This window comes from Anser brachyrhynchus (assembly GCF_964034855.1).
Source record: "Anser brachyrhynchus genome assembly, chromosome: 6".
In the NCBI taxonomy this organism is placed as follows: Eukaryota; Metazoa; Chordata; class Aves; order Anseriformes; family Anatidae; genus Anser; species Anser brachyrhynchus.
The window spans coordinates 23,107,450-23,179,538 of NC_137700.1; the positions used below are offsets into that span (position 1 = coordinate 23,107,450).

General features: G+C 44.2%; 2 protein-coding genes across 20 annotated transcripts in view; both read right to left on the minus strand.

The window, feature by feature from the left end:
- Positions 1-5,850: 5,850 nt before the first annotated feature.
- Positions 5,851-30,962, minus strand: LOC308197157 (putative neutral ceramidase C). Its single transcript, XM_080597183.1, has 21 exons — positions 29,441-30,962; positions 27,655-27,801; positions 25,655-25,761; positions 25,217-25,366; positions 24,481-24,657; positions 23,912-24,039; positions 23,259-23,336; positions 21,849-21,969; positions 20,286-20,411; positions 19,834-19,920; positions 18,131-18,235; positions 17,928-18,009; positions 17,360-17,475; positions 15,886-15,980; positions 15,144-15,183; positions 14,341-14,436; positions 13,359-13,454; positions 12,574-12,723; positions 11,646-11,705; positions 10,808-10,896; positions 5,851-7,168 (listed from the first exon to the last, which is right to left on the minus strand). The coding sequence occupies exons 2-21, from the start codon at positions 27,788-27,790 to the stop codon at positions 6,991-6,993; spliced, it is 2,217 nt and encodes a 738-aa protein (XP_080453309.1). The 5' UTR covers positions 27,791-27,801; positions 29,441-30,962; the 3' UTR covers positions 5,851-6,990.
- A 7,627-nt stretch (positions 30,963-38,589) lies between these two features.
- SGMS1 (sphingomyelin synthase 1) overlaps positions 38,590-72,089 on the minus strand; it is a 92,710-nt gene continuing 59,210 nt past the window's right edge. For 14 of the 19 annotated variants that reach the window (XM_080598490.1, XM_080598482.1, XM_080598478.1 and 11 more), the window contains 5 exons: positions 53,287-54,129; positions 47,740-47,857; positions 43,437-43,590; positions 42,546-42,712; positions 38,590-40,198 (listed from right to left, as the gene is read on the minus strand). In XM_080598490.1, the coding sequence (XP_080454616.1) occupies positions 40,019-40,198; positions 42,546-42,712; positions 43,437-43,590; positions 47,740-47,857; positions 53,287-53,909 (1,242 nt within the window). In that variant the 5' untranslated portion in view covers positions 53,910-54,129 and the 3' untranslated portion in view covers positions 38,590-40,018. Of the gene's footprint in view, positions 40,199-42,545; positions 42,713-43,436; positions 43,591-47,739; positions 47,858-53,286; positions 54,130-54,491; positions 54,571-60,616; positions 62,255-72,089 lie in introns of those variants that run through there. The other 5 variants (XM_080598483.1, XM_080598479.1, XM_080598480.1 and 2 more) reach the window with 3 other exon arrangements.

Genomic DNA, 72,089 nt, shown 5'->3' on the forward strand with positions numbered 1-72,089 from the left:
GCAAGAACTACAGATCTGCCAGCTCCATTATTTCACCTCATTAGATTTTCCTTGATGCCCTGCTTTCATTTTCTTTGAAATCAGGGCAATGACAGAATTCACTTTTATGCTTTCAACATTTCCCCTCCTGCTTCTTGGAGAACTGAGAGTCCCTCTTTGCTCTTTATTTGGCTGATCAGTTTTGGAGAGCAAGAATGATTTTCAAGAAATCAAAAACCCACAACCCAAGTTAAAAATTTGTAAAGATGCAGGTTCCGAGTGGATAGAAAAATAAACAAATAAATAAATAAAAATAAAGCCAAAAACCGTATTCATCCTCCAAAAATGAGTCTAAGACATGTTTAAGCCATAAGTGATGAGAAGAATGGTGAGAAATCAGCAGATAGCCACACATTAGTCCTCTTTCAGGGCAGGAGACATAAAAACTGCCTGTTCCTTTTCCCTTCTTCTACCCAGCCTTGCCCTGGAAGTCGTCACAGCACAGGTCCTTGGTGCTCTCTGGCTTCATCAGCAGTCTCCACCACATGGAAGGTGAGATGAAGCTGATCATCCAGTTCCAACCAAGCTCTGGCAGAAGTTTCAGCTGACTTTGCTAAAGCTTTATGTCAGATTATGCTGCATTTCACTCCTGTGTGAGTGAATATAAATTGATCATGAACAACCTGTGAGCTGAACCTTTAGGAACTTGTCCTTTAGCAGTGATCTGAAGCCAACAATGAACATACAGGGTCAAAGCTGAACTCAAAATTTGTTATTTTAAACTAGATATCAGTGAACTATTTCACATGGATTCAACAATGTATTTTCTGAAATTAGTATGTGTGGCATAAAGGAAATGTGAATGTGGGAGGTAATTTTGTTAAATGAGTATTTTAGCTCAATCTGTTGATACCATTTTGGCCTAGACATAGGAAGCCAACAAATGATGAGAGTCAGTAGACTTAGGGCAGCAAATAGGAAGTTTTCGCACATGCTTTTAAGGTAATAAGAAGGAAGGAAATGTAATAGCATGTAAGTTATTAGCAAAAGGGGAAGTATATATGGAGTATATATATTCAGGGAATGGAAGTTATTGGAGATCAGTGTGTGAGCTGGAGGCTCTATAAGGACAGTATATACCATGGTAGAGTTGATGGTGGAGGGAAAATGAGAGTCTGATTCTGAAGTATGGGTTGATTTTGAAGACATGGAGAAGAAAATGTACATAGAATTGTACCTAAAACCATTACAGATACCAGCTCAGACATCAGTGTATGGCAGATTTGTCTATAGAGACAACAACTCTAGGGCTGAAGATGCACCTTGCTTCTGTTCTTTTCCGTAAAGAATAGAATGAAATTACCTTAAAAACAGTGTTAAAAATAAACCCAGGGCACAGGATGGGAGGTGCAGGGCAGTCCCCGTGGCCGAGGGGCAGCCTTTCTCTCTGGCAAGCCAAATGGCCCGGGGGAGCCAGCCCCAGAAAAGGGGCCCTCAGCACCCCCACCCCTCCTCCTTGTCCACGTGAGGGCATCTTCCAGGCCGCTCCCAACACAGCCGCCTTTGGCCACGCGTGGGCCACTCCATCACAGAGGCTTGCTGAGGTCACAGCGGCCACCACTGCCCCGCCTTTGCTGCGGGCCCTATAAAACAGGCCCCCTGCAGCCGGCCCAGCATTCGCTGAGCATCTGGGCCCTCTGACTGCCAGCTTGTGCGGCAGGAGGAAGACTAGAAGAGCAAGGCGAGCAGCAGGCCTCCTTGGTGTGCGAGGACAGCGATGCCGTCCGGTGAAGCACCAAGAAGGAATGCACCTGAGCAGAAGGAGATGTGTCGTGGGCGGAGGGATAGCGCCGGCGGCACAAGGGACACCAGTGCCCAAGGGACCTCTGGCGCCCAGCCCACAGACACATACAGGCGGTACCATTGGCACCGCAACGATGCGGGGAACAGGCCGGCCCCTCACACACCCAGCGACAGGGGGCCTGGGCCTTACCATAGGAGCAACGGTGACGTGGGGCGAAGGCGGGAGCATCGGGCAGACAGCCGCGGGGAGCAGAGGCGTGCCCATAGTCCCGAGCACAGTGCAAGACCCAGTAATGGCCGTAAACCAGAGGGCACCGTCGGACCCATGCATGAAAATCAAGCCGACAGTGGCGTGGGACCGAGGCGTGGGACTGGACGACCCCCTGGTTCGGCACCCTGGCCTGAGAACATTCCGGACGGAAGGCATCCCGTTTGGGCAGTCCCGGGCAAGGACTGGCTTAGCCTTCTGCCCAACACCGTGGAGCCCATGGAGCTGGATCCACCAGATGTGGAGGAACGGATGGAAGTGGATCCACCTCTGCCGGGACAGGCCTGGGACTACTGCGGCATGTCTTTGTGCTCTGCCATCCGAGAGCACCAACAGCATCGCAGGAGTGCCCGGCGAGCCCCCTACTCGTTGCTCAGGCTCCATCACAAGCATTAGCTTGGAGCCACCAAACACCACGGACATCCCGCAGGCTTGCCTGCAAGATGTCCCGGCAATAAACAGCTCTTGCCGATTCTCAGGGGTTGTGTGAGTGCTTCTTTTTTTGGGGGGGAGGAATGGGATAAAGTTGCACGAGGGGAGGTTTAGGTTGGATATTAGGAATAACTTCTTTACTGAAAGGGTTGTTAGGCATTGGAATGGGCTGCCCAGGGAAGTGGTTGAGTCACCATCCCTGCAGGTCTTGAAAAGACATTTAGATGTAGAGCTTCGTGATACAGTTTAGTGGAGGTCAGAGGTTAGGCTAGGTGATCTTGGAGGTCTCTTCCAACCTAGGTGATTCTGTGATTCTGTGATTCTTTGATTCTGTGATCTGAGGTGCAACGTGAGACCTGAATTTCTCCGGGCATCAGATGACTGCACCATTGGAGCTGGATAGACCCTGAAACATCCGATCTGGAAGGTCTCTCTCATGTCCCTTCCAGAAGCCTGTGGGTTAGAGTCTCCAGGCACTTTCAAGGGGATTTGAGTCTGCATGACTCCCTTTTCCCACCAATCCTGCTAAAGCTCTCATAGACCATCCGATCTGACCTCCACATACCTACCTGGATTTACCCTTTTTGGGAAAAACACTCTGAAGTGATGTCAGGCCAGGGACTAACTGTCACAGAGTCAGCTTGGCTCTGGTGCTACACGTGGTGCAAAGCAAAGGTGCCTTGTGGGATGCTCCTTTCCCTCAAGGTGTGGAAGTTGTTATTGCCATCAACCCTTGGCAGCTCTCAGCTGCCCCTTGTGAACTGCCTGTGGGTGCTTAGACAACCCCCACCTATGGACTCTCTCCTCTGGGAATGTTTGAGGAAGATTGCTGTCCCCCTGGAGATACTCTGCTTCCTTAAACACCTCTACACACTCAGAGCCTTGCCCCAGCTCCTTGCAGACAAAAATCTTACATGGAACGTGCAAACACCAGGCAACCATAGGATCAGACAGCCCAAAAGCCTGCATGAAATCCCAGAAATAGCAGAGAGATTCTCCCCTTTCTTCTCAGTGCCTTGGTTCAGATCTTAATTTAGTATCTCTTCTGCAGCACCAAATAGCGTCAGTATTTTGGGAGGGACAAGATGCTGTGCCGGAGGACAATTGCAGTATGGTCAAGTTTTGCAATGCAGCCCTGCGAGGCAGCCCAGCAGAGCCAGGATCAGCCTGCAGATGCATGCATTTCCTGGATAGGTTTCTGAAGTTCATATTAATTTATACCCCATGATAAAAAAAGGTGGAGACTTTGCTTGCCTTTTGAGCACGTACACAAGGCACAAATGGCTAGACATCGAAGGAGAACAGCTCTATCGAGGGAAGAGCAACTGTGATGAGTAATGCTAAATTTAACAACTGGCAAGTTGCCTAAATTCTTGAAAATTTTTATATGCTTTGGCTGTGTTCAGTGGAAAACTTGTTCTCATGTAAAACTGCACTGGCACCTAGCGGCTGCTGAATTCAATCACAGCACCCTCCTGAGCGGTGTGAAGATAGTCGGGAGGGGCCAATTTTGCTGTACGTGAACAGCAGATGACAGCCATGAAACTGTTAAAGAGCAAACAATGCAAAGGACAATGCTCAGCAGCATTTCTCACACTGCAGTATTCAGCACTGCTGACGTTTATGGAAACAAAAAAATATGAAGGGTTCCAAAAACTCCCCAAAAACTTGAAAAAAAAAAAAAAAAAAGTGCTCCCTAGTGACGTATAAGTAAAAAAATTTGCCACGGGGAAAGGTATGGACCTGCTCTGGGAAATAAGTGGGACTCTCTAGATACCCTACTTCTGGCTCATGACACCTCTTCTCCCATGAGAAACACCAGCTTTCAAAAAACTTTCTTTGAGGTGAAATGCTGAAATTTTAGATGGTAAATCTTACCTGTGAGAATTTTAACTACACAATTTAATTTTGCTTGGATAAACATGCTTTGTACAAGTACTACTAAAAAAATTAACAGTTAGTATAATACAATAATACAAACAAATTTATCTGAAACAATCAAATAAAATATCTTAGTGATTCCTGGACTAAGAAAAAAAAAAAAAAAAAGAAGGATTACGTGATCCAGCCCCCTTTTAAGGTGCTGCAACGTGTTTTGCAACATGTTTTACTGTGTATGGTCCTGGAAGAGAATGTGAGCAGAGTGAAGTGGGGAAAAGGTTTGCAAGAAACATTCTGATCATTTTGCAACTTGAGCATCACAGCACTGAGCGCCCCGTGGCATGGCACGGCCCTGGAGCAGGGTCCTGTGCCACTGCCCCCATCTCAGGGATGCTAGCGCTGCCAGCAGAGGGATTTTGCAGACAGGAGCAGGGCTGATGGACCAGCTGGGTGAGTTATTTGAAAAGGACATTAAGAGCACCTTTGGGGATTTAATTCCCAGTGTTGTTCTTCTAAAGCTCACTCTTCCCTGGCTCAATATTGCAATTGCTTTGAGCTCCTCTGGACAGGAATCTCTGAGACTGATTGCAAATGGTTTAAAATGAATAATTCATTCTCTCCTACTGATTTTAAAAAGAGGCAAAGTTATCTGACTGATGATTCTCTGAAGAATTTAAAGAGATCACATACAAAATTAATACATATTGTCGGAGCTTATTAAATATTTACAACTGTTTAGCCATAAGACACTACAAGAATCCTAAATCCAGATCTGTAAACCATACTTTTTTCTTCTCACAGCCCCAAATGTATTATTTCCAGAACTTGGAAGGGACTCAGGAACAGGGGAGTGATCCCTGCTTATTTCACCCCATGGCAGCGCTGATGGGAGGGACCTCAGGAGGGACCTGCCACCAGCACTGGGCCAAGGTGGTCATCCAACCAGGTCTTGAAACCCATAGGTGAGAAGGTCCTTTGCCTCCCTGGGGACCTTCCTGTCTTAAAAGTTACAGCTGATGGCTTTGGGGACCGTTCTTCTCTTCTTTCAGCGGTACTTTCATTCTTTGGTTTGATGAACCCTCTGTTTCTATTTCTCATAGGTTGGAGGGCAATACGAGCCCTTCTGGTGGCCACCTGTAGGTGATCACAGCCCTCTCCAGGCTTCAGCTACAAGCCCTGGGCAGACCTTCATCCAGTCAGGGCTTGCCCACCTTGAGTCCTTCCAAGTGCTAAAATGAAATGGGCTGAGATCTATTCAGAGCTGCCTTACCCACAGCTTTAATTCTTAAGTTCGGTTCTTGCTGATTTCCATTTGAATCATCTACAATATAAACTTATTGCAATGAAATCCAGCCCCACTCTGGCTGGACATCAGTCACTTCCCACTACCACCTGCAGGATCCCCTTCACCAAGAGCTCCTCCCCAAAAATTCCATCCTGCATATGGCCCCAGCGTTCTCCCATAGCACCTTCCCATTGAAATCACCTTTGGTACATGTAAGCATCCTTAGTTTTCATGTTTTTGAGGTGTTCCAAGGTGATATATGATGCGGTAAAATGCCATCGGCTGCCCTTCATTGTGGTTGGAGGAAGCATAACACAAGGATACAGGAGAGGCCAGTCAGCTCTGAGGTCAGTCTCACCCAGCATCCTGATTCTGGATCACAACCACAGCAAACACGTATAACTCTTCTAAGGACTTAACCTCCAACCCATTTGTGATTGCATGGGCCATTGGCAGTTATCTGGGGACATTCAGAGGATTTATGTTCCAAAAAACTTGCCTTTGCATAAACCCATGTGTCCACATGGCACACCAGTCAGTTCAAAAGTGACATTAGTGAAAGTGAAGAACACAGTTTAGCAGGAAATATCTGCAGATTGCTTCAATATTTTATTTTGCAAATGGCTGACCTCCGTAACATGGCTAACCTTACACTAGAACTCTGTGGTAGGGCCCTAAACAGCCTGTGAAGCCGAGATAACTGATTTACGGAAAAACACTCTGTTGCCCCACCTGTTGTTTTTTAACTCAGAGAGTGAACCACCAAAATGTCCTGAAATAGAATGATTAAATGAAATAATATTCAAACCCTTCTGATAAGTGTCTATCCATTTTTCCACTTACCATCCTAGTAAGCCAGCTTTGTCAATCACTTTGAGCGCAATTGAGGAGGCTTTTCTTTTGATATCTTGTGAATTCAGCAGCTCTTCCCAGCTTTATGGACTGGGCTCAATTTTATGGACAATTTTATGGTCTGGATTAGATCCTGTCATGCAATAATTCCCTCTGAAAGCCCATTCACAATCAATAAGCATCTGTTCAATGACTAAAAAAAACCAGTTAACTTTTTATTATAATAAGAATCAACTATAATGAGATCCAGCAAGGTCTGGAAAAGCTTGAATGAAAATATATCAAACTAGTAAAGTTGAATTGCAGGTAAAAGTCAAAATTTTGCAGAAGCCAAGCTCTGCACAGCAAAGGACAACGAGCAGCACACGAGGGACAGCAATGATGTATAGAGTTACATATTCCACAAGAAAACTCACCGGTGTGCATTGGAACATCACAGATATCAAATCTACTGTTAAAAGGAAACAATTCCTTTAACGAACAAGATCACCTACAGACTTGTGATTTCAAATGTTGAGGATATGCCTTCAAATGGATTAATGGGCTTGAGTATTTTCTTGTAGTGCCCAAAGTACCGTATCCTGTAGATGCCAGGCTCTGTGCCACTAGGGATGTGCCATTCAATCGTCGCATTGCTCTGACCAGATGATCCCTTGGTCCAGTAAAACCTAGCAGGCAAACCAAAAGCTGCAGTCAGCAAGCAAATACACTTTGCATTTGTTTTAATATTTGAAGAGCTCACACTGGCTAAACGAAGCAGAAGGAAATGAATGCACTACAGCAAAGTATATTTTAAGAGTTTCTTTTAACCTTTGTGCATATATTGAGGCTACACCAGAGCAGCAACTAGCAAGTCAATCCAAAACCCAGTAGCGCTGAAAAATGTCTGGAAATATGGCCACAAGTCAAAGGTCATTTCTGCAGATAAAAAAATATTTCTACCAAAGTTTTCTTCCATCTCCAAATCCATATCATAACCCCATACAGCACCACCTTCATGAGCAATATAAACAAGTTTAGTCTTTGCTGCACCGGGGAAACAGTGAGCCAAGAGGCTGAGCGTTTACTGAAGGTGACCGGTAAAATCCACCAAAGTGGAGCTCAAGGCTTCTGACGTCTGTTTCCATATCAAACTTTTCTTTTGCAGACTTGTGCAAAACCTTAAGACTACAGACAGCCACACAAAAGACCCCCGTGTCTGGTGGTGGGGATTATTCAGCCAGCCATGATGCAGCACCTCTTGGGGAGATAAAGAAGTTTAACCCTCTCTTTTTCTGACACTGTCAGCATTGGGTATCCCCCAAGTTGTACCTGGGCCAGACATTCAGTGGGTACTAACAGTACTCTGTAACTTTACACATTTCTGGCTCACAGCAGCAGATGCAACAGAAGAGCTCAGCAATGATTCAGTAAGTTCACACCCCATGGTGGGAAATGGGAAACAATAACATATTATAAAGCATTGTTACTAGCTCTTAGTCTTTCTAAATAAAAAGGAATGGACCGAGAAATCTTAATGAGAGTTTTCAAGTCCTACAGTGATAGCACCCCCATTTCAAAGCTTTAACCAAAGGAAGCAGATGCTCAAAATACATTAATTCTTTGTCAATGATGAGAAACAGAGTTTCACTACAGCAGTCTTAGTGAGAATATTGAAATAAGTATTTACCGACATTACTGGGTGGAAAACAGTGATTAATGGGGAAAATTTGGCTTCATCAGTTGTGAGCGGAGACCGCAGGCTGACACGTGGTTTGTGTATCAACCTGGTTGCTTTTGTCTGAGGTTTTGGCTGTGGATTGCACTGGCTTTATCACTGCAGAGTGCAATGTTGTGTTGGGAGATGACAGCAAGGCCCCGAGCAGTGGTGGATCTTCATCCTCAGGGTCTGCCCCAGCTTGCCTGGCCGTGGCCCTGAGCAAGCTGTAGCAGCAACATTGGCCCTGCTGTCAGCTGGCTCAGAGCAGACACCTCCACCCTGAAGGCTCTGCTCTCAACCCTCCACACCTCCTCCAGTCTGATCCTGTCTGTATGTAATGGTGGGACCTACAAATGCTACTGTGATGGACCTGTGCCGTCACCCTTCCTCACCCCCCATCCCACCCTCCAGGCTCATTGAACCAGGACCACAACTCATATCAGATCCCACCTCGGAAGAGCTTCAGGCAGATGAGCTCCACCACATCTTATCTCTGTTGACTGTTTGTTAAAGGCAGGGCCAAGCAGATTTCTGTCTCTATCTCAGCCCATCCTCCTGAACAGTCCCATGAAAGTGACCACTGCCCCCGCTGCAGATGTGGCATCTGGCCATACACTTCTCTATTGTAAACATCAAGACAGCATCCAGCAAAAGTCAAGTCTGCATTGAGTTTGTCCCTGATGCAATGGGGAGTGCAAAACAAAGGGGAGATAACAGCTATCTCCTTCACCAAAAGCTGCTCCTCCTTTAAGTAAACCTTCATATTTGTTGGTTACCTGAAAATAAGCATTTTACAGATGTATCTATAAACTATTTAACACTTTGCAACACTGAGCTAATGAATAATAATACATTCCCTTGTGTTACCTTCCTGTTGCAATGCCATCGAGATCAACAGTATCGTACATTAATTTCCCCAGTACTAAAAAAAACAGTCTGACTTCATTAACATCTAGTAAAAATGCTTGATGTTTTCTGTTCCCATCACCTTGATTACTGACATTTCAAGTTGAATGTACTGGTACTGTAAAGACTGCCTTGTTTTCATTGTTCACAAACCATTTCCCCTTTCTCATGTTCTTTTATACTTTCCTGGGGCACCAGGAAAGGAGACATTACTATCTGCATTGCTTTGCCTTCTGTTCAGCCCTTTTAGGCCAAACAACTCCTCTTCCTTATCAGCAGAAATATTTAAGCATAATTCGGAGCAGGCAAGATCCAAAGTCTGACCTTTCTCAGGAATTAAAATAAGAAGCCTAGATTTCTCTTTTCAGCATCATGGCAGCACATTCTTAAAGTTTTGCCCTTTTTATGTTTTTCGTCCTTTTCAGAGACATTTTATTAACCTTTTTCAGTGTTCACAGCTGAGATTTTGGGAACTTTGTTGGTTTGGGGGAAGGAGGAGACATCTTTTCAGATGTCTTTCTAGGCAGAGTTACATATCATCTATGCCATGTGCATACCAGTGATAAAATGACTGTGCTGCCTTTATGTAAGTAGGGTGAATGGAAAGGGGAAACAAACGAGAAGGACAACATAACATAGTGTTAGTGTTAAATAGAGGCTAAATGCTTAGAAATGCCGAGCTCCAACTGCAGGTAGGATTAAGTCTCCCACACTGAGGGAGGCCAGGAATCCATACAGAGCACAGGAGCAGTACATCAGCTCTTGGTTCAGAGAGCCAGCACCATGCTTATTCCTATTACCTTATGAGAGCATGCCAAGGGGGGGCAGTGGATTTAGGCTGGAGGCCTGGCTACCAAATTAGATTTAGAGAGCAACTAGTTGCACTTGTGCACTACCAAATGCTCTCCATAAATTCAGAGTAAGACTTTCTTGTTTGGGAATTTTGCCTCTGATTTCTGACGTTACTTGTTTGCAGTGGGACATTGCAAGGTTGGAAGATCCCAAGATGAATTATTTCCATTTTCTTACTGGTGTGTGTTCTTACAGATTGGTTGCAGGAACAGATAAGCAAGCAACTGTGTTTATTCAAGCAGGGGAGCAACTTCAGAATGAAAAATTTGGCAAAAGATTCCTTTGGTATTCCTATTTCACATATGGCCTTCTGGTGTAGCTCTGAAAGGTGCTATCATCTTTGCTCCTTAATGGATATTCATATATTAATGGATATTCTTCCTTATGACTGATATCTCTAACCTTGATTTTATTTTCTTATAAACTTTTTAAATTGTTGACTGTTTCTACTTTATGATGTTTAGCAAAGCCAGCCAGCCTATTCCCATAAAAACCCTACTTCTGGCTGAACCTCTCGTTGGTATCTTAGCCATCAGCAGCATACAGGAGATAGATGGATGTAGGCTATGAACAAATTGAGTGATCTTTCTCTAATTCTTGCTGTTCAGTCTACCTTTTCCAAGCCTTCACTTTATAAGCCTTCACTGTAGAAGTTATACCAAGGGGAAGGCTAAGTGTTGTGTTCTGGACATGTTAACCAAATGAATGTAGACCTGTCCACTGCCTGAGAGCATCATCTGAAGGGACAAGACCAACCTAGGGCTGGGAGCTCTGAAATTGAGCAGGTTGGATTAAACTCAAAGTACTTTGTTGAGATTGTGAAACAGTGAAATCTGTTAGGGGCACTCACCTGGTGTCCCAGGAGGCATCGTTCCGTACCACCTGCCATTTTCCTGAAACGTTGACGTATGTCTCCACCGTCAGGAAGTTGTGTTCCGTCTGGAATAAAAACAAGAGAATGAGCAAGATGCTGAATGAACAGGCATGTCCCTACTCTTTTGTGTCATTTCAACTGGAGACAGGGCTATGCTTCTGTGTGTTTTACTGGCAAATCCAGTAATTACTGGCAAAAGTGCTCATATTTCACTGGCAAAACTTAAACTTATAAATGAAGCAGAGAAATTGATCATTAAAACAAGAATGAACAGGCAAGTAATTAGCTATCAGCTTCTAGCTAAGATGAGTGATGGGATGAACTATGTACTTTTCTATTTTTCTTTGTTTATTAAAACAATACACTGAGCTGGTAAGATGGAGACTAGAGAAAATCCTTGTTCAGACTGAGGGGCGTTAGATGCTGAGAAAAGTATGTGGGCTAGAGCGCCTTCGACTTCAATAGTGTGAAGACATCATGGATGGTCTGTGGTGACTGATGGTCTGACCGTGAGAGCGGATTTCACATTTTATATATCAAATACAACCCAATGTGGTCTCTCACAACCAGACATACGTCCAAGACAAGGACTTTGCTCCAAAAGTATTCTGGTGGTGTGAGTTCCAAAAGCACATGCCTATAGGAGAAACTATGTTCTTGTGAACTCCCAGCTAGAAAAAAAGCTCTGAATTACATGAAATTACTCCTTTTGAAACCTGAACATCGAAGACTAAAATGCATATGGCAGAGGCAGTAGCTAAATATTAACTAATCCTTAACATCACCCTTTCCAGCATCGTTGTGTTATATTTACCATGTTCTCTGCAGAATTCCTAGGGTTGGCACTTACAAAAGTTACTTCAGCAACTTCTCCCTGAGGAGGAAATTGAAATTTATATTAAAGGCTAAGCAGCACATTGCACATTAAAAACATCCTTTGAAGACACCTTAAAAGTGTTTTATTTGTTTTTTGTCTTTAAATAATTTCACTTGTTGCAGCAACAATGGACAATTTATATTGTGAATCCCCATTCCTGCTTGTTGGATGAACACCACAGCACATACAATTTCTATGCAAAAGAGGGAAGGAAATGCGTAAATGTTTAAGAATACTTTCCTGCCTTCTTCCTACCTTAATGCTGGAGACAGCAATGAGATGAAAGTCCTTGCTCTGAACACCTTATCTAAATTTTACAGACTGAAAACTGAATCCTTTCTAACATTTTTTTATTTCATTTACATTCCATACCAGAGACATCAAAGGTGACCTGATTTCTGCTTGTAAAGGTATCACTGTACAACATTTGCCCATTTCATCATTAAATTATATTTTATGTAGAAACAGAGGGTGAAATATTCTTCATGTTGAATACTAGGGTGACTTATTTTCCCCTTCATTCACACGTTTTAACCACATTCAGTACAATGACATTGGCACGAAAACTGCCTCCTTTCTGCTGCTTTGATCTGAAGAGTACTGCTGCTTCATAAAATCACTAATGTGTTTGTCTCATAGAAATAAAACTTGGTCACCCACAAGCTTCATGTTCAAGGAGTAAGTTTGCTTCATTGCTAAAAGGCAAGGAAGCTGGGAAGCATTTTGAAACAGTTTTTAAAATTCAAGAGGGCTTTCTGACATTGTCCACTACAACCCTCTAGAAAATTCAGACTTTTTAGCAAGATAAGTAAGTATTTAAAGATGATTTTCTAAACAGTTTTTAGCAGATCCTTGAAGCTCTCACCACTCGATACTGTTGTCTCACTTCTTGAAGCACGTCCCCAAATGTCTTATTCACTGGTGTCCTATCGGGAATGACAACAGGCACCAAGGTCAGGCTAGTTATATTGAAAAATGGGGGCTCTGGTCCACTTGGCAAATCCTGAACTGTGTTCTGTGGGAGGGAAGAGGTGCTCATTATACTCAAATACAGATAAACATGACCTCCACCATGAATCACACCCATGCCGTGGCTCTTCATCTAATTAAGTTGTTTCAAGCAGATTTTAAGAGCAGAAACAATACAGTGAATATAAAAGCAAGCAAGAGGCCCCTCGTCTGTGCTCCACATGCAGGACCAATCCCCGCAAGACACCTGTTGCCCTGTTGCTGATGTTCCCCAACCCCATCAGGCAGAATATCCCGCGCCCTCAGAAGGCAGCTCCCACCTGCAGGTTCTGCTCTATCCACATGGTCCTCAGAGGCAATGGTGACATTGTCACATACAGCAAAAATACAGCTGTTTTTTATACCTTGGTAGGAAAACAGCAACTTCAGACCATGCAGAAAGGTTGGAGGAGGTAGGTATTTTTTTAAACTTTGAAGCAAAAAGCTCTAGAAATTCTAAAGTGGTATGAGACTCCCATTACAGGAAATATTTTTATAGTATAAGAGAATTTCTCAAACGGGTTTCTTATGAGAAAAGAGTGTAGCAATCGAGCCACCCCACTGAGAAACAAATATAGCCAACACCATTTACAGGATTTAAATGCCTCTAGCAACATATGACATACAGAAAATTTTGATTACCGTAGCAATAGCCCTTGCAAGTCCTCTGTACAGCTGAAGGTAGGCAGAAAGGGTGTGTGGCCCATAAATAGTTGATGCCGCCTCATATCGTTGAACCTAGGAAAGGACAAAGTTGAAAAAGGAGGGTTTGAAGGGCTCTAGAGCAGATCATGCAGCTCATCCATCTGCACTAGGACAAGATTAGCACTCTACTGTACCTGCAAGGGTTTATTTAATGATTTATATTTAATTTATTATCCTTATTTAAGGGGTTGGTTTCCAGCAGAACCTCAATCCCCTTACTGCTACAGGACAACACAACTCACTTAGCTCACTTAGGTATTTCTGCTGCAACTTCAGGTTATTCTTCTCCCATCCATCACAGGCAGGGAGGCCCCATTGTCACTCTTCCATATCTTAGAGCTCTTTTGCTCTTTTAAAGGCTTTTCTCTCCCACTTCTTAGCTTGGACAACCCCACTTCTTCCCACCTCTCCTCCCAGGTAAGTGTTGCTAAACCCTTGCAGTCCATCCAACTGCCCACATCTTCCTTAAAGCATGACATCTACCCTGCCTTGGAGGGACCCTTAAAACTGCTTCAAGGGTCTTGTAAGCTTTCTTGTAAGTCTTTTCCACAGACATCTGAAGCTGCCATTCATGCTCTTATCATGACCCTGCAGCTCCAAACCTTTCTTCTGACAGTTTCACCAGCCTGTGAAGATAATTTCATCCAGGTCATCAGGAGAAAAACTAATCCAGACCCAAGCTCAGAGGAGCTTTCTTCAGTACCTCTGACTATTTCCACATTAAAGCATCCATATGAATTTTCTAGCTATGGTCAGGAAACTGTTTTGGCACTTGCAACTTTTCATCTAGTCCAGAATAAACAAGGCCATTTTAGGATTTGTACCACAGATTCTTCAGCTTTTCATGGCAAAGGAAAAGTACACTCGCACAATTTCACATGAATTATCATCCCATATAGTAAAAACTGAACTCAGCTACCTGGTATTCCTCATAGGTGGTAATGTAATGGGTGTAGACATTGCACAGCCCTGCAATTACGACATCCATTCCTGCTGTACCATGAGAATCAAATTCCTAAAAAAGGAGATAAATCACTCACCTTGTATCAACCTCTTAATGCACAATTATATTATTATATTATTGTTATTTACCAGGGCAGAATAGGAAATTACAGTGGGTAGGAGGCTGGATGTTCATGAAAGCAACGCCACCAGTGTAATTTGCATATATTAATATCTCATTTTTGCTTCCCACACGAAAAAGGATAAATGACCTCATGCTCCAGTGAATGCAATAAATTTAAGGATTTTTTTGAAGTCTGATGTCTGTATTCTTGGAAAAAAACCTTGGCAATAAAACTATATGAGGAAGGCTCAGTGGGCTTCGGGGGCAGCAGGCAAGATTAAGTATTCAGACCAAAGCTAAGAATAAGACATATCCCTCAAGAAAAATACATTTGCCATTTTTTCCAACAGTTTTCATGCTGCAAAATTCTGGTAGAGATTAAGGAGATATACCACTCTAATACAGAATTAACTTCTGTTGACTTAACGGATTGAAACCCAATCAATTTTCTTCTTTTGGGGAGGATATTAATTTCTGTTGCATGTCAGTAAGTGCATGCAAAATGCATGTTAAGCAACTGTGAGAAGAAGTGCTCTGTAAGAAATGAGCCCCAGGACCCCAGCTGGGAAGGGGACAAGGGAAAAAACAGAAGGGTCAAGAAATGTGAAGTTCCAGATCCACAGCCTTCTCAAGAAACTTCCTCCTCAGCAACTTACACGTTTAACAGCTTCCCGTAATCTGCGTCCAGACATGGTCCTAGGGACATTAAGGGAATGGCATCAATACCCAGAAATGCAGGGATCACTTGTTTGACACGCAGCACACCAGAATAAAGGGGAGGCCACCAGAAATTCATTCAGCACATGCAGTGGTTCTCTGGGGTTTGCTAAAGTACCCTCAGGGCTCCTCTCAAAGAACTCAATCAAAACACCTCAAAACACCTCAAAACATTTCACGTATATCATCACAGCCAGGTTGAGGTTGGAAGCACCCCCCGGGGGGGGGGAGATAGACAAAAGATGATAGAAATAAATCACTATTCTATTCAGATTATCACCATTGTACCATCAGCGATCAGTGCAATTTGTTGTTCCAGCATTCATGGTGTGAAAAAACAAAGTTAACACACTCCTTTCATTTCAGTGAAACTGTACTTTGCAATGAACAGCTAAAATTATCTTGGAAGCTTGATCGCATCTCATTCATTTCCATGGCTAGTTTATACCATACAGAAGAAAATGGGAATCCCAAAGTAACCAGATAAGAACGCATACAAGAATCTAAGTGCAGTGGATATATATATATAGTGTTCACACAGCTATCTTGTATCGAGGACAATTTTTATCCTGTCCCCCTTTTTCTGCATTAGATTATGTACCCACACACAGGAGTACTGCAGGTATTCTGAATGAAATGCTCTCAGATGCAATATGTAGAACAAGACCAAAAAATACATACGTAAACTCTCCGGGAACCGCAACAATTGCCAACGATCCGATGGTAGCGATCTGAACATCCACAATATCAGGGTGCCATGGATGAGGCCACGTCATCTGAGATGAAAAAAAAAAAGTGTATATGACTTGTATAGGACAATAACAAAAAAGATAGCTGAAGAGTTTTCCTTCCTATAGCGATAAATAGGGAAAATAAAATTATTTTCCATAATGTAGACAGGGACATAAGAAAGTACACTTCCTACACCACATGTGCAGCAAGCTGTCTGACCGTAACAGACAGAGAAGGAGAGACACATGCAAATGACATGGGTAAGGCAAAAATAAATAAATAAAAAGTGTTGGCGGAGGGGCAGCTTAAAGTAAAGTAGGTAAATAAAGTCAGAGTAGCACTCAGAAACGGAGTCCTCACCAGTAGAAACCTCCCACCTGTGTGGAGGAAGGACAGTGTTATGACTGGTAAGGCTGATCATCTGAGCAGAATGGCAAAAATGACTGAATGAGGGAACCTGGTGGCAATGGGAAACAATGGTTACCTCCTTCCACGTGATGCTCAGGGAGCCCTGTAAAGGAGCCACCTGCAGCCCAACCCTGGCTTCAAACCACCCCATAGCAGGGACCACGCCGCACCCGGACTCAACACCCTTGCAGCAGCCAGATACAAACTGCACACTACAGGAGCATTCAGCTTAAAAAAAAAAAAAAAAAAAAGGACTACACAAAATATGAAGGAGTCTGCTAAAGGCAATTAAGAACAACAAGAACTTGAGGGTGGCACAGCTCTGGCAAACAAAATGCAGAATCTTGCTACAGCAAGCCAAAAAAATTTTTGAGGAGTGATTTACCAGGGGCATAACATGAATGACAAAAACTCATGAAGCACATCAAAGGAACACATGAAAGCAACGATGAATTGCCTCATCCAGATGGCATCCTCTAAAGTGCTCTAAAGGACCTTGGACATGATCCCACTCCACTATGGTGCATTTGCCTTAATGCCAAAGGAACAGCAGGTAGGAAACATGGCATCAATTTTTTTTTAAAGTTTTAGCTAGGATTTGGGAGAGTTCAGTAAGGACAGTGCTGAGTTTGTCCCTGGAATAGCACAGCCCCCTGGGAAGGGGCTGGGAGTAATGGGGCTCCATCTCTGTGGGCCCCGAGGAAATAGCCCTTCCTGGGGAGTGGGATGTCCCTGGGGGCACAGGACTGGTGGCAGGCAGCCTCCATCCCTGGGGACAGCCCTGGGCCAGCTGGGAGCATTGGTCCTGCCACAATCATGGTCAGAGCAGAGGCCTCCAGCCCACGGTGTGCCCACCTGAGCTCAGTGCCACTCCACCACGCCCTCAGCATCCCCACAGCTCGCTCTCGGTCCTTGTCCTTCACCGTGCAGGCTGGCACAGACATTGCTGATAGGGACTGGGTTTCAGTAGGGCACTACAGCACTTCCCAGAGCGCACACCCCGCTCTGCCCTTACCTCTCCAGTGCTAAAGAGAACTGGCTTGGGTTCGTGGCAAGCTTTCGTTTCATTGGATGGCTCTCCCAGGAGCTGGTCACGGATATGATCCCAAAATGGGTCCCCTTCTACCGAGCCTTGAAGGAAAACATCTTTTAAACACTGTTCCTTCAGCTTCCCCAGCAGCTATCAGGCAGAAATATCATATATTGCCCACTCCCTCCTTATGTCAGATAGGCTATTTCTTAGTGGATTCCAACTATCTCCCTTTTCTGGTGTGGTTTCTGCCAGGCTGTAGCCCAGCTGAGCCCCATTTCATCAGCATTAGGGTAATGAGAACAAATGGGAAAGACTGCCCTGAAGTCTGCCCTTTCTCCTCCCCATTCTCCTCCCCGCATATCCTTCCTCCAGAAGCTTTGCAATGGACACAAACTTGATCACACCTTCCTAAAAGCATCCCTTTGGAGACTGTGGTTCAACCACCTGTTGATATTCTCTGAAAAGGTCTGAGGGTTTGAATTCACCTGGGGTGTGCCTTGTGTCCTCCTCATTTGCACAAAGCCATGTTGACATCCACTCCCCAAATTACCTTGTGTGAAGTTGAAAGCCCCCACTCCATCAATAGTCCCTGCAGCAAAGCTGTGTCCCAAGGCTGGTTTACATGTTTTGACCTTAACCAATAGGGGGAAAAATGAGAGAGATTTTAAAATCAGTTTCCTCCAGTTTGCCAGATCCTGCTATGAGAACATAGCTGTTTTTCCTTCCTTGTGCCCCGGGAGCTCCCACTCTTACCGTGTGCGTGGCATTGAGCTCCACCTGGACGTCACTCATGTTCACCCACTGGTGAGCTGAGCTGAGGGGTCCTGTGATCTCCTGGGAAGCATTGGCATACAGCTCCTAAGGGACACACAAACAGCAATCAGCAGCCAAGCCAGAAAACCAAGGGAAGGCCTTCTGCCAAAGCAGAAAGTCTCCAGAGTGTGTGGAAATCCTTGAGGAAGAAAAAATCAGGCACCCCAGTCTTCTGAGCTTCAGCAATATGAATTACTTCTTCACTCGGTTGATGTCTTCCAGTGGCCTCTTGCAGGAGCATATTTCCCAAGCTCTGTTGTTTCCTGTCTCTAAATCCCTCATGCCCTGAGTCCTGCAAGCTTTCCTGTCCCAAGCAACATGGGGGGGACACTGGTCATCAGTTCTGTGTGCACCTTGCTTTTCACAGCTAAAGCATGCACCTATTCCACCTGGATGGCAGGTTCCTCCCTCCCTCCCTCCTCCCCTCTTTCCTTCCACCTTTCATCCTCACCCGTATTACTCATGGCTCAAAGAGAAGGCAAAGCAACTGTTGACTACAGGAGCTGTTAGAGTATCTGCAGTTTCCATGTCTAAGACCAGCCAGAACAAATGTTTTCTATGACAAAGATGCAGTCGAATGCATTAATTGCTTCAAAACTCATGGACTTGACTATGCATTTACTATATGGGTGACATCTCCATCAATCAGCTCTTCAGTGGATGATTTTCCTGACACACATGCCTCAAGCTGGTACACAGCATTGCCAGAAGTTATACAGGTTTAGTAACATCTCCTGTAACTGCAGGAAAGAGCAGAGGACACAGCCCTTGACAACCCTGAGTCTGCAGTGTTAAAAATGACAGCAATGTTTTCCCTTTCCACTTGATACCTACACGAGGCACTTTGACTGGAACAAGCTTTCGCTTACAAGTCACGATCAGCCTGGAGTGACTTCAGGGCAAGCATCCGAAATGGCAATTAAAACGGAAATAGCCACCATCAAGCCTTCTGCTCTCACTCCTTTACTGGACCTGTTCCAGTTCCTACAAGCTGCTGTCCCTGAAACGGTGCCAAAAAAGGTCCACCCATTGACAGCTCGCAAATTACTCAAATCCATAGAATGGAAACCAGATAATTTAGGTGAATTTGGGGCCCAAGGACATAGGCTACATAACGGAGCCAAGAGGGTGGACCACAATGAGTAAATGCAAAGTCAAGCATGGCAAGATGAGTATCTTTCCTGGGTTTTTAAGCTAGCAGATTTTAATTCACGTTTGCGTTAGTTTGGGAGTGCGACGCCAAATTCAGCCAACAAGTGCTATGTGATGGTGTTGCTGAGCTCTCCTGGGAGGCTTTGCCACCAGTGTTTTTTCCCATCATGACCCATCATGAGGTCCATTCTTGGGGATGGGCGATTATAAGGGAGCAACATCCATATTACATAGCAGTCAGGAAGAGAGAGATCAAAACCTCAAAAACAACATTTTCAAATTCCAAGTCCTATAATCACATATCTAAATAAAAGTGTATGTTTTCTGAATAATCAGGAAATTTTCCTTAAGTGTATAAACATGAATTTTTAAGTAATTTAAACTTACAAACATTCATAAAAAACAGGTGCAAGAAATTTGCTCAAATGAATGTGTGGTTGTTTTTGTAATAACAGCATTCACGTGCATTTGTAAAATGAAACATCACTTACCTTTGCTTTTGAGTAGATATTTTGCCCTATAATTCTTGTACTGTCGAACATATCAGTACCAGGACCCATGGCCATGCACATCGCTGCCTGTTAAGAAATTTGTTTCAGTACTAGTGATCTGTTCATATGGAGGACATGTGGCACTGCAAAGTGGATGAGTGCATGAGTGGTTTTCGTCATGTGGAGGCTAATAGCTTCTTGCTAGCCATCTAAAATTTGGGAACCAGATTGCAACACTAAGCTTTGCAGTGAGACAAATTTGGATTTGGGCTGAATGATCAGAAAACAGTGTGAAGACAAGACACAGTAGGTTTCTGAAAAGGGCATCCAGAATAGTCCAGAAGAGGTCTTTTTCATGCAGAATGGTCCATCACAAGGCTCTGTATTTGCAGCTCTAGCCTGAGTTTTCTCCTCCATCATAATTTACTGTAGATTGAGTAATCCATACGTACCCCCCCCACGGGACAGGTGCTCTGTGGGTTGTCACACGATTCCCCTGTGTTTACGCAGAACGGGCCTTTGGTGTTGGGTGACACGTCTCCCAGGTTGGAAGATGCAAAGGCAGCAACAAAAGATCCCTGCAAAATAGAAACATGGTCAGACGGATTTCAGTGACTTGCAGCAATTGCAGACATCCCCTGTGGCTTTCCCTTTGGGCTGCAAACATGTAGCACAACCTCAAGAGAGGTATTAAAGCCAGCTGATTGGCATGCAAGCTGGTAAATGTTTCTGAGGTGACTGGGAGGACTGGCACAGGGATTCAGGAGTGTACCACGAGCTAGGGACAGGAAGAGTAAGGGAGAAAAGGCCACAGGGGATGTAACTGCCACCTTCCATCTCAGCAGCAGTTCTTCCCCCACCTCCCCTGATCTCACATTCCTGATCACACGCTAATGGCTCATTGTGACACCTTGAGCTGGATTTTTCTTCTGCCAGGCTATCAATATGACAGATTTATGGGGTGAGAGCCAGTGGATCTGACCACAGAAGTTCACGCCAAGCAGTACTTGAGAAGCAAGGCTGGTTGTGCACTGAGCATCAGCTGAACTCAGCTCTCACAGCAGATCCTCTCAGTTCTCCCCCTTCTAGAAGCAGCATATGTCAACACCAGCTATTTTAATATCTTATCAGCTCTTCAGCCATTCTCTTGTAAGACTGCTAGACAAAACGTGTCCAGCAAACCGCACAACTGAATATTGGATCCTGCAAACACTTCCACACATACTTAGTCTGTGTTCATATCATCTTGCATTGACTTGCACCCATAACTATGCACTAGAGTCAAGTCTTGTTAAAAGCTTTTAGATAACCCACTATAAAAAGAAATGTTTGCAAGCAGAACATGTCTAAACTCCCTTCAGTTTTTATCCTTGATATGAACTGCACATGTTCCCCTGCCCAGAATATTAAAATATGAACTGAGCAATGTTTCAAGGTACCTGATGAAGGTGCACACAGGACACCGTCATAACCAACTCATGACTCAAAGTGACTGTAAGATTGGTTCTTGTCCATATTCATATTTCAGGGGAAATAATTCAGGGGAATAAAGGAGATATGTTTGAACCTGGGGGATGGGAAATCTCCTGGACAAATGAAGACTATGAGATAGAACTGGCTGGAGGCCATGGAAAATAAGTGAGGATGACCACAGGCTTGATCCCATACTGCAGATGCAATGTACAGGATCTAATATCCCCCACTTGCCTTTCTAGTGATTTCCAGTGTGTCCAATAGTTGAATCATAACAAATTTGATTTGTTCTTAAAATGGGAGTAAATGCTGTCAGTTATTACCTCGAAAAGTCACAAGTACACTTTGTAATTTCTCTTCACCAGAGGAAGAAAGAGTAAATAAATCAGAAAGTGCATCTTTGGCCTCCTTTTGCTTTATTTACCCTGCTGTCCTATTTCAGTGTTTGAAGAAACCCACTGTGGCCCAAAAAAAGCATTGACCATACCCTCTGTGTTGAACTTTCTTCCCCGTTATTCTCAGTATTCTGAAAACTCTCCCACCTCTCCAGGAAGCATGCCCTTGTTCTTCTCCTGCTCAAACAAGAGAGACGCGTATCCCATGTTGTCACTGTTCACAAGATGGTTTGTGTTGTTCATGCTGACTGGGTGCACAGCAAACCAGCTAGAGAGAAGATATGTGTAGGAAACGCATTATTTGAAATAAATATTTGCAATTGGCTTATGGAAATTTCCTTTGGGGAAATAAAAACCCAGATCATCAGTGCCCAGGGCTGGATTAAGAAGGGCAGTGCCCACATCCTCTCCCATCATGACCTGGAAGGCTCATGACTTTGATGACCCAGGTCATGAGGTGACAATAGTTTGGCACTGTAATTAACAGGGCCACCAAGAGCTAGTTCAGCCCTGGACTGACTCTCTTCTGACTCCCAAGAATTATATTTTTGGAAGGATGTGGAGGAAAATCATGGCTTTTCCTTACACCATCAGCTGTGACACAAGGAGAGAAAAAAATTGAGAGGAAAACCCTCCTGTTCCTCTTACTGCAGTCAGATTCTCACTTGTGATTTCTAAATGGAGAAGTCACGTTGTTGGTTTCAGGACTACCTATTACTTCATTTCCCCAGCCTTGAGCTCTGAACTTCGAGCAGCCGAGCACTGCCACAAAGATGTGCTGATAGGATGGGTGTCATAAACACAGCACCTGACACCCAGCACCAGGAATGGCACATTTTGCATGAAATAATGGGGTGTTAAAGGAAATAACCAAAAGAATATGAGCCCAAAGTGGTCCCAGAGATTCTGGGGCCAGACCCTGCTCCCAGGGGCACAGCCAAAGCATGGGAGGCACTAGTACAAGATGCAGCATGGGACACGGCCCCAAGGAAACAGCCCTTCTTGTGTTAGCAGGGGGTCTCTGTCCTCGGGGACAGCCCCGATGCGCTGGGACTCAGCCCCATGCAGCCTGGGGTGCAGCTCCCATCGTGGTGCTTCCAGCCAGAGCCTGGTATGGCTGTGCAACCTTCTTTCCCTGTTGTGCAAGATGAGCCTTAAAAGACTGATTTCCAACTGTGTAGGGTTTTTGTCTGCACCTCTGCAAGGGAAGGCCAGCCACGGTCATCTTGCCCAGCCTCCTCTGCAAGCTGCAGCACAGGAGTCGTGGCAGGAGACATGCCCAACACAGAGAGCTGGAGATGGGCTAAGGCTGCTGAAGGTCCCAGAGCAGATGAGGGACACTGACCTGATTTATGCACTCAGTGACTCTTGGCATAACTTACTCTTCCCTCAGAGGCCCTCTGGTGACTACCTGAGAAGAATGGTCTATGAGAAAGTGCCATAGACCTGAAAGTCAGGGTGCTTGTGCAAGAAGGAACTACAGAACTAAGCCCAGAACCACAGTGCTGGGGTGCTTTTCTTTATGAGGATTTGGAGAAAAACATCAACAGTCAGTACCTGATGAGGCCCAGGTCATGTCCATTCTCATCTACCATCTTCAGCATCACCATTTCTTTATCCGTGTTGGATGAATACCTGGGACAATGGAGCAGGGAAATCCTGTTATCACCAGAGCAACAGTCACATTCTGTGTTGTTAAAACTCCACTGGGCTTAGCAAGAAAATGAGGAGGATATCAGAGATATTGCTAGGACATGGTGACCTTACAGGACCATCCTAATACAGCTGTGAACCTAAGGGAAGAGGCATGGTCATTGATGACTTCAGGCCCTGCTTCCCTGGGTGGTGGAAAGAGGAGATCCTTCTAAATACAACCTTATGTACTTTAATGCCATCTGACACACATGCTAGCATCTACTAAGGATGTTCTTTCATTGCTGTTAACAAAACACAAGGCCACATCCTTAACTAATGCCTCACATGCTTGGAGGGGGCATCAACAGCTTCCAAGTCCACTTGTACAATTCATTTTTGGGGAAGCAGGTACCAAGGACCCACAACGGTAACTGTCATTCTGCCATGGACTTGGTTCCAGATTTGAACTGTCCTACAAATGACCAGAAACACTGGCTGCAAGACTTCTGGGTCATGGTTCCAACCAAAGGGTCCTCTTCAGGGATCTGTTTCTCTCCCATTTGAGGAGCCTTTACCTGCTTTGTTCAGATGCTGGATTCTGGAGATATGAGTACGGGCTTCGGTTGATCTGACTGTTTTCTACAATGCCTCTGTTTATAAAAAGCCTTCCTCTTTTCAGGTTCTGATGTGCTATATCAATGCTCTGAAAAACAAAAAGGCAGGGAATATTAGTGCATGAATGTAAGCCATATATGAGTTTATTTGGAAAAACTCCCTCCCTGCCTGGCCCCAACGCTTTCTTGTGAATCTAGAGGCTTTTCATTTTGCTTTTGTTTTGTTTGTTTGTTTCTTGTTTGGTTGGTTTTTTTTAATAGACCAAAATTCTAGAAAGTTATGATCATGAAAAGTAATATTTCAAAACCAGGCACAACCATCTCTTTCTAAATAAAAACTTGAAGGCTTTTATTTTCTGACCTGATCTCACCAGCAAGCATAAAACCACCTCTGAGTGTATTTTAAGGTTGCAGCACTTTCAGGTGCTACCATGAACGTTGCAGCAAGAGCTCTGTTAGTCACAAACGTACCTCCCCTTACCTTTTCTGTGTTTACAGGCCCATGTGTCAACAATCCAGATGATGCCTACCTTTACAATGCCCTTCACAATAGCATTGAGGGACGGTTTGATCAGTCCTTTGCTAGTGATCCAGAAAAGCGTGTACTGGAAGTAGCCACCAGGACCCGAGTGCGTGTGGGTGCCACTGAGGATGACGTTGTCCTGTCGGTAGAGCTCACCATACTTGCTCTTCAGTTCCTTGAGCACCTAAGAGGAAAGAAGTGGTCCTAAAAACCCTTTTGTTATGCCTGTGGAGATTTGTATCAACCCTTGAAAAACAAACAAACAAACAAATAAAATCATCTCTCACCTGCCTCCCAGCTCTTTTCTTTCCACCTGATACGCCCATAGCCAGTGACCAAATAAGCAGGTTACAGCTGTTGATTTGACAACAGCCTTAAAATAATAAAATCCTGTAAGGGAAAACCTCTATAGCCAACTTGCAGCCCACCCCATGTCATCCAGGGAGCGCCTACTTCTCAAGGACCTCCCTTCCTCCTCTGTGGTGCAATATATAGGCACCAAGCACCATGTGTATTTTTAGTAATTTTTTCACTACAAAAAGCATGGTCAAAGTCCAGCGTCATTTGCTGAGAAATCTTCTTCATCAGAGACACCACACCTCTCAAAGTCCTGCTGCAAGGAAATCCCAAAGCAAATGGCCAAGGTGCTGCTGCATTCTTTATTGTCCAGCAATGACTACAACCTTAGCACTAATACCAGCGGCAGCTCACGCTGTGCAGATCGTTCACGTCCAGCCACGTACCTCCAGCCTCAGTCGCTGAGACACCATTCCTATGTCGATGCTAACAAACACTACTCGCTTGGAGCTGTCGGGCTCTGCCACAATGAAGGCTCGGCTGTAGAGGCGTGTGAGGAGCCCACCGCCCACCTGGTCAGGATTGGCGTAACCCATCTGGAAGGAAAGAGCTCTGTCAGGCCCACACAGACAAAATACTGAGAGATGGATTCATTTGCATGTATTTTCCAAAGTCAATTTCCAGAAGATCAAAAAAATATCTTTCAAGACAAAAACTCAGAGCTGCAACTATCTTGCCCTGCAATCATTCATTTAATGATTTAAGACAACCATTTGTTAAGGCAAGGCCTCTAAGCCAAATATTCTGAAAAAAAAATAATACTCAGAGATGATGAAAAAAAGAACAGTATTTCACTGAATCCATGCTCAATTCCCCATACATACCAGAGGAATTTCTGCTACTGGCCCTGTGCAATCTGCTCGACCTGCACCCAATAAGTAGTCTCCTGAGACACCATTTGATGGTTTCTGGGTTGGTGGTGGGTCATAATCTATAATAAGAATAAATAGTAGATTAGGGGCCACACAAACAAGCAGAACTAGGGGAGGAAGAGTCAACACAACGTTTTCAAAGGGTGTGCATGCCTGGAACCTGCTGCACATCCCTGGAGGACTTAGAAGTCTCTGAACAAGGGGATCTGGCTGATACTGTCTGCTTGGGTTTCCAGCTGTTGGCCAATGTGGCCAGCATTTGCTGATGCTGTTAATGGATTAAGGGTGGAAAATAACGGGCCAGGTGTAAAGAACTGCAGCGCTCACAACATGGGGTCACTGGGCTGTGTAAAATATGCAGTGATTCACAGCAAGGGGAAAACAAGCTTAGCTTTCTTGACTCCAAATCATCTCTCCAAATTCACCATTGTCATGCAGAAAACAGAAGCCAGGGTATAAGGGCTGTTTTCACCCAAAAAAAGTCCATGTCCTGTGCTGGTGTCCTGGTCTCAAAAAAAAAAAAAAGGGGCGGGGGGGGGGGGCACAGCAGCACCAGGGCAAGCAGCTGTGGGCAATGACCCTGGACCAAATGACAAGGAAAAGGCCCCTCAAAGCAGGCTGAGCCTCATCCCAGCCATCACAAAGCCTTCCACGGGATGCACAGAGCATCTGGACAAAGTCATAGAAGAAAAGCCATTGACGGCTATTAAATAAATAAATACATTCTCTGCGCCTCAGGAAATCCCACAGCCACAAATCACTGGAGGCTGAGATAACACCGTGGGAAAAATATTTTTGTGCACTTAATCTGTGCTCAAAGTCTTCCCTGGCCAGATGGGGCAGCTGGAGGCTGGGCAGCGGGAAAAGGGGACGCTTGGTCTTCCCACCGCGGCCTTTCCTAGACTGTCACTTAAAACAGAGGAGAAACAAAACACTCTCATCGTCCACAGACCGAGCACAGGAGCAGCAGAGAGACAAAGCAGTGTGAATTAAGTGGGGTTCCCATTAAAGTTACTGCTGCTCCACCTCCTCCTCAGAGAGATGTAATGCGGAGGAAAGGCACTTGTGCAAAATTCTCACATGTTACAACCTAAAAACTAGAGGAAAGCATGAACTCCATACAACTCAAGAGCAAAACCAAGGAAGTGGAGGTCCTCATTGCTGACTAATCAGGCAATGCTCTTGGAAAGGGCTCCTACCACATGGAAACACCTAAAGCTTGAAAATGCTTGGGTGTTGGTGTTTTTTTTCTTTTTATTTGGATTGGTTTGGTGTGGTTTTTGTTTTTGTTTTGTACCCCCATGATATTTTCTCTCTACAGAAGACAAGTGTGGGGTATATTAGAAGTGGATTGAGGGTTTCTTGGGGCAGCCCATGCCACCCAGCTACCCCATGCCTGGTGATGGGGTTGGGGGAGAATAAGTCAGCTGTGGTAGGATCGCAAGCACTACCAAGCTCCTCAGTTTCTCATTTTCTGGGTTTAGAAAGAAGCTTCATAGCTCATTTTAACTTTTTTTTTTTCTTTTAAACAACATATTTCTAAACTTTCCAAAAAGAGCAAACTGCTTCAGGTAGGAATGGATTAATTTGACCTGAACATGTGGCCCTGGGGCGTGCCATGCACATCGCCTCATTGTGAGAGCAGGCAAAAACAGGGATGATATCCAGGTTCATGCAAAAATTGGTGCCCTCTGCAAAAAAATGGGAGTACATTTGTAACAGCTTGTGTCTGCAAATGATTTAGGAATGAGACACCACCATGCTGTTGTTTCATTTTGGGATGATTGTCACTGGTCAGTGGCCCTGAAAAAGGTTCCTGACCCCTGCTGCCACAAGACGAAATCAGATGCTTTTGCATCTCCTCTCCCTCCTCCTGTATCCTCCCTCCATCCCAGCAAGCCCTCCGGATGGCAGACAGCTGCGGTGGGCAGCACCGAAGTAGCTCGACTTGCCATTGCTGGAGCTGTTCTCTTGGGTGAGAAAGTGGAGGACGAGGAGTGCCACAGTCACTGCTATCATCAGCGCCAGGAAAATGATGAGGACCACCTCCAGACGGGAGAAGGAGCGCTTGTGCCTCTTTCCACACATGGCAGGGGGCCCTGCGAAAGCAGAGGGGAGCCCGTGAGAGAGGCAGAGGGGTCAGCCCCGAGGTGAGCCACATGCTGGCCATGGTTTGCATCCCCCACCCCGTGGGTCCCCCAGGTGGGGCAGAGCAGGCAGTGATAAGGATGGGAAGTGGTGACAGATATCTTTATTTTTTTTCCCCACTCTGCTTAAGACAGCAAAATCATATCTCCTATGTGCAGCAATTGCTCCCCGTCAAGAGGCCCAGTAGGACAGGGCATGCTGCTCTTTTACTGCATCTGCATTTACCAGGACACCTTGCTTGCTCTTTTGAAGAAATCTTTCAAATAAAACCCTACATCTTTCATCAGATCCTATATTCACCAAGAGAGGTGCTGCAGCCTGAAGCCTCACCACATTTTTGCTGCTCATGCTCATTGTGCACAATATCTTCATCATAATAGTGGTTAATTTAGGAAACCCAGGGCAAGGCAAATACCCCATTGCATGGGCAAAGGCAGTTTTCTCCAGGATAAGAAAAGCGGTGGTTGTGACAGCTTTCCAGAGCTGAGCTCTTTGGATTTCCTTTGTGTATATTTTTACCCCACCTCAGTTTAAAGATTAACAAGAAAAAAATATTCAAAATAAGGCTACAGGAAAATGTACTATTTTCTCCTATGTAAAAAGGTGACTTTCAGTTTGTCCTGTTCTGGCATCTGAGATTTGCATCAAGAGCTTCCATCGGGCACTTGTATCAAAGATGTGCCTTTTGCCCTTCTTAGAAACTTCCATACAAGGCAGAAATAAGCCTTTAAAATAACTTTGCACATTTTCATGCATCCTTGGGTGTGTTAATAGATCATCTTGGTGCAGATCCCATTTCTTTGCACACCTCTACCTTTGATGGAACTGCAAACCTGCCTGGACCACAGGGGACAGGCTCCTTGTTCAGAGCAGTGGGGGTCCCCATCCTCGCCAGTGTCCCCGACTCTCCTGGGCAGCCTGGGGAGCCTCAGTGCCCCCAGCCAGAGGGATTCTGTGTTTTGCTCCTATGACCGTGCCCCAGGGGAGGAGAGGAGAGGGGGGAGGAGGGACACGCGATCAGAAAGGGAAGTGGGGCAGAGCCTCCAATTATCCCAGAGGTCAGATCTGCTGGTGGGTCTGGCAAGGGGCTTGGTAAAGATCATGTGTGGAGGACATTCCCCAGAGGTGATGTGCCCTGGAAACAACAAATCTGCAGAAAATAACCACTGAAAAGAGCATTTATGGTCTTGGAAGCACGGCAGCAAGAACTATCACCACCAGCAAGCCAACTGGTCACCCAGACTTGGTGTAGGTGACCTTTCTATCAACTTCTTTTGCCATGGTAAGATAAATCAGCTGTGCTCGCTGCTGAATTTCACCCAGCTAATCCTCTAGTGGCAACAAACCCAGTATTATGGGTTTCCTTCCTCCCTTTTTTGACTTTGCATTTTATTCTGTAAGCTGGAATTGCCAGCTAGCTGCAACTCATCGCAAGCTGCCCAGACGATGGATATTGCAGCGCCATCCCAAAACATGACCACATGATACGCAATTCCATTTGTTTTTCCACGTGATTACACAGCTGAAGTAATACCAAAAGAAGTGAACATTTGTACTATGAAATCACAACAACATCTCATGCAAACTTACCTTGCAATGCAGCTTATTAGGGGTTCTCTTTCTATATTCTGGATGCCGTGAGGCTTCAGTACATCCAATTCTGCTTGTACCTGCGGTCCCTTGCCAGTCCCAGGGGTTAGAGAAACATCTCCTTGCTTGAAATCTGTTTCAAGTTGAAAGGTCCAGCTTGAAAATTATTGCTGTTACAATCCCATGAGTCAGGCTCTGTGTAAGATAAGGAACAGATCAATACCATTTATCGCAAAACAGGTGGTTTTTTTCCATGCCTTTTTTTTTTTTTTTAATAAGTTATGAACAGTGCCTGTGTCTTCAAAATAACCTTTCTGGGATTACACAGATCAGCTCTGGTGCATGAGGATCACGGGAACAGTGTTTTTCCCTCTTTTTTTTTTTTCATCACAGCTTGACCAGCCTGCAAGATGGCTGCTGCTCCACATCCTGCTGTGAATCTGAATTCTCATGGGATATCAGTCTCAAGGGTTTCCAAACTTCACTAGAAGAACAAGAAGAACTCAAATATGGGGACATACTCTCAGCTTTTAAACATGTTTGCTTTTTCTGTCTGTTTTCCTTCTGAGCCCCAGCTTGGTTGCACCATGCATTAATCCACCAGCTGCTAAAACATGCTTTCTTCAAAGAGTTGTGGCTGCGGGAGCCATCATATCCCTGAGACAGTGGCAGCTTGCTCTTGCTTGCAGAGAATTTAAAAGCCCCCTGAGCAATACACCTTTGCTTTCCCCAACTCCCATGAGTTTTCGAGGGAGTTTAAGGACAGGACTACATGTGACATCTTCCATTCTACTCAGCCTCCAGCAGGCAAACATCGCAGGAGGTGCTGTTTTCTTTTTCCACCACCGTTTCTTCCACGCCTCCTAATTCCAGGGGTTAATATGCCAGCTAGCACTGAGCACAGGCAGCCTGAGTCATCACTTCAAGGTCACATTCAGTATCTCTCTTTGATTCAGCAATTTTTGGACTGGCTTGTGGGGAGAAGAAAGATTTTCTGATATGTTATCTCCTCGCTGCGATACCAAAGGAACACAGAACACGCTGCCCTTGCTGTTGGCAGAAAACAACATGCTTCGCCTCTGTATAGGCTGACAGATATTCCTGGCAAGCTCCGTGCCAAAGTCCTGGACGTGGGTGCCTGGGAGAGAGACACCCAACTGGCTCTGCGCTGGGCCACCACCAAGCCACCACAGTCCACTAAATCCACCCCACAGCCCCCTGGCCTCCATGCATGGTGCCCAAATCCTGGCTCTCACCACCCCAGGGCAGTTCCAGACCTGACAGCCATGTCCTCAGGCAAAGGTGCACAAGCACCTAATCAGGGTGGGAAATGAGTCACGTGAGCTAACGATCCCGTTTTCCTTGGTCTTAATTCTTAATTCTTATCTTAATTCGTCTTCTTTCTTCTGGACACACAGCTGTTAGGTAGCTTGGGCCAGTCCACCCTGGTGCAGTGTTCAGGCATACCCAGCCGTGATGCTCCACGCCCAAGGGTTTTGCAAGGTTGCTCCAAGTTGTGCACCAGCCCTGGGGGAGCCACGTTTGTTAAATCCCAGGACGGAAACTAGCTGGGACACCACAGGAGTAGGCTGTGAATTAGCAGGAAGGACAAGAACTCTTCTTGAAGGTGATGTATTTGCTAGATCATCATGAAATGTGAAGAAATAGAGTTCTCAAGGTTTGGATGGTGATGATTTGCCCTGTCATCTCACCCCAGGGAATCCAAAGAGTCAAGAAAAAGACTTCACTGTGGCTCTGTGGCTCCAGGAAGGGCAACTCAGTTGTTGCTGGACGTCAAGGAGGAAAAGGAAGTTTGATAGTACCTCAAAACAGGTTTAGGGGAATATCTTAAACTTTTTCCTTTTAAAAAGACTGCTCAATGAGGCTATGGGGACCCACAGGTCCCCATCTACCCTACATGGCCTGACCATGCCCACCCGCCCTGGCTCAGAAATGCAGAACAAACCAAGTTTTTTGGCACAGAAAAGGGACTGTCTGGACTGCAAAACCCTCAGCTGAAGCGCTAACAGCTTGGTTAAATCCCTCTGAGCTCCTTCCTGCCTGCGAAAAAACAACCCAGCTCCTCCAGAAAAGGTGGGTTTCCAAGACAATGGCCAGGAACTTTTTTCTTGAGAAGCAATGGTAGCTGTGGTTGGAAACCAGCCTGCATGGAAACAGTGTTTCCTGGTCTCCTGCAAGTCATCAAGGGCTGGTACCAAATCAAACCAAACACTTCCCTTATATAAATTCATAGGAGTCTGCAATCTTTTCCATGAACCATCTGAAAATGAATCCTCCCATCCTGATCTTTCAGTGTTCGCACATGCAGGAAAGGTGATGGAGAAAGAAAATCACAGAGGAGACAGGGGGAAGGCACGCTCAGGACATCAGGGACTTCCCACCTGTCTTTAGCCTTCCAGATGCTCTTCCCATGGAAAACTCCAACCCAAGCAGGTCAAAAAAGAGGCTAACTATAGTGCTTATTTGTCCATTCTGCCCCTTTGCTTTCCTTCCTTTTCTTTAATCCTCATTTTCACACAGAATTATATCACAAGCTTTTCCATGGACCTCAGGGGGGAAGGACATAAAGCTCCATCCGTGGTGCCTCACTATTGCCTGCTTCTCTCCAAGGAAGTGGCCTAAAATCGACAGCAGAGCAAAAACAAAAGTGCCAGCATGCCTTAGAGATGCCAACATGACATTTCTCTCCAAAACCAGTCCAAAAATGCAGGACGATGCAATGGGACTGCCTTATGACTGTGCAGAGTTTCTGACCACAGATATGGGATAGCTGCATTTTGCAGTCAGAAGCTTTATCTGAACGTTTTGGGCAGGTGTAATTACAGTGAAAGGTGGAAGGCTGAAGAGCCAGGATTTAGATGGAGGAAAATTGGAACGAGACCTGTCTGGAACCTCTGTTCAGCTCCCGTGTGTTTCTCCCTGCCTCCCCCTCATCCTCGTGCACCTCCACGTGGTGCCATGGTGCAGTTCGGAACAGCTTTAACACTTGCTCTCCTCTGAGAGGCTTCACCCAGACTCAGCTCATTAGCATGCAGTAGATGTCCCTCCAGATCCGTACAGCTCCTCACCACAACCAACTTTGGCTAACCCGTAGGTGCGCGGTGCCTGGCAGCCAGCCGGGATGCACTTTGTCCCCACCACAAATAGGGCTGTCTTTGCCATGTCGCTCCTAAGCCAAACAAGCTGAAGAAGCTCAATTTGTTAAACTTGTTAAACTTTGAAATCCAAGTTAAAATTCTCACTATAAGCCAACGCGAGGATTAAATGTGAGTGCTTAAATGATTAAATGATAGTGCTGAGGATTAAAACAACGGCCACCTTCACCGGGGAAGCAGAAAGAAACCCGTCTGTAGGACCTCTGCTTTTCCGAGGTGGTTCATCACCATCAGGACAGCAACCTGGCCACTCCACTTCTGCATGCACGACAAGAGTTTTGGTTGAGAGACCGGAGACATCTCAGCACGAATGGCCCAAAGCCAAAGCGCGTGCTCATTTGCATTGCAATTAAAACTTCATTATGTACCAAAAGCTCTAGCCTCACGCTTGGGGTGAAGCACCTGGTGCTTTGTGCCTGTAAAATGCAGCTGCCTAGTGACTCCCCGCCTGCTGGATGAGGTGCGGGGTTTTGAGCATCTTCAAAAGGTTGTCCTGGAGCTTCACGCTGATTTTGCTGTCTTTCTATCGATTAACACACAAAAAAAAGAAGAGCCCAGAAGAGACCCATGAGCTGGCCTAACTCACCACATGCACACAGCCAGGAAGAGGATAGATCTACTGCAGAACCAGGCTGAAATTTTGTCTGCCCCTGCCACCATCAAAAAGGCGGATGGGTAATGAATAGGCTGACATTTTCTTTTTCCAAAATAATGCGCTGCATTGCCCAAGCTTTTCTTCATTAAGCTGGAACATTTTGTGCCACTGTCCCTGAAGCCATAAAGCCTGTCTGGGTTTCTGCTGCCACTGAATCTGCCTGCTTCAATACCGCATTATTCTGGGGGCCAATCCTGGTGTCTGGGAAGCCACAGAAGACACCCCACAGCTGTGGGCAATTCTCCAACAAGGCTGGGCACACCACAGGCCTTGGTACTTGGAGAATGGAAACTTCCTTTCAAGCCTGTTTGCTAAACCCTGGCAGGTTTCTGTAGCAGAGAAATGAAATGAGCACCAGCTCCCAATCTGGGTGTGCTATTCATACGGACCCAAGATGTTCACAGCCTGGGATCCTCGCTGCGAAGGGGGGAAAGCAATTATGAAGCCTTTTACATAATTATGTTTATTTAACAAGGAATGGCCAAAGTCCTTTTGATATGGACGTGGGAGGATCCTGATGGCAGGAGATAACATTTCTGCACAGAGACATCAGCAAAAAGCGTTTGGGGCTTTGACAAGGACACGCCGGGGCGCGACTCAGGCAGCGCCACATGGACTTTCCTTCCCGTCTTTCCTGGTCAAAACACTCACACACCTGCTCTGGGCAGCAGCAGGTAGCTCCATCGGGTGAAGGGCTGAGGTTTGGGGTGAAGTCATGGAAATCATGGCCATGCTTGAGTACAGCCCTCCCATTAGGCTGGCACATAGCAGCAGGCGGCTCCGGACCGACGCAGAAAGCACTAGGTGGGAGCAAGAGATCCTCCGCAAGCTCCCTGGGTGGTTGTCCAATGCCTCGGACATGCAATGATTTCCTTCTGGAGCATCTTCTGCCTCCAGGGGCCGACACAGTAATTCATGAGTTTCACCAGAAACTATTTATTTGGGGAACTGGAACACAGAGGACAGGCTGCCCTGGTGAAGTCACCTCTGCCACCCCTTTGCCAGGACAGCTTGTCCCATTGGGTTTGGCTGTGGAAATGCCTCCCCCTGCCCACAGGAGCTGTGTGCTGTGGGAACTCTGCTGGCCAGGCTGGAGGTAGGCTCCGTAGCCAAAAACTGCTCCCAGGAGCAGGATCAGGCCTACTTGTGGCAGCAAGCAGCACGTTTCCCTCTGGGAGACGGCTAGGGGTGCCCTCCTGCACTTCCAGACAACCGAGTCCTGGCAATTTTTGCTGCTTTCTAGGTCATTTTTTGAACAAGGGAACACCTCAAAATCCTTAAGATCACATGCTTTAAATCCATCTGCAGATTAAATGCAAGTAGCTTAAAGCCTCAGATGTCACCAGGAATGGAAAATATTTTGCCAGAGATCATTTAAAGCAGCAGCAAAGAGCCAAACGCCCATTCCCTGTTTCATACACTATGCTGTTGTTTTCAAAGCCGAAGCATCCCACTTACTGTCCCCTACCCTGGCTGAGGTTTCCATCAGCTAAAAGGCAGAAGAAGGCCCAGCCATGGAAGGGCACGAGGCACAGACAAGTCATCCCTTCCACGCACAGGTGGGGGGAACAGGGTGGGGAAAGCAGCACAAAGCTAGTGACTGCAGCAAGTTATCGAAATCTCCTCCAAAAATTTAATCCTGGATTTAATGCCTCCCCACCCCCAAAGGTAATCTAGTTGCAAGATGAAATCGGGAGGTGCGTTTCAATTGCTCCATCAAAATGCAGGCAATGCGTGGAAATACGTGGCAAGGCTGAAAAATAAAATCGCAGCATCTCTCACTTCTTGACTATATGGAGCTGCATCTTCTAGCCAACGGGGAGAGATCAGGACAGAGAAACAGATAACTGAGCTCCTTCTCCCTCTGTTGTCCTTTAAGTCTATAAAATATTAAGTGGGAGAGTAAAAATAAGCACTGGCAGAGGCTCAGCCACCCACCACCACAACAACTACGTGGGCAAGTGCACGCTAATCTCTTTCCTGCACTCAGACTCACAGCTCTGACTGCTTGACCTGTTCCACATACAAGAAGCCAAGATGAGCTAAAAATTAAGAAAACCAATTGTTGTTCAACTGACTTGTTTGCTAGCATGTCTTACTTCCAGGGAAAAAGGAAATGTGCAATTATGGTAATGCAGACAAAGCTTTGAAACACCATCTGGCGGGCTTGTAGAGGTTACCTTGTGCTGCATGCTCCAAGCTAAAGGCACCAAACCTATTTCTCTTTCCTTTAACAACCTGTAGAACAACCTTTTACTGCTTTGTGGCCATTGCGATGAACCACAAGATTGTGCCACGGTGACCAGCGACCAGTGCTGCCGCAAGCAACCAGTGGCAAAGCCTGAGCAGAAGCAATTCCCAAAAGTCACCCAGAGCATCACTACTGGATCCAAGGGAGAGACCCTCAGCTCAGCGGCTGCTTTGCAAAGTCTGGGGAGGCAGATGCATTGAATCATTACGTGGGGAAAACTTTGAATGAAGGGCTTTGTTTCTAACAGGGGTGAAGGCAGACCGAGGGAAAGCTCTTGCAGAAGCTGCCCCCATCAGGCTGATGGGGCTGGGAGCAGCCTGGGGTGGGTTGGAGCCTGTGGTAGCTCCTGAGTGGAGGAAGCCAGGGCAGCTGGCAGTCTTCTTGGTGCTTAGGAGTGGAGGAGACATTGGAAGAAACCAGGCAGCAGCTAACTTTGGCTTCAGCCTGTGCTCTCCTGGACAAAGCACATTCCCCCCCCCCAGCCCTTGCTTCCCCTCAAGCCCTTCACCAACCTGCAACAAATTCACGTGGTGTCTGGTCATATTTGGAAGCATTTGTTAGAAAACAAACACTTTGGTGACAACAAAAGTCAACAAACATCCACATTTGCACCCAAACCAGCATTTATCAGTCGTTCTCTTGCCCCAGGCTGTTTTGCTCAAAGCTGCAGAGCAGCAGCCACACAGGCATGGCCCTTACCTGGGATGCAGGAGAGCACCAGGCAGAAGCCACTCCGAGGACAAGCCAAGCAGCACGTGCAAAGCAAAAGAGCTGCAGCCCAAGATTGGGAAAGCCTTTCTGGGAAACTCTTCTTGCTCCCTGAGCCTGGGGACAGAAAAAATGACATGGCGGAATGGGGCAGATCCTTCCCAAGCTAACTCCAGCTGTACCTGTGAAAAAATTGGGCAGAAGATAGAGGCTGGGCTGCTCTACGCCCATTACACACCAACTGCCTGCCAGTGACGTGAACCACCAGGTCCAGAGCTGCTGCTGAAAACCACCTGCAACCAAGTCGGGGGGTTCCTTCCTGCTCCCAAAACTTGCTAGACTTCCAAATGCTGGGCCCGTGTAAGAAAATTGGTGTTGATTTTTTGCTATGTGTATTCTTGAGATGCATGGGAACACCACGCTGCACCACATGGAGGGTTCATCTCTGCTGGTAGGTGGGGTCTGGAAGCAGTCCCTAGGAAATAGTCAATAGGAAGCCACAAATCCTTCCTGCAAATACATACGTGAATGTTTGCTCCAACAGCTGCTGAATCAGACTGGGAAAGCTGCTGGAGCAGTAACTCGTGGTGGCTCGTCCTTGGGGAGCACTCCAATACCCTGCCACCAGAACAAGGACAAGCAAAGGGCAAAGGGGTGCAGCCGCCCCCAAGTCAAAGCAGGAGGGCTGAGCTTGATGGGCAATAATCGATCATTGCAGAAAACAAAAAAGACAAGTGGTTGTTGCCCTTGCTTGGCCTGTGCTCCTCAAGAACTTTCCCTCTCTGTATTTTACAGGTCTCAAAACTTTCCCCACCTGAAAGGACTGAAAACGAAACTGGGATGGGGCATCCCAGAGCAAGGGGATGAGCAAGCGGTGGTTCAGCCTCAGGATGGGGACAGGATTGCCCCTGGAAGTTGCCCAAGAAGCTTACCCCAGAAATACCCTGCTCCAGAGGGTGTTAGAAGCCTCCAGCAGCACCTCTTGGCTACGCTCCTTCAGGGAGTGAAGGCAGCAGCATCAGGGTACAAGCATCATACCTGAGTAACCTGGGGGAAACGCAGCTGGTGTTCTGACGGTGGGAAATGTGAGATCCCCAATCATTACTGAAATGCTGAACAACAAGCAGCTGCACTCCACCACCCGCAACGTTAGCGCCATCGCAAGCCATTGCCCACCTTAAACAGCTGGCACTGCTGAGCATATATTCACTGCTACTGACAGGAAGGAGAGGAACAAGGCAGCACGAGCACCGCAGCCTGCAGTTAGCACTGACACAGAATTTTGTCCTCTATCTGTTCCCTTGGTCCCCTCCTCCAGACTTGGCAGTGACAAGAGCTATGCCGTATTGCTGAGCTTAATGTCACTGCCTGCCCAGTTATTCTGAAGACAGCATGCTTTATTACAGCACAGCTCTTCTGTGAAAAAATGAAACCATGTTTAGCCAGATCCATGCAGTAAGTCAGACACTACAATGCAGAATTCAGCAGATTCCATTTAATGTCATGTGCATATATCCATACATTTACTTATGTCAATGGTTTTGATGTGCGTGACGCCAGGTCTTGAAAAATCTACTCATTCATTTATGTCTGGGAGCATGAAGTCTCTCAAGCAATCATCTCTGGATGGGTTAGCTTTTTTAAACTCAGCTTTCAACCACATAGTTGCAAAGATAATAACTCCCAACTCAAGGCAAAGCATGCGGAGCTAATCCCTGAAATTCACAGACAGCTCTGCAAATGCTGTTGCAAAGAGTTTTGCAAAGAAATGTGGGACATGAGGAAATCCCTCCCAGGGCGAAGTGGTAAGAAATGGGTTAGTCTTGTCTAGCATCCCAAGCAACAGCAAGGCAAAGCAGCAGAACACGGGATTGATTCTTCAAGGCGGTCTTAGGCTGAGAAACAGGGCAGAGAAGTAGAGAGAAATCATCAAAAAATAAAATTAAAAAATGACACTTCACCAATTTCACCATAATGTACTCACAGAAATTTGACTTTTTTTTTTTTCTCAGTTAAAGCAACAAGATTGGTAGCTCCTGGGGTTATGGGTGTTTACCCTGCAATGTGCTCCATCCCAGCAGTTTTGGGGTAGATTTTTCAAGCCCTGGTGATGGTTCCAAGGAAGGCTTCTCAGATCTGCTCCCAGCTCCCAAACGTTCAGAATCTATTGCATAGCATTTACTTCTGATAAGGCACTGATTTGCCAAAGGTGAACAGCAATTCAAAATTAATGCAGTTTCCATACAGTCCAAATTTGATGGCCTACAGTGCAATAACATGTAAAATTAAAGGCAAAGTTAAGAAGAATAAACCCAACTTTAAATTTAAAATTAATATTAAGAAGATAAAGGAAACTACATTTTTCAAAAGCCTTTTTATTTTCCTTCACCATTGTTGTTTTACAATACAAATATCACCTTGTGAATACACAAAAACCCTACAGAAGATAACTCTGCTTCACGTAAAATACAGAATGGATATATATATATATATTTATATATATATTTTCTCTTCATCATTCTTAAAAAAACTATTTTGTTCTGCACATTGGCAAGATTAGGATAGAATACTTCCCCAGACATACAGTATGTATGGTAGGAGTGAAACTTATAATTACATGCAGTTTCTGCACAAATATTTTAAAGAAATAGAATATCTTTGTTGTTTTTCAACAACATCTCAATACGGGATGGAGAAACCACTCCTAGTTCACTCAGTGATCATTTGTAAAATTCTTAAAAAACAGGAATTCATGGCTGTTTTCTTTTTAAAATACAGCTACCAAGTAGACAATAAAGTGATATATTTAGTATGATCTGCCCACAATGTGTGAACAAGATCTGACCCTTTCTATTTGGTTTTTCCCTAGACATGGCAATTTCAACATTATAAGCAAATTTCCAGTTTAATTTATCTATAAATGCAAAAATTAGTAATTATACAGTATATATAATTCTGCTTTCATGGAATACTTTATTTTAAATAAAAACATTTAAGACTGCCTACTAACCATACAATCAAGACAAGAAAGGCACTAGAAACATAGACAAATCTCTCTCTCCCAAGAAGCATTTTCTTTAAATTTTAACTCTCTATTCTCTGACATGTAAAAATCTTTTTAAATTTAATTTTCATACACATTTTGAAAAATAAAGTTAGGAAATACTTAGAAAATCACTTTACAACTTTTTTTTTTGCACACTTTTTGACACAGTCACTGCAGATTCTACAAAATCAAGATTACCAAACCTTCCTGTGTCTATCATCTTATTTGTATCACGGTGCAACAGGTAGAAAGATTTCTTGATTTTACCCCAAGGCAGGTATTCAGAAACCTTCATATAGTCATTTGCTAGAAAATGGCTTACAGCCCAATCTTTGGGGCAAGAGATATGAAAAGTATGTTTTCCCAAGAAAATAATATGCATTATTCCCAGACGTGACTGGAAAGACCAGAACTTATGATAGAAAAGATTTCATTTATGCTCTCGCATCATATACAAAGGAACATGGTGATGGGTAATGAAAATCCCAAATCTATTAACAAGAAATGTGTAACAGTGCATGATAAGTTAAATTTTCTTTATTGTTGTCCAACGCAGATCCTTTGGAGAGAAAAAAAGATCACAGTGCTTACCAGGTAACTGAATAGATTAAGTCAAGGTAACTGTTAAAAGAAAGGGTTAGGGAGGGGTTGATTTTTTTATTTTTTATGGCATCTTCTCGTATGGAGTTCTTAGCACTTGGGACAGGTCCTTTTCCCCCCCATTTTGTCCATCAACACACTGTTATGTGTCATTCACCAGTCGGCTGTATTTCACCTGCCTGCCTCGATGCAGCACCGGCCAGGGGAAGGGCCAGTGGTAGGAGCGAGGTACAATTCCTTGGACATTCTTTTCGAAGTACTGGAAGGGCTTGTACCACCAGACCCTCGCAAGGAGGTTGGTTTGGGAAGCTTCTTTTAGCACCTGCAGAAAGATAATTAGGAAAAAAAAATTACAAGAGAGCATACCACTTGCATGACTTCACTGCATGTTGATTTCTACCATACATCAGTGGCATTCTGCTTACAGCTGTTTCCAAAAATCTCTTGGTATGTGTAGATACCTGCCAAACAAATCTACAAGGACAAAGATCCAGAGGAGCCAAGATACTTTTCCACAGCCTTCCTGCACACATGACCAGTTGCTCTGAAGTGGCTCACCGTCATTTCCAAGTCCTCAGCTGCTAAACAGCCCCATTGGAAAAAAGTGATGGGCAAGAAAGGTCAATCTCACCTCTCTGTTGGGAATGGAAAAGACCCGCCCCAAAGCATGGCTGTTTCCATAACTATATTTGAAATTATCTGTAGCTCCAGAATCCTTTGCAAGTCCACTTGTGTGCATGCACACCAGTGAGCAAGGCACCTCAACCCATCCAGAGGAGGGAGCGAACCCTGCCCCAGCCTCCGCATGCTCTCAAACCACATCCACCCACCCATTTGCTTCTTCTAGCAAAAGCATGCCACTGCTGAGACGAAAGGAGTGGGTGAGGAAGTCATGCAACTACCTCGCTGCACGTTTGCTATGACAGAACAGGGAAGAGCTGTATCAGCCCACTGGGAAGTGTAAACACAGGACTCGTATACCAAGCTTTCTTTCTGTGTTATAAACTCACACATTAAAAAAAAAATTGTCTTTAATGCTGGGGTTACTTCTGCTTTCAATTTTAAGGTCAGTCACAAGCCACGGGCCTCTGCACGTGGAGCAGCACCAGGAAGAGGCACTAGGACACAAAGGCACGCCCAGGTAAGGAGCCAGGGATTGGCATTTCCCAACATCCCAGCAGATTAGGGAAGCAATGCTGAGCCATCTTCTGTGAGTCACACCATGCAGCAAAACAGGTACATTTCTATACATGAAGGCGAAGAGTTTTTCTGAAGCAAGTCCTCAGTAGCACTCAGGGTAACTCTGGCTTCATTAGCTTCCAGCTCGGAAACATGGCCACTCAGCACTGTCATTCTGACAGAGCACAGGAGCAAATCTGAGGCATGGAACTCAGTCCAGTGCTATATGACAACAGATAGGAAGTTTAAACACAGATTGCTGTCAAACACAGCAGGTCCTGAACTGGCTGAACATTAAGCTGCATTCTTTGCAATCAGGCATTTGGAGGGAGAAATCTACAACAAGGCTTGACTGTGGGGTACTGCTTCAAGCAGAATCAAAGCCACAGGAATAATATATGCCATGGTAGCTAGACGACCCTGGTATGAACTAAAAATCATCACTGCCATAATATTAACTAACTTCCTACCATCACAGGAGGCTTTTATCAAGCGTAATAAACTGGACTCATATGCAACAGGCAAGCAAAATATCTTCTCCATGTTGTGTAGAAAAAAAAAAATACTTGGACACTGATTTGTTGTTACAGACCTAAGAAAAGTTACCTTAAGTTTCTCTTAACTCACTATGCGTCCTCTCCACAGATAACAGAATTGTGCATTTTTGTTCACATTCTTAGGCAATGGTAAGCTCATCTTTTCACTAGCTTATCCAGTTCACTGACAGGAAAGTAAGAACAATGAAAATGGCACAAGACCTCATTTAGACCTTCGTAACACTTATGGCTGCTCTCTGATCAAGTATTTCAGTGTTGTAAAAAACATACTTTGTTATCTCCCATCATGTGATGCATCTCCTCCTAAGCAGCTCCTTCTTCTCAGTATTTCCCCCATCACCCCATTTTTCATGTCTTCTCAGGCACAGACCTTAGGACAGGAGCAGCCTGGGCTCTCACCCACCATCCTCCAAAAGGAAAGTATTTCCCTTGGTTAGAGGAGCGAACTTACCCACTTGGAAACACTTTGAAAAACTGGTTCATTTTTTGTGAAGCCTCATACTGTTCTTCAAGAGACCTATCACTCAAATAAAGGGCACACAACAGAATACAAGGTATTCTGGTACCCAGGTAGCTTAAAGAAGTACCACTTCCAAATGGTTTGCTCTAATACAACAAAACCTCTTCAGCCCAAATTCAGAGAAACTTCAAAAAAATGAGGTTACACAGCCAAAGGAGGTAGGCCTGCTTGCCTGCCTGCAGGAACACCTTCAGATATTATTTGCGGTCAAGGCACAAGATGAACCCAACTGATGACTCTTCTTCTTTCCTGCAAGCCCAAAGTGAAGGGGGAAGAGCAGGGTGCTTCACAAGAGATGGGTGCTTGTCCATTCCTACTTCTGCAGAAAGGCTCAAGGCAAAGTGTGGATATTCACCCACTGCCACGCTACAGCAAGCAGAGCCATGTGGATCCAGAGACTGGGAGAAACTCACTTGCTGGTTGGCCATCGTGTGATACCACCAGAAAAGTCTTGTAGTGATGTAGTAAGCCACCACCACGTCCACAGTGTAGTGGTCATGAGCAAGGAGGATGCAGAACATCCCAACCATGCTGAGCGTCCAGCAAAGCCAGTGATACCACCAGAGTCGCCGTGGGGAATCTGTAAAGAAGCACAAGCAATGATTATTTCAAAGTGTAATGTTATTGGTGCTCAAGACTACTGCTGTAATTAGCAGAGGACACAGCCTGCAATCCTGAGTGGATAGTGTGACGCCAGCGTTAAGATTAAGAGCAGGAATGCTGAGATCACAAAAGAAGCATCATTCTCTTAGGGTGTGACTCTACCTACGAGAACAATTTAATAAGATACTTGGAAAATAGAAAGGTTATGAAATCTTTAAGAGGCCTGACACATAAAAATCTAATGTATTGTGGTCTGTAGCATCCACTGTTTTGTACTTCAATATAGACTCTATATAGCTGACAATCCATTCCTCCTGCCTTCCATAGGAGATAAATGTATGCATTAATTCTTGCAAAATGAGCAACCTTGCATTTAGCATGGCATCTATCTCTCCCTAGACAAGGAGATACATAGTTAAAGTACCACTCATCAGGCAGGGTGCAGTGAAAGTATAAACTATATTTTAAAGAAAACAGTTCTGAAATAAAATGCATAATTCAGTCATCTACATAGTAAAGCGTTTAGCTTTGTCTCCAAAGTTTTCTTTTTCAGTAAGGCCTATGTCCTTGAAGTAGTGTTACTTTTCTTTAATTGAAAGGGGTGCATTTTTACTTTAATTGTATTTACTAATCACAATAATGCTTTAATAAGCAGATAATTTATACAACAGGAAATTCACCATGAACAGTGACAAACTTACACTCTTTGATAAATAAGTATGTAAGAGTTAATATGACGGTGTGACCGCTGTACAGATAGTCGCCGCACATGTTGTGGGATCCTGTGATGGACAATCCTCCACCAGCAATCAGTTTCATTATCCTTCGCAGATGAGATTCCCAGTCTCCAAATAGCTGGTGAAAGAGTGAAACACAAACGTGTGGTAACGTATCAGCAGTAACTTTCCTAAATTTAAAGCATGGCATTAGCCAGCAACTTTGTCTCTCTCTTATTCTCTCTTTTTGCGTTGCTTTTTATTCAGTAAATCCTACCACCTTTCCCAAAAGCCAGCAATATATTTCCAGAGGAAAAGAAAAAAGACTGGAAATGAGACTTTTTTTTTTTTTAATGATCCTTTGCATGCATTATAGCAAGTCTTCACGTGAGTACAGGCTGCACACACCTGCATTCATTTGTTTCGAGTATTATTTTATTTGAAGTATTCCCAAGATAGGAAGTCAAAGAAATTATTACAATTCCCTATAAATACAATCATCTGAAGGATTACTGTTTTCTCCTACACTCACAGAATAGAATGAAGAAGGAAATATTATTTACACATACAGATATTTATGAAAGTATGCACATGTGTAAAAAATCCCTTTACCTGGTCACTTTTGGTTGCGATGAAAAACATGGCATTTTTCAGTATAATACTGAATCAGAAGAACGGTCCGAGAAGTGTTAAACTCCTGTCTGTGCCTACACTCAAGAGTGCCACACTTATGGTAAAACAGGCAGGTGAGCAAAAATTGTTTTCTGTTATTCATAAATACTTATTACTGCTACCATGGCATAATCTTTATCTGAGGTCTTGCTGGCAGCCTTTGCTAAAGTTCATGGCTGTGCGGGAAAATATTTTAGCAGGAATCTTCAAGCAGAGGTAATAGGTTCAGACTTTTTATTCATTATATCCTTGGGAGATGCCACATATGTGCAGTGAGGATCAAAATAATGACTATTGGAAAACCTAGGAATTCTGCAATACAGTCTCAAAAATACAGTTTCACAAAAAGAAAAGGGGTTAAAAATATTCCCAGCTATAGTTAGAAATTTGTCATGTTCTTTAAACATCTGTTTTCCCTTCTGTTCAAGAGGCAAAGCACTTCAAATAAATCAAACTTTATTTAACTGATCTTGTTCATAACAACACAAGCCCTACAGATGATAATCCAACAGAAAATAAGATGAACTGCCCAACCTGTACATCCAGCTGCCTAACGTCACATTTAACACACAAAATAGAGCATCTCACTCACTTCAACATCTATGGCAGCCCCTGCCCTGCCTTGAAAAGCCTTCAAAATCATTTCTTCCCACCTCACATTGCAAAAGAACAAGAAATGGTGTTTGTCAGCACACGGTGCCAATTCTGCAAGGGCTTCCATTCACACAATCCACACGAGCAACAGGGACGTTCCTCACACCCGAGGGATATGCTCTGAACGACCTCCAACACACCATGTTGGCTCAGAATGTGTTTCTGAAAACCTTCAATTTGCCTTTGGAAAGCCAAATCGAAGCAAACCAAGATCTTCTTGCCCCTTTCCTTCCTACCAAGTGCCCTACAGGCAGTCGACAGCGTCCCCAGACCTTGCTTTTGCTGCTTCCAGCTCTAACACCAGCCCAACTGTTAAACAAAACCACAAAAATGTGCGCTGTGGGAAAAGCCCAACCAGGATGTGCTGAGCACCTCCGGGACCCAGCAGGAAGCAGGAACCATCTGAGCTCAAAGGAGGCAGCCAAATGGATCAGTGCACTCAGCGTGCTGGATCCTTACCTCATTTTATCGTCCACAGTAACCATTTAACAGCCAGACAAGAACATAGAACCCCCGACTGGCCATTGCACGTATCATCCTCCTTTGTTTTAAAGCTCCTTCTTGCTTTAACAATAGGAAATTGTACTTTTTGGACAGATCTACACAAAGCTTTTGTAGCATTTAAATATTTCCTGCTTGCAGTTCCTTACAAAACTTAAAAATGCTCCCCAAAACTGCTCTTCGCAATCCCCTGCAGCTCAGTAAGGTGTTGAGAAGCTTTTTCCCACCACTGTATTTATAGCTGTCAAGAAAGCCCAGCTGATCTTTTTAAGCAGGGCAATAGAAGGACACAACATTGGCTTGTCTGAGTAATGAGAACAAGCTCATTGAGTAATGAGAACAACTTGCCAATGCTGTAAATTTACAAAAATGGCAGATTTACTCACTTTGCTCCCTGTGTGTTTTTTTAAGTTTCATAATAGCTGACTGATCAAATACAATGTTGACTCCTCTCCCCCTCACTTTTCTTTACAAAAGACTTAGGTCCCTCAAGAAGCCACATGTGGCTTGGCAAGTCCTCTGGGCTGTCAAATAAACAATACAGCACGTTTGTTGGCTTTACTTCCCTGAGGAACCCAAGCGTTTCAGCTTTGTTTGTCCCACAGGCTTGTATGTACCAGCAATCTTCAACAAAGTTGTGACAGCACGTGTATCAAGCCAAAACACAATCTTGATTTATGACTTTGCTACCTGTCATCTAATTCATGGTTGTGCACACAAACCTGCTGAACTGTGCATGCTAAAGATGTTCAGATGTTTCACAGAAATTAGTCCCCGTCCCCCCCCTTCCTCCTGTCTGTGCTACAACTTACGTAGAAGGGGCAAGAAAACGAACTGCTATGGAGAAAGAACCTGTGCGTCTAATACACAAACCTTGTTTCCTATGCTGTGTGAGAGAGATGGATCATGGAATCACCAAATCATTCAGGTTGGAAAAGATCTCTAAGATCATCTAGTCCAACCCTTAACATGGTACCGACAAGTCCACCACTAAACCATGTTACTGAGTTCTACCGCTACATGTTTCCCGAAGGCCTCCAGGGGTGGTGACTCAACCACCTCCCTGGGCAGCCTGTTCCAATGCCACACAACTCTCTCAGTAAAGACTGAAAAACTCCTAATACTCAACCTAAACCTCCCATGGCACAACTTGAGGCCCTTTCCCCTCATCTCATCACTTGCTGCTTGGGACAAGAGCCTGATCCCCACCTCACTACAACCTCCGTTAAGGTAATTGTAGTAAGGTCAATAAGATCTCCCCTGAGCCTCCTCTGCTCCAGACTAAGCAACCCCAGTGCCCTCAGCTGCTCCTCACAGGACTTGTGTACCAGGCCCTTCACCAGCTTCGTAGCCCTTCTCTGGACACGCTCCAGGGCCTCGATGGCCTTCTTGTAGTGAGGGGCCCAAAGCTGAACACAGTACTCGAGGTGCGGCCTCACCAGAGCAGAGTACAAGAGGACGATCACCTCCCTGGTCCTGCTGGCTGCACTAGTCCTGACACAAGCCAGGATGCCGTTGGCCTTCTTGGCCACCTGGGCACACTGCTGGCTCATGTTCAGGGGAGCATCGACCAACACCCCCAGGTCCTTTTCCTCTGCACAGCTTTCCAGCCACCCTGCCCCAAGCCTGTAGCGTTGCATGGGGTTGTTGTGACCGAAGTGCAGGAGCTGGCACTTGGCCTTGCTGAACCTCGTACCGTTGGCCTCAATCCAGCCTATCCAGATTCCTCTGCAGAGCCCTCCTACCCTCGAGCAGATCAACACATCCCCCCAACTTGGTGTCATCTGCAAACTTACTGAGGATACAACAACACTCCTTGTTTCATGAATTACCGTGAATTACCCTTCAACATTGACTTAAAGAGATTTGTCTAAACAACTCCATCTCAGTAACTTGGTTTCAGCCATGGTTTTCTTAAGACTGTTTTATTTTTTGGCACAACAAACAGAGCTAGTTCAAGGAGGAGGGGGGCAAGTGTTTGCACTAACACAATTGCAATATATGCAGGGGCAAATAGCAGCAAAGGGGAGAGTTTTTCATGTAAAACCGTCCTTAAAAAGTCTCTTTGGGTCAATTTCAAGTACAAATCATAATCAGATTTGACACACTGAAGTGTTTAGAAATGTGTCACATATGGAACTTCTGTAGGTAGCAACCTTTGACCACTTCAATGGAGACAAAAAAATGCTGAACATATAAATCAGTTCCAACTGCTAGAGAAATTACATAGATTTACACTTTTTGAAGGATGAAAATGCTTGCCCTGCCCAAAAGCAAATTGTCAGCACCTTAGCCAAGAGGGAAGCTGATGATCTGCAGATGGAAGTCTCCCTGTGATGCCAAGTTGGTATTTCAAATTAGTAGCAATCACTGCAAAAGGACTGCTCACGGTTTTGGCATCAGCAGGACAAGGGGAAAACATGAAGATTAAAATAAAGAAAAGTAGCGAGATGAAGTTTACCTTTGGAGAACACTTGAAATGCATGCCAGGTACTGGGAGTGTAGTTACATACATTGTAATACACCGATACAAGTATAGTGTGCCAACTATACAGAAAAATCTTCTGCTAATTATAGACCTAGAAGAAAAAAAAAAGAGGAAAAAGAAAAAGGAGGTTACTCAATGCAAATACAACATGCAAGAGTAAATAAAACACACAAGCTATTTACTTTTCTCTTCTTGATGCTTTTGAAATTCATGACTTATTCATGTATACCAACTTGCACCTGTGGATACTGAATTCCTTTACAAATATTCCCACGCTTTACAGGTCAGAAGTACACAAACAACTCAACTAACATTACCCATGAAGTTGATTACATGAAATTTAAGGATTAGAATACAAAAGCCTGCTCAGATTTAGTGCTGAAGACATTAAAAGGGATTTCATGCCCCACACCCCTCCATTAACTTAGATTGGTCACTAATTTTCCATTCAAAGCAGGGGATAAAGTTACTGCCTTTCATCTTATAAAGAAAATATTGTAAGTTAATTTCTGCTGACACACACCCTTTAGTAATTACAAAGGATTGCTTTAGAAGAAATAGCTTGTATGACCCAAATGAATGAGAACATATCTTTATTGAGCGGCATTAAGAGAGGAAGCAATTCACATCAGCAATAAAACATCCCAAATATAAACTTAGAGCTGCATTGGCCACAGGATAGGGTGTTTCCATAGGAAAGCACTCTCCAGGCAAGCAGCTGTAGCTGCATGAGATTCACTCAGTGATGGCTGCCAGTAAGTTGCTGAATTCTGGGGTAACATAGGGCAGTTCTGCAGAAACAGTGAGAGCACCCATTGTAAAGGGCTGCAAGTTTGACTTGGAAGTGACTGCCAGCCCCAAAACAGGCCTACTGAGTTTCACTGCTACCTAGCAAGTAAAATGTCATAAGGAAAGAACCACGGCAATTAAATCCCTTCCAGCACACCCATCAGGATGGAAAGCAAACTATATCTGTCTTGCGTAGCTTTCAGCAAAGAGAAATCACCAACGGCTTTATGAAACGGAGGGCATATCCAATTACAGCAGTTCATGAATTTAATCACTGCTGTGTCCTGCTGCTACAGGCCCTTTTTGTCTGGGTTGATTTTAAATCATTGCTATTTATACTTAGGATAATTTGGGTACTACAAGGTTTGTAATACAAGCTGCAAGTCCTGACATTCATTTGTTGCTATCTTAAAGCTTTCACTGTTAAAAAACAAACAAAACATTTTTACTGAGCTGAGCTCTTTCAAAGCTGGAATTGGCCATTTGTTTTTTAGTTTTTAAAGTTTTTGACAGAGTTATTAAACTGTAGTGCTCTACTCTCAGAGGAGTACAACTTTGCAGTGCCAAATCAATAACAACGTGAATGTCCTAATTTATCAGAAAAGCTTCAAATATAACAGTATAAGCGCATTTTGCACTTGACTGCTCACTGCTATTGAGACAGAACATTCCAAGTGTCCTCCCGCCCCCCAGTGAAAACAGGGACACAACTGGGAGTTAAAAATTATACTTTATTAGTGTAGCTCCATGGACTGAATCATAGAATCCCAGAATTATCTAGGTTGGAAAAGACCTTGAGTTGAAGGCACCATGGCCCCTGGGGTAGTGGTTTTCCTCTGTGGTTTAGGTGCACAGTTTTTCTCTTGGAAGGGTGATCTGTTAAAGACCTCACGTGTGTGCCTGGCTTTTGTAACAATACAGGAGCTTGCTTTTCTTTATACCCTCCTATCAAGACAAAAGGTGAGGTTGGGGATTAAAGACTGAGCAGCACTGCATTCAAGAGACCAAAGAAGTGGCAGTGTTTTGCTGAGCAATTAATGCTTTTATTAACATTACCCATGAAACTACTTGGTTTAAAGATGAATTATGTACTTTAGCTTAGGAAAATCTGCATCAAAGTGCTTTGTACTGTAATTTTAAAAAAATAAAATAAAATCTAAAAGACCTCATATTTTTTCTTTCTCAACATGATTTTGCTCGTGTGTGGGCCAGCTAACAAGTACACTCTCTAGGCTTATTACTGGCCAGGAGGAACTTTACTACAACTATCCAGATCTCACCTCACGTGGGTAGCGAGTACGCAGCTTTTTCAATCCTGTGAGCACGCAGGCTGAATCAGATGTCAAACACTGCCAAAAACCATCGCTGTGCTTCTCCTGAACCATCTGGGAATGCTTCCCAGAGAAGTTAACAGGACTTTGGCAGTGCTTGCAGACAGGCAGCTTGCCTGGGCTCCTCGGGCTCCCTGCTGTGTCTGTGGAAAAAGGCTCGGGCAGCCCAGGGTCCCCAGCCAAGCATCCACCCCGCTCCTGATTTCTGGTGAAACCAGCCAAATCCCCCTGCCATAAACGCCACGGACAGTGCTCTGCATGGATCCTTGCGTCACATCTAGTGCCTGGCACCAAAACCCTCACTCCTGAGCAAGCCATTGAGCAGGCAGGGCAAAGGCAGATGGAAACTCCACTATCTGCCTGAAGTTAAAATTAATTTTTACGCACGAAAGCAGTAACAGAGGCCAAGGGAAAGTCTGCACCATGGTTAGCTGGGTGAACACATCCAGCATCCTCTTCCATTTTGGCGTAGCTTTGTAGTCCAACAAAAGACACATAGGTCTTACTCGACACCATCATGCAATCCCTGGACTACACAAGGAAGGTCTGAGTGATCAGTATCATGAATGACACACCCCTATCAGCCTTCGTCTCCTGGGAGAACAGCAGGCTCATCTGGGATGAAATCAGGCTATTGGTAAACATGGGTGCAATATGACGAGCAATAAGAGTTTCACTGCTTGACAAAGACAAGTGTTTCAGGAAAAGCCTGCAACAAGGAAACTGCCTCCTTTGGTTAAAGGTCCAACCCAGCCACTGGCTGCAATTCAGCTCATGGACAATAATGCTTCTGGTTCATCAGCGATCCTGAACTTTCCCTCAGAGAGGGCCACAAACGGTAGCGCTCTCATCTGAACAACCACCTGGCTTCACATCTCATCTTCAGATCTCCAACGGGCTGTGGCAATCGCCATCCCTGGCACCACTGGAAGTCAGAAAAGTGACGAGGGTCCATCTGGCTTAATTTCCTCCCTTTGTTCTTGAATTAAGTTCTAAAGGAAGGTGATAACCCACGCCACAAAAGTGATTCAGCTCTTTTATAGCATTTTGTGGTACACCAACCAAAGCCACAAGAGCAAGGTCCTCAGGAGAAAGCTGTGTCACTATCCTGTTCCCATAAGCATCTCTCCTGCTTTTTCCTTCTGCTGCATACTGACAGATCGCAGACCTTGATAGCTCTGCTCCTTTACAACAAGAAAGCAGTATGTGACCAGGACACATACTGACTGGCACAGTCCAGGACTGGTAATGAAAATGGAAAGCTCTGTGACTCCAACTTCCCTTTACACTAGAGGAAGAATGAGTGAATACATCAAAGTAAATGGAGGGAAAACTCTCCACACCTATCAACGATGCCATAAAACTTTGTTATCAAGTCAACCCATCCCCCACTGCTTTGAAATCTCCAAGGACCTTATGGATTCTGCTGTTCTTAATTCATCACTGTGTGTTTGATCCCTTGTACTGCCCGATTAACCTGACACTCCATTTTTGAGAGCACTTCCACATGGCCTTCTCTGGGTGCTCCCCTTGGTTTTGAACATTTTATGCTCAGGGACACCAAGTCTACGGTTCCCCTTTTCACCGTAGGCAGCTGGACCAGAGCAGGGAGGAGAGTTCAGCACTGCAGCTACTGACGTAGGATCTGATACAGAAGCTGATAAAGCCATAAACAGAACAAGAGAACACACCAGGGTAGTCTTCCTCCTATAAATGTGTGCACGTTAAAAAAAAAAAAAAGGCAGTTTCACAGTTTCTATAATAAAAATAAATGGACTAAAATAACCATTCTAGAAACTTTCCTTTAAGGAACACCATCTCTGTAAAAACATACAATGGTTTTGAAATTTCAGCTGAGAAAATACATTAACTAGTATAAAGCAACAGAAAAGGTGAAAAAAACAGTCTCAGGACTGATTTATTTTTCCATTGCTCACTCTATCTATTAATGACCTTTGTATTTGATAAAATAAGGCTTTTTTTTTTTTTTTATAGGAAGTGCTCATACACAGTGCATTAGTGAAAAGACACAAAGCAAAAGCTGTGTCTCCACAGTATCTGGATTAGCTCCCCGGAATGAGAAGTTCACAGCATCTTATGGATTACTTCTACATTTAGCTATGGAAACCTACAACTATATTGCATAAAGGTATCTGCCCTAGCTTAGCAATTCTCTCCTTTCAGGCCATCTGTAACCTTAGCAAGCTGGTGAACAACCTGCTCACATTTAAGTTTTAAAGTTTTTCTCCATTACAAGAGTGAGTGGCATCTGGTTTTACTTTTTTGAAAAAGGGCAATCTAAAATTCTACGGTCATTACGAAGTCCTGTAAACCAAAGGATCTTGTATTGAACATGGTGGTGCCCAAGTTATACGCCTTCCAATTATTATTTTTTCAAACATAGGAGCCACATAAGAGAGTCAGGGAACAGGTAAAGAAAGAGATCCTGCATTAGCAGAGGAGAAGAGAGCCCTTTGGGTTGAGGCAGTTGTGGGGCACGCTTGCATCTGGTTTTTGAAAGTAAAAGTGGCGTGCCACTTCATACTGCTTCAAGCCACTTGACTTTGAAGACTTCACATTCATAGCAGCACAAGGATTTATACCAGATCACTCATGGTAAGGCAGCCCAAGGTGTGGATTTACGGCACTTTAAAAATACCAAATTAAGCATCAGCATGCACATCCACTCTGTAGAGAATAAAAAGTAAGTGCCTTGCACTCGCAGGCAAATTTACCATTGCAATTCTGACCAGGTATGAGCAAGCACCCAGATAACCTTGTAAACTCACTGCGTATCTACACTTTTGTGTACTTTATGGTTAGCTTTCAACATCCTCTGTTCTTGGTGTTACCTGTCCCACCTAATGTCAAGCAGAAAATATACTTCAAAACTTTTTATGCAGCACTGCTTAGGTGCACAGACTAAACCACTGCCTGCTGTTTTTGTCCAAGAGTACTGTAAACTTAGGGTAGGATCTTCACATCAGGCAAACTACAGTGAGACTAAATCCATCCCAAGTCAGTTCACAGTTGATGAGTTATGTCAGCATAAGTTGTCCTCATTTTTATTTAGACAGAACAGTCAACTGAGTTAAGAACATCATTATATCCAATTCAAGGTTTTTCACATGTGAAAAGGGCTCAAGTTAACTCTGCAGGCAAGCAAGACCAGTGCTGTTCCTTGGTTTCTGATGTGGCAGTTGGACTGAACTCCCCAATTTAGCACAATAAGCCCAAACAAACTGCAGAGCCCATTGCATGGCATCTATTTCAGTTTGGAATACCAAAATCAGCAATATCACAACAAACTTCATTTTACTTGGATGTAAACCAGTGTCTGACCTCCAAAAGCCGTCATGAGTATGTACACGAGCACTTGGTTTCCGAAGATTTTACTTACTTGTATTTTAACAGCAGCCACTGAACAAACCACAGTCCTACAAGGATCATGCCGTTAATTTCACAAATAGAAAAGGCCCATTGCACCCGATCAAAACGATCAAAAAATGCATCTGGTAGGGGAGGCTGCACCTCCTTGGGAGGCACTCTTTCATGAACAACTGAGATAGTCACTGTGGTAAAGATGAAACAAAAAAGTGCATAAATAAAAGCCAGGAAAGTCTTCCCCCATTCCATGGGATACTGTGAGCGCTCTGGCTCTGGCATGGGGATCTTTATCATCTCCTTCTTATACCCATTTGGCACCCCGTTCAGCTTCATTTTACTACTAAAGCCATTTTCATGTGTGGTGTTGCTCATGCTGACGCGGATGTGCCCATTGATGTGCCCGTTTTTGTGAGCCTCGATGTGATGAGCCATTTTTAAGGTCTCAATCATGTGCAATAGCCGCTGTCCACTGTCGGAAGACACCCGGGAAAGAGGTGTCTTCTTGAAATCCTCCTCCGTCAGGTTGATCAAATCCTGTCCAGTGAAGCTCTTCAACGGCTCACAATACTCCGGCACAGCATTTTCTGTTAGCCAATTTGTCACCTCTTCGGGCGACCACAACACCACTTCTTTCATCTCGCCAGGCAGCTGGAGCGCAGTCTCACATTGATTTTAAATTGGGCAGCAGTCACTGTGACTCCAGTGCATCAGAAAGCTCTTCCTTGGCTTCATCTTGTCCGAGGAAGCAGTTTGGCAAGAGACAAGTCTCTGTCTCTAACCATCTGATGCGAGCACCCAGGCACCGTGAAAAGTGCAGGAAATGGTTCAGTTCATATTCGTGTTGGCATTCTTCTTCCTGTGGAGGAAGGGGGAAAAATGTAATTAAGAGAGTATTTACCAAAAGTTTGCGTTTCATGTTCAAAGACAAAATTTCTGCAAAATAGCCAGACTCAGGCCTGGAAAAGATTAATAAACTTGAGTGCTAGCACTTGTACACACCCTGTCCCTTCTGAGCTTGCTACAGGCTACTCAAGAGCATTAACAATTTTGTATTAAAAACACTGCTTTGCAGCTGTGGCAAGGACTCCTTTTTGCTCCACATTTGTGAGGTTTTCTATTACTGTTCAGTTCTGGTCCATAACCAGTACCCAAACCCCTCTTAAAATCATAATACTAACAGATTTAAGGATTTACAGAGCAAATGGTCATGTCACAAACCTTCTCTTCCCCCACGACCCAGTGGTATCTCATCAAACACACTGCACCTAGTTACTGAATGATATGCCTGGCTTCTGTTCTGCAAGGAAAAAAAAGAAGTCTAGTGTACCACACCAAATGCTTTTCTACAAGTCAGCAACAAAAAACGATGTAGATAAAGCAAAGCTATATGGTCTGAAAAAGTATCAGAAGGAAAATCAATGCCCAAACAGGCTATGCTGAAAATAAACCGAAGCATTTAAGTTTGCAGAGCAGATGTTTAGCAGCTCTTCAAGGTAAATTTTATGGTTTCCATGGTACACTGCTAGAATTCAGATGTCTACAGTAAGCTACAAATGAAGTAGTAGAAAAATAGTGGATGAAAAGCTTGACAAGTAGGCCCATGTGAACTGAATGAGGTTCAACAAGTGCAGGGTGCTGCACCTGGGTTGGGGCAATCCCTGACACGAGTACAGACTGGGAGAAGAACTCACTGAGAGCAGCCCTGTAGAGAAATAGTTGGGGAGTTTTAGTGGACAAAAAGCTTGACGTGAGCCAGCAGTGCATGCTTGCAGCCCAGAAGGCCAACTGTGGGAGGGCAGATTTAGATTAGATGCTTGGAGGAAATTTTTCACTCAGAGCACGGTGAGGCACTGGCACAGGTTGCCCGGAGAGGTTGTGGATGCCCCATCCCTGGAGGTGTTTAAGGCCAGGTTGAACAAGGCCCTGAGCAACCTGATCTAGTGGGTGGCGTCTCTGCCTATGGCAGGGGCTTGGAACCAGAGGTCTCTGAGGTTCCTCCCAACCCGAGCTCTATGAAAAATGAAAGTTCTACATCCAGTTAATTGGAAAAAATAGCAAGCGTGGAAAAGCTGTTCAATTACAAAATTTACAGTAAAACAGATGTTACTTGCTAGAATCTCTTACTGCATTTCTAAGATATGGGCAGCAAAATCCTCAGCACGATGCAACGATGACGCAGCAGTGTATACCAACAGCAAATGCCCAGGAGTGAAATATTTATACAAAACACAGTCCTCTCCAGAGCAGAGAAAAAAACATCGAGTACTCCTATTACCAGCTTGCCATCCCACTGACCAAGCCTGCCAGGCTTCCTTCCCAACTATTTGATTTTGCTCCCATCTTATCAAAGTCTCTCCTGCAGAAGATCACAGTCTCATAAACACCAAGTGACTTAAAGAAAGTAACGGCACAGGAAAAAACTGCTTTGCATTTTCAGAAGTCATATCATGCCTTTATCAGCTTAAAGAGTATTTTTAGCTTCTTACGAACTACCGGAGTATGTTTGTATTTTGTCACATGGAACAGAGCTTCCACTCAGAGAAAACAAAATCATCTATAATACTGGCAAGATTTGAATATAAAAGGTACAAAACAGATACAGACCTATGTTCCTTTGCAAAACTTGACTATGCAGCATATAAACATATTTTTTGACCTACAACGTCTAAATTGAGCAAGAAACATAATTTTATTTTATTTTTTTTAACCTTCTCTGTGGAATCACCTAGGTCTGATGATTAATAGAAGAAAAAGCTTTGGACAAAGGGCTCACAACACTTTGGGTACACCACCTCTAACTTAGTGCTCATGCCAGGCACACGCATGAAATACGTGAAGCAAACAGGGATGAAGATAAATATTCTCCATTGCGAATACCATGCTATTTTAAAACACAGGAAGAAAAGATACAGCTCTATTTTCCTTCTTTCTTTTTACAATGGGATGGTACTGAGAAAGGCCTTTAGACACAGATCACTTCATTATTCAAGTTGTGTTTAGCAAATCGGTGTTTAGTTACAGAGCTCTGAACATGGAAAACCAGGATTGATTGAATTATGCATGTTAACCCACATTACGAACTCTGACAAGACTTTCACCGAAGGAGTAGCTCAGCTCTCCACTGCACCAGTCCGCGTTGCACTCAATGTACTCACATTATTGCAGGGCACATGAAATCCTGGATCCAGCACCAGCTGCAGCACGAAGCTCAAGCATGAACCCGTACCCTTACTCCCTGCCACTATTACCTTTTTGATGTCCACGATATTTCTGTCTCAGGTGATGTACCAGTAATTCACAGGGAATTCACAGTGTTTATACAGAGAGCATATCACTATCACAAAATGCAGATACACTTTTACGTGTGTCCTTGGGTTGATATCCTGGCTGAAATCCACGAATGTAGCACCAGAAAATGCTCAGCATCAAACTCACAACTAATACTGACAGACTTCTCTATAGCAGTCCAGGTGCTTGCTGTTTTTGAAGGGGGCATCATTTCTGTGACACTCTTGATATGGCAGTAAGAGCCCAAGTCACTCATGTTTGAATCCAGTTATAACACCTTGGCTCTGTCCTGCAGCAGGATGTCATTTCCCTGTGCCACTGAACAGCTGCATCAACTGCCTCTGCAAGTTTTGCTTTACAAATTCAGCATGGATTTGGGGTTGTTGAAGCACTCTGCACACACCACAAGGTGGGGCAATATTAAGGATTATTCATTTTAAAATCTGGAGGGACTGCAATCTAGTTTCCCAAACACTCAGAAAGCTACAAAGAAGTAAAGAGCATCTTGAACTATTATCATCCTTACACACGGCCTTTCTGTCCAGACCTTGACAACACATTGCAAGCCTCCTGCTTGCTAGAGGATCCCTCACATGATGATTACAATGCAAAAGAACTGTATTTATCACTGTTCAAGAAAATGCCGCCAACCTTCAAATTACATCTCATTACTTATTATACTTTCATCTCTTCTCACCTGGTCAGAACCAGTAGATTTTAAGATGATTTCTACATGGAGTCTAAAAATCAAAATCTGTTGCCAGCTGCAAATGCTGCTCTGATAGTAGAACAAAAAACATAATATCCTCCTATGGCACCTGGCCTGGCAGCTTTATGAGAAATAGGAAATGTGTGTGCCTTGCAGTAAAACTGTGGGACTCTGCAATATTGGTTTAAAAAAAAACATACAATCAATTCAGAAACCTGCATATACTTTATTCTTTAAGCTCACCATCAATACTGCCTTTAAGAGATACCCTGCAGAAGAATAAAGATTGCTCAAATCCTTTGTTTGTGTCGTTATAGAGTGTAAAAGCATTTTTCCTAAGAGACTTTATTGGCTGTAAAACTGAAGAATCCTATCTCATATACACACAGACATACACTTTCATCCCTGTTAGAAATCTGGGTCTCACCCTGTGCAGACAGACACTGACAGCATCGGGATCCACAAGGAGTGAAGGAGCAGAAATCCTCAGACCTCAGAGATGACAGTTCTGGGAGCACAAGTTCAGCACCCACTGGGTGTGATCTCAGCCTGCTGCTGTCACATCACGGGCGAGTAAATCACTATTAAGCACCTTCCATAAAGTTGGAGTAATTGATACTCATGGGAGGAAGGCTGAGAGGAAAAAGAATACTCTGCTGAGGACGCAGACCTCATTTTGAAAGTTAAAACAAGGAAGAACAGCTAAAAGTTCTAATCAACATTTATCATTCAAGCCTTTATTTCATAGCTTGTCTAACAGAAGACAAGTAGGCAAAAAAGCTTCTTTACTAACAACTCCCAGCTTGTCACATTAAAAATACCTCCCATTTTCAATCACGCATTTCTGAAAGCTTGATCAGATGAGGTTTGCAAAAGCAATTCAGGAGACTAACAGCCCTTGCTGTCCCCACTGCTTCCACGTGATGTTTCTCCTGTCCACAGAAGGTGCAGATGGGCATCGGCCGCTGCAGGGCCACGTCCATGGGCTCAGGCATGCAAGATGACCGGCACACACCCACGCCTTCCCAGCTCTGACATGGGCTGTGAGCTCAGGCCAGGCAACTAAAACGCTCCTTCCATCTGCAGCAGATCTGCTTCATTAAGGAGCCTGTATCTGATAACAAATTATAAATAAGAATGTGATTATCATAATAATGCTGATTGCATCATAATAATAATGACACGGGACAAAACCAGTCTCTCAAAACACCCATCACAAGACCGAGCAAGACGAAGTAACCTGAGCAAGGTCTCTAGTCCCCACCTTCTCATGTTTACACAACTTTTCCTCCATATTCCCAGTGAATATTGAAGTCCTAACTCAAAACCTTCAGATCCTTTTCCAATTTCACGACATGGAGCACTGCAAGTGAAGTATCTCCCCCCACCACTTCAACCTGGCTACACAGAGGTTGCAATACCATAACCATGGCTACGCCAGGTTGTACAAGTAATTGAGAGAGCACTGGGAAACCTCACAGAATAAGATTTCTTCTCTTTTGCATCGTTTTTAGGAGATGCAATTGAGCATTAGAGTTGAACTGGGGAGCATCTACCTCTGATTAAAGAACAGGATCTTCCTGCAATCAAATCAGCAGCTGACTATACCTCTGTACTTGACCAAGGTGGCCAAGGTGCAGAAGAACCTGCAATTTTCTGCCTCTAGGTCTGGTTGGAGGATAACTAAGCACTCACGCTGGGTGTCACAATTTCAATTTTAGTTTCAAAGCCTGCCAGCTGACTGCTGAGCGAGTGATGGACATCCCTGCGAAGGCAGACTTTGTGGGGGATGGCTGCATGGTCCAGAGAGCAGTCATCTCCTTCCTAAAGCTGGCTTGCTCCCTATTACCTCTAAACTCGCAGCAAAAAAAAAAAAAAAAAAAAACAAACATTACTTCTCATCGTTAACACTGATGAGACAAAAACAGCAGAAAAAGATCAACAGTTGTTCATCCCTGATCTCCTCCTGAAGTCCTCTGAAACCCAAATGAAGAAAGCCCTGGGTAGAAGTAGGTAGGGAAAAGGGAATAGCAGCATTTACAGGAAGGGAGGGATGGTGTTGGAAAAGGTGAAGCTAGATTAGTTTTCCCAAATGAAATCATGCCTTCCTCATGTTTGCACAGTGCTTTTATTCTCTAAGTGAGGACTTTTGCTGCCAAGGCAACAGTCACTATAGAAATCAGTGAAATAACCAGCCATTTCAGAAACTGCAACTAGCTCCAAGGAGCCGAGATTTTCAAATCCTTTCACATGCAGTAGGTGCATTTTAGTTGCAAAACTGTATATCATCCCTAAACACCTCTGAACAAGTTGAAATGATAAAGCCATTAGCAAAAAGCACTGTTAACACAAGCGATGTCTGGGGATAAGCAAGCGCTGTGTGAAGACAAAATAATGAAATATTCTCTGTTGAAAAATAATACTGAGATACACATTGATGATGGGTGCACACAAGCAAGCAGGAGAAAATCAAGTGCTGTAATGACTGAAGTTTTAATGCTTTAGAAAGCAATACATAGGTGAATTCCCAAAAAACACCAGTGAGCAGAAGTTACACAGACACCAAATTATCCAGATGAAAGTTGGGAGCTCTCATCCTGCAGCTTCACAGCACAAAACAAACTGTTTGTAACAGCAGGGTGTGAATCACGTCTACAGTCACCTCTCTACAGGAATTTTGTCATCACTGACAATAATGCTCCCACACTTCCATAACTGGATGCCCTGTACCTGCAAAGTGCCTCTGAATGCCAATCTGCAAAGAAAAATTTATGTCTGCCACAAATAATGCGCTGGATATCACTAAGAAGAGCTCTCAAACAATGTGCTGAATTGTCTCCCTCTTTCTGAGATGTCCTTGCCTCCAAACCAGAGTGTGCCCCTTGCATGAAGCTACACTACCGACAAGCAAGAGACTTATGGCATTTTAGAACAACATTACAACAAAATTGGCTTTGTGCTGTAAATACAAATATTTGCCAATAGAAGATACCTGTAAATATAAAATCAAGGCGCAGAAGGGTACACGAGTTTCACAGAGCTCTGAGGTTTCCAAGGTCAGTCCCAGATGGAAAACACTGTCCCTGGACACAAAGCCAGAGCAAGCAAATTACTATTATGAAAAGAAGGCTGGGATCAATCTACAAAGCAACTCCCACATACCCCGACTAGCTACATACACAGCTTCAGAGAAAGGGAACTGCCTGCATACTACATAAATCCTCAAGCAGCCCATTTTTTCCTAAATTACTCTACGGGAAGGAAAACAAACAAACAAACAAACAAAAAACTATATATGTATTTCCCAACTTAATCTAAAAAAGCAGAGCAATTAAGATTCACTTACCGGCAGAGATCTCAGCGTAACAGCTCCAAACTCAACCCCAGGGCTCAGCAGCAAGGATTTCAAAATGAAAGTACTTGTGCTGAGTCCGAATAACCAAACAACTTATCTTCAGGTAAGAAACACTACTAGTGAATACCTTCAAGTCTGTTACAAAAACACATCACCTATATAGTGTCCATATATAGCTATATACAAACATACATATACACACACTGTGCTAGACCATAGAGACAACTTTTTCCTCCAAACCTGATGAACAGGGAAGCCTTGCTCTTTGCTTCTTTGTAACCCTAGATCTCTTCGCTCAACTTTATTCCTCCTCCTTCTTCTTTCTTCTGCTGTGAAGTAGTTATGGAAACCAGCAAACACTCACGAGAGGGTTTCACCTGACCAGCAATTTCATTATCTGAGCGGTTACTAAGCAGGGCTTTTGTTTTGGTACTACGGAAATCCTGTTTTGAGTGATGCAGGGGTGGAAAGGATGGGGTGGGGAGGGTAGGTCCTGGCTTTGGTTTAAGTTTTGGAGAATTATTTCAGACCAAAAAGTCTCCTTACAGAAATGAGTCAGGCAACAGGACCAGAATGCCAGCTGGCACCTGCAGGAACAGCTAGGGGCTTTCCACCTATGATAAGGCTGATTCAAATGTAGCTGTCATTTCGTACTAACATGCCACAGTCCTGATGTCTGAATTCTGAAGTAAAGCCACACCTGCAGTAGAAGTGGTATTAACTTTTTTTGAACAGCTGTAAAAGGAAACCTACCCCCTTCCAGCCCTGCCTCCCGACCCTGCATGTTTGTAGTTCCGTGCAAGGAAGAGGCAAAGAGCAGCCTCCCCAAATAGTCACTTTGCACTGGAAAAACAAAACAAACAAATTGTATTCAACATCTAAGAACTCAATTTTGAAACTCTGTTCTTCAGAGAAAGTGGTTTTGTACTATTTCAGCCCTCTACCTGCAAATGGGTACATGAAAATACTAACAGATTGTCACAGATACTTACATGTGGGTAAGTCTAGTTTTCACAAAATCACTGTGATCCTTAATTCTTCAGCAAAGCCTTCTATAGCAGTACTCAAGCCACCCACTACACCAGTCACTTCTATGCTACAGAAGAGCAAAGCCCCCACGGACCCCATGCCATGCACTGGACTCAAACCTGGCATATGCGCTCTCAGGACAGAAGCAACCCCAAGTATTGCTGGATCTACACTCGGGCAGCAGCAGGCTCTGGCCCTCGTCTCCGGAGCAGCTAAGCACACATCCATGTTACAATTTGGGATCTGGGTCAGGCAGAGACAGGGCAGAGCTAGAAATAGAGCCCCACGTCCTCATGCAACCTCTGAGCTAACTCCATTGCTAAAACGCACGAAACGATACTTGCCTTCCTCCTGACACTCTCCAAACCCCCTTTTTGTTTATATAGAGACAATAGAAGACCTTGGAGGGAAAACAGATAAAACACTAAAGAAGGCAGAAAAAGCATAATTTCCCCACGAGGCATAGAAATGAGCAGAGCATGGAACAGGGCAGAAGGATAGAAATAAGAAGGTAAGAAGGAAGAGAGACAAAATACTTGTGATGTATTCTGTATTTTGATTTGGTTAACCAAGTTGAGGTGGTTTGGGTTGGCTTTTTTTTTGCCTACTTTGAATACCTAAAAGTCATTTACTGTTAGAGAGCCAGATTTGCGGTGAGCCTCTGGGAATTCAAGTAGTTGCAAGAATTTAAAAAAATTCAGTAAAAATAAAAAATAAAAAAAAGCACACCACACATCAGAAAGGGAGAAAGGGAAGTTTTTGCCTAGTGAAACTCAGAACAGTCTTGTGACTGATGGCAATGTGCCTCTAAAATGCATACTCCAGCATCTTTTGTAAAATGAAAACCAGCAGAAAGTACAGCAAAAATAGAGCCTCACTGCACTGAAGGCTTAAATCAACTGTCATATTTGTTAACATTTGGGTTTGTTATTGGACATGTACTAGACAGCATTCCAGACCACAACAGTTGCTTCCTCCAAACTGCCTTCCCCTGACTTACAACTAACACAAAGAAAACTGAGTTTGTGTGCTTAGAAACCAAGCCTAGAATATGTTTTTATATTCCATTAGAAATATAAATATTTTATTTTAAATATAATACTTTTGAAGTCCAGCAGAACAAAACCAGATGAAAAAGACTCTAAGCCCCAAAAGCCGAAATAAAAATATCAGTATATCTTCGTGCAAGATGCTGTTCTCTGCACTTCAGCTGTTACTATTCACAAGCCCACCCAAAATGTACACCATCAACATTATTCATTTTCAACGCTGTTACCTTTGTAAAACAATTCTTGGGCTTGTCTTTATTAATTTAGTTTCAGATAACACATACTAATCCCTGGTCTGAAAGAAAAAAAATATATTCGACATCATTTCTGGTATTTCCTAGCCTGATGTTTGGACACATATTCCTTCTCTATCCAGTAATAACCTGTTCAGGGTTGCACCTACAGCAGATGCTTAAATATAGAAAACATCTCTGTAGGCAGAAGGAGAGGAAGACTGTTCTTTCTCAGCTGGCCTAGAACAACCAGAAACCTGGGAAAGGCTACGAAAAAAAGGCATTTTTGATTGGCAACAAGTTACTGGTATATAATCTTAACGATGGGCACTTGTCTTGCTAGAGCCAGACCTACTGTAAATTCAGAAAAATTGCCCTGGCATCTTCTTTTGGCAGTTAATGCTACAAGCAAGGAAAGTATCTCACAGCTCACTTGCCAAATTTCAGCCACATTCCTTACTGTCTTCGCTGCCAGTCACATCGATGCCAAATCTCCTGATCAGCCACTATCTGCATTCAGCTCGATGGCAAAACCACATTCATGTTCATTCAGCAAACTCCAGTGCCTTTGGAGAGATGCGTCCTCTCCCCGCCCAAGCTGGGCCGTGCACCATCTCTTCCTTCGAAAGCAAGAAGGAGTGCCAGAAAGGGAGAGCAGCTCACACCAGCTGTGTTCCCTGCTTTAAGGGTCCCTGTCTTTATTAAGTAAAATGCAGTTAAATGCAGGATTCTTGTTTGGTATTTCAGGACTGCTGCTGCTACCAAACGTGACATGCTATGCAACAGATACCTGAGACTTTAGAAACCAGAGATATTCCTCCCCCATCACTGCCAAGTAGCTTTCTCTCTGCACTGGACTCCAGATCTTAAAGCCATCGACTATCCATACTCAGTTGCTCCCAATCTAAGGCAGATAGCTTATCCTCCCACACCAGGGCACTGGGATGACCTTACTTAAGTCTTCTTTACAACAATTCAGCATCGAACCCAAAAAAACAAAACATACAACCTTCCTCCATAAAATGTTGTGTTCTTAACATTTTTAATTGTCACGTATTTTAAGAGCACAAAACAATACTTAAAAAACACTTTTATCAGCACTCCCAGCACCAAAGCAAGTGTGTGTGCTACAAGGTATCAGTCAAACAATTGCCAAGACAACCAGCTTGAAAGTACTGAAGGAGGTTCAAAGTCCACAAAACACACATCTTTTTTTTCAAATGAACTTTTCATCATATTTCCAAAGTTACAATCAACTCCAGTCACCAAAAAGGAACACAGAGAGAGAGAAGGAAAAATAAGAAATTTGCATCTTGGTATCTAACTGTTCTGGAAATCATATTTCAACAGACTGAAAGCCTCAGAAGTAAGTTCCTCCTGCAGACATCAAATTACCTCTCTCTTTCCCCGCCCCAGCGCCACACTAGGGGTATAGGAAACACGGCTACATCGCGTTTTCCTAATATCTTTACGGAGATGTCCATCAGCTACCCAGCAATTACAGTTGTGACCCCAAGGAGTACCCCCGGCAGGGTGGTCCTCAGCATCCTTCTGCAGGCAGCGACTCTACTCCCTGCCACACCAGACATCGAGATGGGCTTTGCACTTCTACAGTGATGGCTGCCTAACAGATTCACACGCTGACCTGGGAGGTTTTGAATGCTTCAATAAAATCAGTTCAAAAAGTCATCTGGAATTCCAGCCAAACAAGGGAAGAGAACCTATACTCTGAGTACTGGTTAAATACTAGTAGCTTGTATTAATTTCATGGGAATCATACATTACAAAACAGCATTTAATGAAAGTAGTATTTAAGCTCAGACTCGCTTACCCCCCCCAACAGATCAGCACCCACAGCCGTCAAACTGCTCCAAAGCAGCTTGAAACGGAGAGCCAAGCTTCTTCTGCAGTTCATTCACACTTCACAAAGAGAACTGATTAAAAATACCTTAGGCAGATAACTCTCTCGAGATGGTCAGTCATACAACACCTCTCTCCTGCCACAGAAAGGATGAAGGGATCAGGTCCAGATCGCTGCGATCAGCCACTAGCATGAGTGTGCACCCACTAGCGAGCTTTGCTAACTAGGCTAAACGTTTTAAATTTAGCCAAAAGAAGGCAAACTGAGCTGTTTGCTATGAAGTGTATGATAAAACCCTCAATAACCTGCCTCCTTTCATTGAATTGTGCATTCAAAGGGAAGAGTTAACGTCTCACAGCACAGCACTAGACGTAATGTCATTTTCATGATCCGCCGCCACCTAAGTGCCTCCAGACTACGTCACGGTGTACATGCTTTACCAAGCTGGCAGCTGTAGCTCCCCAAGTTTTGCTGTGCAGTGCTCTCCACCTATGCACTGCTTGCAGTGAACAAATCCAATTGCTTGGACAATTTCAGTTGGTTTAGAAACCGAAAAGCTGCATCCACCCTTGAAAAGAACAAAATCAGCATTCCTTGCTGGCTGTGCGGAAGTAGACATGTGAATTAACCATTTAATCAATTAAGGGATGCCTGTCACTCCGAGAGGATCACTGCAGAAACAGTGCTTGCCTGCAAAAACCAAGTCTGGACTTCACAGCCCAAAAGAGACCCTCTATTACAAATTAACAGGAAGCACATAATAAGGAGAACAAGACCTGCATAACTACAGCAGCAAAAGAACGGCAGAAACCCAGGAAGATTAACCCAAATAACTGACAGTGAAAAAGATGAGAGGGAGGGAGAGGAGGAAGAATTTGTGGTCACATGGATGCCGTAGCTTTCTGCAGGCAGATGGGTGAAGCTCAGATTAGCAAGGTATTAATGAAAGCAAGGCAGTAACACCAGCAAGGTGCAGCCCAAAAATAGAGGAACTCTGACCTGCCTCGCTGAGCGGAGGGGATGCTCCCCTCTCCCAGGCAGGTCGGTGCCGACTGCAAAGCTGCAGCTCCGCTGACTTGTGGGAAAGGAAGGGAGATGGCAAGAAAAGCAGGGCACAGTTGGAAACAGCCTCAGCAACATGGCAGTGCAAGCCAAAAGATGAATAGCAGAGGAGATAAAGCAGCAGCTATGTTGGAGAGAGCAATGCTCCTTCAGCAGCAAGATGCAAAGGGCTCAGTGGAATAAGCCCTTCCCTTAGGTGAACAATCAGAGGACGCACTCAGTAGAGATGTCCAACAGGATGGAATATCCCTGCTGCACGCCTGAGCAAGCGAGCAAAACAAGAGAACAATAATTACACTGATGCTTCCAAAGCACAGGGTCCCATCAGAGCAGTCCAGGCGTTACGTTACTGCAGAAGCTCACCTGGCGAGGAGCCCTCAAGAGCGGGGTGCGGCAGCGGCAGGCTGCCGGCGGAGCACCAGCCTGCAGCCACCTCTGCAATGCCATCATCCCTTCGGGGGACCTCTGGCAAGATGCCGACAAGAGCAGGGCCTGGAGGGAGGCAACACCAGCTCAGCAAGCATCGACCCGAGTTGCATCCCGTGCCTCTGCCTGCTCTTCCTGCCAATCCCACGTTTGGCCAGACTGACTCCACAAGACTACTCCTTGAACCTTGCTCTGGCATGCATCTTTTAGGTAGAGCTAGCATGTGAAAAGGACGTTTTTAAGATCTGTAAAGCTGATAAAATACAGTATTTTAAAAAGAGGTCATTAAAAAAATAATCTCCCGCACAGAAAGATGATGAAAATTCACGAGCAGTCCTCTGGCACTGTGCCAGTGCTTCTCATGCAAGCCGTACAGACCTTTCAAAAGCTGATCAGACTACTAATGAAAAAAATGTACTGCTTTGGAAGTGATAAGATCAGGTACTGTAAAGTCTTCATACCAAGAGATATTAAACCGTCACAGTAATTTGCATCTGGGGTTTGTTCAAGGGTTGGTGGGTTTTTTTTTGGTTTGGGTGGTTTTTATGGCGGTGAGGGTGGAGCTGCACTTCCAAAGACTGCACAGAACATAAATGCATACAAAATTTGCTTTTAAAAGCAAGTATATTATTATCTGTCCTTAGGCACTCCAAAACCTCCACTGGCTCTGAAAACACCTACATTCACAAACACTTAATGTGGGCAAGGGGATGAAAGTATCGCAGCATAAATCCTGATGAAATATGCATCTCACCCCAAGTTGTACCACAACAGCATTGAAAAAAAAATAGAAAGAGTCTTATTACAGGTTTTATTTCACGTCACCAGTGAAACAATGCAGGCACTTGATTTAATTTGATTCTGAGAAAAAACAGTGCCAATCTGAATCATTCCTTGGCAGCCACATTACAAAATCCTGGCAGCATCTCAAAGTCAGAGTACAGGGTAACACTGACAAAAGCAGGATGGCACCTCTGGGCTCACCGTTCAACGCATCTGTGCACAGTCGCTCACCACAAGGACCTTACAGCAATGGCCCAAGAGTAAAACACCATCTTCCATTGAGTACAGGCAAACAGCAAAGACAACAGATGGCACGTGAAGCACACCAGTCCAATTCGCAGCACTGGCACGCAACCGAACTTGTCGCACTTACATGTAAGATTTGCCGTGCACAGCACCGTGCGAGTCAAGAGTTAAGGGCAATCGCTGATCCCGGGCCATGAGAGCCAGCAGCTACAGCAGACCAAGAGGCTATAGCGTTCCGTCTCTCTCGGCTGGATTTCTTGCCCTGCCCAGAGGGCACAACGAGATCTACAGGAGATGGGTTGTGAAGAGCAGCACTGAAGGCTCTTCTTGCTTTCTGGATGAGTAATGAGGAAGGATAATGTTTAGAAAGCATCAGGAGATCCTGGGAAAGTGTGGCGTGACTAGCATGGAGGAGAGCTCCATCGAATAGAGCACAGTGCCAGGACAAAAATCAGGAAACTTGTATTTCACTACTTCAGTAAAAGTCAGTTTTTGCCAAGTAACCAACTTCCTTGCGCTCTTCGTTAAATAAGTTATGAAGGGCAGGCAAAGATGTAAAATATAAATGGCTACACTTACATAAGCAGTAGGCACTGTTATTGTAGATGCTGCACAAATCATTGATGACAATGGGACTTATGTCCCCTAACGGAGGGCACAAACCTCGGGGTCAGTTAGCAGGTAAGGGAGTTTCATACTAACAACTGTTGCATTTTGATTCACCTTCATGATCCACACTGAAACACACAAGAAATTGCAGAAATCTCTGCTCCAGATACTCTTCAAAGGGCATAGCAGCTTTAAAACTACTGGTGGCCGGCACCTCCAAGATCTCTCATGAAAACTAACTGCATCTCTACTTAGAAACAGCCTTTCACCTTCAAAGTTAGAACATGGGCTAAAGTGTTTTCAGATCGTCTTTTTTACCACTCCGTATTTGCAAAGCAGACTTTGAGGTGGCTTTTAAATGGCAGCCAGACAAATGAGTTCAGGACAAAGACTGTGCTAAGCTGTACAAGCAGCTTCTCTGGGACAGGACACAATGTACAAAGATCCAAGCCAGCAGCGTGGAAGTCTTTAAGGGACCCCATGCTACTCTTTCCCTCCATACAGGGCTATAAAGAACAGCCGGTCCCTGCTGCAGCTCCAGAAATAGCAGGTCTGCCCAAAGCATGGGGAAAACCCCAAGCCACACAATCAGCCTGCGGCTGCCTCCTCCCTCATTATTCACAGGCTCAACAGAACTGAAAGTCATCTTCATAGCCTAAGAGATTTCTGAGTATATGCTTTCATATGGAGTGCCAAAAAAAAAAAAAGAGAAGGAAACCCCAACTTTTGCTTACCTACTTTGAAAGGGACTTTTAAACAGGAACTCCTCCTTATTTCAAAACATGCTTCAAAGCTTTATGTAAAGTCAGATTTATTAGTACAGACCCATGGTTCGTCAGAAGAGCAAACTGTACTGTATTACACCAGAATCTAACAAAATCAGGAAGAAAGACAGTATCCATCCCAAACTGAGCCCTAAACAAAGCGTCTGCTCATGCCCACTGTAGATTTTTCCTATTTTTTCTTTGAATCAACAGTAGCATCCACTCGTTCTTCCCTCCTTTCCCCATCCTCTGCAGCTTGTTTCAGACCTAGGTGTCATTACCTCCCCAAACGAGCAGCCCATGCTCCAGATTAAAGGTCAATAGGCTTGTGAGAAAACAGAGAGGATGCTAAAACTATGGCAGTGCAGAACCATCACCTAAGAGAGAAGGCAGAATATTTTAGATAACTTTGTGACCAACAGTAGAAACAGCCCAGCCCAGCCCAGCCCCGCAATTCTCAGCCAACACCGCCAGCCACCTCCTCCTTCCCACCGTTCAAGGGTTTATCAAAAGAAGGAGAACCAACCTGAAAGCATCTTGAGCACTGTAAATAAATTATGTCCCTGTTCGTCAATTAGCTCAGACTGCACTGAAGTGAAAGCCACGGCGGGCTCTGTAATCACTCAACATAAACTCCTCTGACATCACTCCTGCACTGATGGTTCAATTATGCCCACGAAGACTGTTACAGAACATTAAACATCAACAAAAGTCTAAGCCTGTGTTACTTTTTTTTCACATATAAATCTAATTCTGAGTGGATTTAGTTTCAAGTAACCTGGAATTATTGGATCAGTTCTTTTCCCACCTTTCCAAGTACAAAAAAACAGGCTACTGCATACCCAGAAAGTGTTTCCAAATAGTCCCTTTGCTAAAGAGACAGACTTTTATTATACAGGGAGATATTTTTATCAATTAAATATATTTATGGTTTGGGAGAGGGTTGTTTATGTAAGCTTAGTAGCTCAGAAATCAAAACACAGGCAAAGTGTTCTCCTGTGCTGTGAGGAATTACTCTAGCCTCCCTGGAAAAGCTTTTTCCATTTAACTAAAATCCAGTCCCTTGCAAACAGTTGGAGCTTCAAAAAGCATAAGCTGTGCACAGAGAACCATGAAAACAAAGGAAGTCTAATGAAGCTGGAAGTTGCTTTGAGTTTTCATTTTGAATTTGCAAGATTATTTCCTCTTCAGTGCTTACCAGGACCAGAGATACCCACATCATCTGAAGCGGCTCCCTGTTCTCCCTCTGCAACTGTACTAACACAAGAAGTTTCTTGAGGCTTGCCCAGGTCAGATCTTTGCTATTCTAATCTAAATACTGTATAAACACATGCAGAGGGCTGAACAATGCCATGATTTGGTAAGGATTTTAGGCAGGGTGTGACTAGTTTTGAACACACAAGCCAATGTCCCCAAAGAAAAGCACATGTCTGGGATTAAAAGAAAAAAAAAAAAAGACAATTCAAAACACAGGAGTTAGAAATTATTTTATTAAATAAACAAAAAAACACAAAAAAAAACAGACAAACAAAAAAAAGCACAGAAAGATTAAGAAATTGATATCAAAGAGGCACCAAAACTAAGTAGCTGGTGCGGTCTTCCTAGTAAATTCTCCTCATCCTGACTGCTTAATACCACCAATCTCAAAGCTTTCTCGCTATAAATAAACTGGGTTTAACTTAGTTAAACCTCCCAGCTTTTAAAAACTAACTATAACAACATCAGCATCCTTACTGATAAAAAAAATTGTTTGCCTGCTAAACGGATCCTTTCAATTTACAAGAAAACAGTATTATATGTATTGCTGGAACCAAGTAATTTTTACTGCTGGTTACGAGAAGCTGCCCACTATCAAGGGAGAAAGCATCCTTAACCATTTTGAAGTTCAACTGATAATAACTAACACTTGTCTCCAGAACTCACCTGGAGGCTTACAGAGTAACTTCAGTTCTTAAAATTCACTTTTGAACACAGAACTGCAATTTCACAATTCAAGAGGTCAAATTTGACTCGATACAGAATTTCACTATGCTCTAGAAGGGCTTTTGTCTACTGCCATATGTAAAAGGCCTCCTGAAAAGAGTAAGTGCTATTTTTCTTCAAGTCATTTGCCCAGGCAAAGTGCTATGTTACAGGTTTTCTGGTCTAAATATTATAAAGCTAAATATTACCTAGTTATGTTGAAATAAATGCTGTTTTTCCTCCATGTCATGTGCAGGGAGCACTTGGTGCAGCACACTTGCTGAACCAAGCACCTGAAATGCCCCTGAATATCTCCTTCTTAATTTGGCACGTAATAGGGCATTTCATGGGTTATTGAGACATGTCTGGGACATGTGCTACAACAGCAGGAACTCTGCTGAACCAAAGAGCAGCTTGAGAAATCACACTATTCTCGAGACCAACAAAGAGTAAAACAAACAAGCAACTAACAACAACAACAAAAACACACAAAAAAAGCATCAGAAAACAAACTTTCTAGCAAAGAAAACTGCTAGACTGGCTTTTGCCCCTGGTTTAGGAAAGGCAGTGCAAAATATATCCAGACAAAGTTAGGGGAACCAGAGATAACTGCAAGGACTGGTAATAAACACAGAGTGAAGAGCTGCCGACATAATGGCTGCTTCCTAAAAAGCAATGCTTAAGAAGTATGCAATCTACAATGCACAATATATTTACCATTGGATAGTCTGCTGATTAGCTTCCACCCAACACTTCACATAACTAATGCAAAATAAAGGCTCTTAAAAGTACGATACCAAGCAAGTATGATACCAAGGAAAACACATTTGGTAAATGAAATTAAGGCCCCAGCACTTTTCATGTGTTTTAAAAACTACCCAGATAAACCAACCCCCCTCCGTGAACTATCAGAATACGAACACTTCAAACAGCAAAGTAACTCTCCTTAAGACTTTGCTCTTAACTTGCATCTACTATTCTGAATGAGCTGAGCACCAGCTAGAAACGGTAGCACGCACCCTGTAGCTCTGATTTTACCCCAAGCTGACTTTACCAATGCAAAGCATTCGAGCTGCTCACCTGAACTCAGCTCCTTCCCTGACACACCTGAACTCAGGTGTTACCTGTTCCAGCAGAGCTAAACAATCCTTCTCTTGCAGGCACCCAGATCCCCCCGCCTTACATCCCCACCCTCCTCTCTTGTGCTGGTGTGACTGCATGGTGGAAAACTCCTTTTTTCCTGGCTCGGTTTGCTGCTGGGCGAGGCAGCTCAACCAGCTCACCGCGCAGTCACACAAGCAGAAGCAAGCCCTTTCGGTGGCAGCAGTGAGTTGTCGGAGCAGCTCGGCTGTACATTGCATATGTTGAAACCATAGCTCAAGTTTCCTAACCTTCCTTTCTATTTTTAACTGGAGTCATTTCCCGGACCTTCTCTGCCAT

Coding starts and splice junctions, on each gene's coding strand:
- LOC308197157 (XM_080597183.1), bottom strand. CDS start 27,790: ATGTGTGGAAAGAGGCACAAGCGCTCCTTCTCCCGTCTGGAGGTGGTC. Junction 21,970..23,258: donor CATGACCTGGGCCTCATCAG/GTACTGACTGTT, acceptor TCTTCTCTCTAG/CTGGTTTGCTGTGCACCCAG. Junction 18,236..19,833: donor ATATCTACTCAAAAGCAAAG/GTAAGTGATGTT, acceptor TGTGTCCCTTAG/GAGCTGTATGCCAATGCTTC.